At 42.3% G+C, this 72,089-nt stretch overlaps 1 protein-coding gene across 3 annotated transcripts; it reads right to left on the bottom strand.

Moving 5' to 3' along the window:
• Nucleotides 1–17,539: 17,539 nt before the first annotated feature.
• nufip2 (nuclear FMR1 interacting protein 2) lies at nucleotides 17,540–69,319 on the bottom strand. Of its 3 annotated transcripts, none has more exons than XM_085964953.1 (4): nucleotides 69,006–69,319; nucleotides 57,362–59,074; nucleotides 27,578–27,610; nucleotides 17,540–25,278 (listed from the first exon to the last, which is right to left on the bottom strand). In XM_085964953.1, the coding sequence occupies exons 1-4, from the start codon at nucleotides 69,184–69,186 to the stop codon at nucleotides 25,226–25,228; spliced, it is 1,980 nt and encodes a 659-aa protein (XP_085821079.1). In that variant the 5' UTR covers nucleotides 69,187–69,319; the 3' UTR covers nucleotides 17,540–25,225. The 3 variants fall into 3 exon arrangements, with proteins under 3 accessions (XP_085821079.1, XP_085821080.1, XP_085821081.1); XM_085964954.1 differs by having other exon boundaries at nucleotides 68,200–69,099; XM_085964955.1 differs by having other exon boundaries at nucleotides 68,235–69,099.
• Nucleotides 69,320–72,089: the final 2,770 nt, after the last annotated feature.

Here is a 72,089-nt window from a genome sequence, read left to right as displayed (position 1 = left end):
TGCGGTCTGTCAGTAGCTGCTGCTGGATACACTTCCCGCACACATGGTCGTCAAGGACACAGGAAGTGTCCCTGATTTCCCACATAGCACAGGAGGAGCATACCATGGGGCTGCGCTGTCCTGCCATGACTTACCCTTTAATTAATTCAAATTAAATTAAATCAAATCAATCCCACCAATTACACTACAATTAAATGATATACTGAAGGGCCTTGGTTTCCCAGCAGTCCCCGCTACACCACAGACACCCTATAAACTATAAACCACAAAATTTAAGTTTGGAACAAAGGATAAAGAGAGAAATACTCACCAACCAATCACTTACCTGCTTTCTGGTAATGTCACACTTCGATTACTTTTTACTTCACTCTCTCCCTCCCTCGGAGCTCGGAGATTGGTAAACCTACCTGCTCCTCACCTCTTTATATCACCGCCGCCTTGCTCCACACAGGTCCGCCGCCGCTGCTGCTGTGGGGCCTACCTGCTCCTCGCCTCTTTATATCAAAAGGAACGACCTGAAGATGTTACCGTCCTCCAGATAGCACTTTTAATAAGTTTAACTAGACTGTATCCTTCCGGATATTATAAGGGTCTGGAAAACTCCCCCAGAATTCTGCAACTCCTCACCAAAGAGTGTACAGAGATTGAGTTTGTGAGTTTGATACAGAAGTACTATTGGAGACAATTCTAAAAATATATAGATTTATTAAAGAACCGACATGTAATTACAGCTGGTGATTCAATTGCAACTTCAAAATACAAATAGCTTACAATTCTTATTCTCAGAGATCCTTATTCTCAAATCTAAACTTTGTTACATTTTTACATTTCTAAGTCTTATTCCAGGATATCCACCAAAATCAAAATACCTTTGATTACCCGAGACTCAAAGGGTTGTAGGCTTTCAGAGCCTGTCTCTGAAGCTGAGAATTGCTTTGCCCCTTCCAGCGAATTCTGTCTTCCTATTTTGAAAGTTCTATATTTTATACCCTTTTTTCAGTGGTATATCTTTTGAAGTTTTCTGCTGATGTAAGCTAATTATCTCTAGTCATCTTTCAGTTGACCCCTGCTATTCTTACAGTCAGTTCAGCTGGTAGCTTGCAGAATTCTGTCTGCTGTGTAGGTGTTCAAAACTTATCATAAAAACAATGTGATTGCTTGGTGCATCTATTGATGTCATATTTACAAAGTCTTCTGTTTGTATCTTTTAAAGCATGTAAATTAAAAACACTTCAACCGAGTACATGATTGTCTTCCTAGCTATCTCAGTTGGTTGTATTACAGACTTCATGTCTCCTTGTTTCATTTGATGTCATATTTATGAAGGCATATGTTTCTTTAATGTGATAGCAAAATACTGCAGATGCTGGAAATCCGAAATAACAACAGAAAATGCTGGAAAAAACTCAGCAGGCCAGGCAACATCTGTGGAGAGAAATTAGAGTCGACGTTTCGGGTCAAAACCCTTTATCAAAACTAAAGAGGCACAGGGAATGAAATAGATTGAGAGGCCAGGCTGGGAGAGAACAAAAAGAGAAGAAATATTAAGAGGTATTCAAAATGAGATGAGATGGTGATAGGACTAGTGGAGACAAAAGACAGCTCTAGATTAGGAGACAGCTCTACATTCAGCGAGCGCATTACACACCTAATCTAGAGCTGTCTTTTGTCTCCACTAGTCCTATCACCATCTCGTCTCGTTTTGAATACCTCTTAATGTCTCTTCTCTTTTGTTCTCTCCCAGCCTGGCCTCTTAATCTATTTCATTCCCTGTGCCTCTTTAGTTTTGATAAAGGGTTTTGACCCGAAACGTCGACTCTAATTTCTCTCCATGGATGTTGCCTGGCCTGCTGAGTTTTTCCAGCATTTTCTGTTGTTATTTTGTTTCTTTAATGTTTTGTGTTTCTGTTTCCTGAAGTGTTGGTTTATGACACCTTAACATTATACCATTGTGCTCTTTCATGTGCCTGTTTATAAAGTGTTGGTTTAAAACAATTTAACTGGGTTATGGTATTGTGTTCTTCCCAAAGCTCAGACTTTCTGGAAGTTCCAACCCTTTGCTTCAATAGGGCTATTGTTTCAGTGTCAACAACTGATTCTTATCTCAAAAGCCTGTATTCTGTTTACAGCTTTGTGTCGTTGAGGCTTTTAGATTTTTAAACACAGTTTGTCATGTTTTAATAAAGTCAGAATTCTGTTCATAGGATGGTGTATTTTTCTGAATAGGTATGGCTCATTCCTTCACATACCAGCGCCGAATCCCCACCATCAACATCCTGGGGGTCACCATTGACCAGAAACTTAACTGGACCAGCCACATAAATACTGTGGCCACAAGAGCAGATCAGAGGCTGGGTATTCTGCGGCGAGTGTCTCACCTCCTGACTCTCCAAAGCCTGTCAACCATCTAAAAGGCACAAGTCAGGAGTGTGATGGAATACTCTCCACTTGCCTGGATGAGTGCAGCTCCAACAACACTCAAGAAGCTCGACACCATCCAGGACCATGCAGCCCGCTTGATTGGCACCCCATCCACCACCTTAAACATTTACTCCCTCTACCACTGGCACACCACAGCTGCAGTGTGTACCATCTACAAGATGCACTGCAGCAACTCGCCAAGGCTTCTTCGACAGCACCTCCCAAACCCGCGACCTCTACCACCTAGAAGGACAAGGGCAGCAGGCTCATGGGAACTCCATCACTTGCAAGTTCCCCTCCAAGTCACACACCCTGACTTGGAAATATATCGCTGTTCCTTCATCGCTGCTGGATCAAAATCCTGGAACTCCCTCCCTAACAGCACTATGGGGGTACCTTCACCACACGGACTGCAGCGGTTCAAGAAGGTGGCTCACCACCACCTTCTCAAGGGCAACTAGGGATGGGCAGTAAATGCTGGCCCTGCCAGCGAAGCCCTCATCCTAGGAACAAATTTTAAATATGTCCCCAGTGGATGCCTGAAAGGGCCTTATGATATAAAAATTCAACTGATTCATGTCAGGGAAGGGAACCTGCCACCCATACCCGGTTTGGCCTGTATGCAACTTACGTCCCACAGTACACAGTTAACTCTTAAAAACCAGGAATTGGAAATAAATAGTGCCTCGCCAATTTTACCCAAATGCCAAGAACCGATAAAAAAAAGAAATTCAAGGAAGTGGTGATTTTCACTGGCAATGCAACGTGGATAGCAGGTCGCTGCTGAGCACTTGGCTTCCAGAAGTAATAGCCTTCTCTATGAGGCAGATTTTATCATGCACATAAGCACCACGTTAACTGTTGTAGTAGATCCACTCTACTTCATTCGGTGAATGGTGGACCTGCAAAATGGCCTTTGCATTCTTGGGCCAGCCTCTGTTTAAAAACTGGCCATGGTGTGGAAATGAAAACAATGCATTTCTGCCAGTGCTTTGATGAACCTTTTCCTTAGTTTGAATTGCAAAACTAACTCTCGGGTATAACTATGAGGTGTGAACCCAGCCTTCATATTGAACCCATCATGGACAAAGCTACAAGGGCTTGTCTTGATTGATCTTTAACAAGGGCTCAACAGTGCTGAAGGAGGATTTCTTTTCCATGATTAATTTATACAAGTGTACTTACAGATTACAAGAAAGAGTCCGAGTGGGGAAAGTAACAAAAGAAATGACGTCATCACCAGCTACCAGGTCTGACTCACTCATATAGTCACATCTACTTACTTCCGTTCAGTCCGTAAGGGTGACCCCGAGCTTCCGGTCGCCTGTCATTTTAATTCACCGCTCCATTCCCACTCGGACCTCACCGTCCTTGGCCTCTTGTATTGTTCCACGGAAACCCAGCGTAAACTCGAGGAACAGCACCTCATCTTCCGATTAGGCACTTTACAGCCTTCCGGACTCAATATCGAGTTCAACAATTTCAGATCATAAGCTCGGCCCCTATTTCATTTTCTCTTGTAATTGTTCCACTCCTTTCCCCCCCCTCTTTCCTTTTGTTTCTCTCTCACACCTGGCAGCTATCTTTTGCCCTGCCAGTACACTTTACACCTAATCCCAGCCTATTACCATCTCGTCTAGCTTCTAATCTCTTTTACTTCTTTTGTTTCTTTTATTCTTTTGTCTGATCGCAGCCCTGCCTTCGATCTAGTTTCTTTTCTTTCCAGTTTTGAAGAAGGGTCCAACCCGAAACGTCAACTCAAATTTCTCTCCACGGATGTTGCCTGACCTGCTGAGTTTTTCCAGCATTTTCTGTTGTTAATCCAGAGGGAAACATCGGTTCCGTCTGTATTTCTGGGTTCAGATCGTTAGCACAGCCCCAGTCTGCCCTCAGAGCAAACATTCCACTACCCCCATCCCTCACCCACCTCGAGAGGGGGCACAGAAATCCCAGAGCAATGTAGAATACAGACGTCTGGTTTAACAGGTCTCTGGATGCCTTTTCCTCTGCTTTGTGCCCATAAACTGAACATTCCTTGGATGCAGAGAGAAAAAACAGGTCCAAATGGTCTTTTCTTCACAGTAGTAACCTTAAAGCACATAAGCAGAGCTTCTGTTCAAATGCACAGACACTTAAGTCAATGGCTGTGCTATTTACATTAGTTTCTCAGAGTCTGCTGCAAAACAAAGTGTGTGTCAACGCTAGCTGACAAATTTATCTCAGTCCATAAAAAAAAGTCTTATCTGGGCGAAGAGCCACTGAGTTTGACAATGAAAGTCACAGGGGCATTACAACAACCCACAGAAATTACTTGCTGAAACCCCCACATTAAAAACTATGGCGAGAACAAATAATTCAGCTGTTCACTATAGCTGTCAAGTTCAGTAAGCGTCAATATCCACCGCTGTGGAAAATAAGTTTAAAAGTCAACACTGGTTTTAAAAAAACAGTTGAAATGTGATAGCTCCCATCCGCGTGCACATCCTGCAACTGTTGAAAGCCAGCACTGCGGTTTTGGGACACACTACAGCAGTAAAATCCAAATGAACAAAATCCAGTTACCATATCTACAAGAACCACAGGAGTTCTGACGAAGGGTCTTCGACCTGAAACGTTAACTCTGTTTCTCTCTCCACGGATGCTGCCCTGGCCTGCTGAGTTTTCCCAGTGTTTCCTGTTGTTGTTTCACATAATTTACTGTTTGTTCATGTAATATGACTACTGGTTTTCAGACCTTTAACCATTTCATTTGCTGTTGTTTAAGGGAAACCAAGCTCCAGTGAAGATAACGCTTCTTTCATAAAGAACTCACTCATTGCCATTGCTTTTCTGTTGGTATTTGTCTGCAGATAATTATTGCGAATATTTCTCTGCCATTTCGTACTCTTCTAATCAAAATACTAGTGCTCAGTTGTCTGGGCATTGGATTGGGATGACGCCTTTTATGTGCTAAGAATTATGGTTAAATTGTTACTACTGGGTGGTGTTACCAAAAATTAAGTTCCATTTTACCCATGTTCTCACCTAGTGAGCTTGCAATTTTCCCAAACGTATCCATCATTTATGGAAAATGTTTTCCATGGTTTGGTAGGATCTGGTCAGGTTCCAAATCGAGGAAAAAAGGCAAACTGCAGATGATTGCCCCGAATACAAGGGCACTCATTGGAGTCAGTTGTGAACAATAAAAAAAACAGCAAATTACTGGCCATTCATCTGTCGAGAAGCACAACCTCACGTACAGAAACAATGCATCAGGAACGACAACAGGCAGCTTGCTGTCCAGGATTGGCAGAGGACATTCCTGATCCATTCCGCTCTTTTTTTTTTGACTTCTTCCAGCTCACAAGCACAAAATTGGAAATTGAAGGATACATTTACAATGGCAATGGCAGCCTCAGATAGGACAGTTCCAACTACGTATTAGGACACCCATCTGCCTGCAGAACAGACAAAAATAGGAATGTACAATATATCCTGGCACTCAAGGCAAGTGAAAATAGATGTACATCAGAAATTTGTTTAGATCAGATGCAATAAATTTTGAAACACAATGAACGTTGATTGAATCCATAATAGGAGGTTAAAAATGGTTTCTGATTCTAGGAGAGGATTTTCTCTGTGCACAAAAATTCATAACCTGTTCTTTAGAAGGTTGTTTACGATTTTACTGCACCTAGGAGGAAATCTCTTCCATGAGAGAGTATCTGAAGCAGATGCAATGTTTACAAAATCCAATGTAGACATCCATAGTCGGATTAGTAAAAGCTCTGAATTAATCAGCAAAGTCCTGTATTATTTCTGCATGTTGCTGTCATTTTTGGTTTAGCTATATAAGGGAGTTGTTTGAAGAGGCCTCTCAACTCACAGTAATTCCACATCCATCTGGTATATATAATAATGGTAATTCGATTACTGTAGTAGGCTATGTCAGGCTGACACTTAATGTTGAGCAGCACTGGGTTGATAGGTCAGGCAGGAGATTAGATTGTGGCCGGTGCAGCCCGCCACTCAAGTAGCAATGGAATTATACCTACTGACTAGGAAAACTTTTAATAACCATCAGCGTGGGAACTGAGTGGCAGCAGATGAAAAGACAGTGGGCATACACACATTGACAACTGTGTTTCTTTTAATAAGGAACATTTCTTTGTGCAGTTTTTGTTTAAATTGTACACATAGCAAAATGAGGGTACTGCCCTGTACTGCTTGTACCTTGAATTCTAGACAACTTTATGTTGATGCTATAATGATAGCACATGGCACAATACAGTGTGCATACACATGCAGTTGTTTAAAGTGCTCTGTAATGCAAAGTCAAGAGATCACGACTGGCACAAAACATTGCAGGGAACTGGTCTATAAATTTACATATATTTTCTAATTTTGTGTATCTTGGCTGACTACTATATTGTTCTGTAAATTGAGCTATTTCATGTGGTACTACTAAAAAAAATGACAGTTTGCTGTTAGTGTAGTCTAAACACATTAATAGAGGACTGCTCAAGGTCTTATGAAGTTTCTGTAATAGATAGCAGTAAGGACAATAGAAAGCGGTCAGAAGAGGTAAATGTGCAAGCATGTAACTTTACCTGCTAGAACTTAAAAATGAAAATTGAATAAAATCACTTATGTCTGTTGTAGTCAGATTTCAATCCCTGGATACTGCTCATAGCATTGGAGCAGAGTACAGTGTTATAAAAGCACTGTAACTTCCTAAAACCTTAAGCAGTCCTCTATAATGTGTCTAGACTATATTAACAATCAGCCATCTAAGGAAAGAAGTTGAATAACAGGAACTGGAGGAGAATGGGGTGAAAATAAAAGTGAACAGCAAAGAGTGAAATAATTAACAATAGAATTGAAAAAAAAACTAGAATACAAAAAATAAAAAACTGTGGGGGGAAAAAAAAGAAAAATTATTCAACACCATTGATAGATCCCACTAAACTAAAGTGTTATCTAGAGCAGCCATTGCAAACTCGGCACTTGAGGGATTCATAAAATGTTGGCACTGAACCAGTAACACAGCAAAATAATGCAACAATTAAGAGATGAATGTGAAAATTAATGTCTGTGAGGGGGTAAAAGGATGTTTCTTTGCAGCCTATTGTTTATTTTCCTGTCAGATAATAGCAGGAAACAAATCAAGGGCTGAAAAATAACGTAAATAAAATACATAATTAGGAAAAGGGTTAGCAGTTTTTAACCTCATGTTCACGAAGCCACACTTCCTATCAACCATCACCAAACCTCATTAATACCTGCTGACTGTTACTTTCTGGCACACAATGTGCCATGGCCTGCAGAGAAATGGCACTCTCTTAATTGCATTCAGAGAATTAATTGTTATACTGTTAGGTTTTCAAACTAGAATCCCAGGAGGATTTGCAAAGATTCTGCGAGAACAGGTTGTGTTTGTTGACTTATTAACAAGTATGCATTCAGCTGAAAAGAGAAAAATTCTTAACTATACATGAAGTCAAAACAAAAAGAATAAACTTGTGTTATTTATACTTAAAGGCAAAGAACAATTGTTCTCTCTTTCGCAGAAGTATTGCTCTCCAGTGTGAAGAAAAAGAAACTATTTTCTCACAGGACAAACAGCGGTGAGAATATCCTACCGATGCATGATGGGACATTTTGCACACCACGTACGCTTGGTGCATCTCCTTAAAGTGAGCACACGGATAGCTCGAGGTCAAAACAAAACTCCAAAAGGATATAGCTCCATTCCTGTGTGCTGCCAGTGTAGGTACGCACTGGATGCAGAGGGCTGGAAAATCGAGGCCAGAGGCAAGGTGCTACAAAGGCATCTGTTGTGTGCTAACTGGCATTTTCTGACTGGATAGCAGTGGAGGAGGATGAAACTCTTGCTGCTCCAGCAGCATTCATTTTATATACTTAATAGGAGGGTGCTCCCTTCCAGATATCTTGACAAGTGCAATGTCATGTGCGTCCATATAAACAGGGGCACAGACCTTTCTGCACATGCACGATAGGTTGCTTCCTGGTTTACTTAAAGCTGTGCTGTTTGACTTGTTTCAGTGTTTTCAGACTTTGTTTCTTTGCCATTTTTGGGTTATTTGAATTGAAGTAAGAGTCTAATTCTTCCTTTTCTTTGCATTTTCCTTTTACACCTATGATTCAAAGGATTGACAACAGCTCCCTCTGCATAGAATAAGCATTCTTTTAGGAATTTGTCAGTCTGAGGTGGAGGATCTGGAGGAGCTCTACATAGAGACAAGTGCAGCTCGAAGCCTCAGCAGACTCCTGCTTGTCCAAGGAGAGGGGTGTGGATGCGTGTGTAGACAACACCACAGTTACTTAAATATGCCTTTGCTGCTTACGCTTCACCAGGGAGGCAGCTGCAGAACTTTCCCTTCTTCTAGAGATGGACCTCCAAAACTCCTTCAGGACTGGGGCGGTTCATCCCATGGCAGTGAAAATCATAACTACCCTGAATTTCTATGCGACCGGCTCCTTTCAAGAATGCCTTGGTTGACATAGTCAGATCAGTCAGTCTGCAGTGCACGAGGAGAGTTCTTCTCCTCTTGAGTGGCTGGCTTCCTAAAAGTGTACGGCCTCATTGGTGGAATTGATGAAGCATAATGGCTCTTTGCACTAATGCAAAGGGCATTTATGAACAGGAAGGGATTCCATTCCGTCAACATGCAGACCGTACATGCAGATCGATGCTAGGTTTCCTGGAAGTTGTCTCAGTGCCTTTAATCTTGTCCAGCCTACAATCCCACCATTATTTCAAGGTACTTACACCCTAGCTGGATGGATGGAACCTGGGCATCCAGGGACACCCAGTCATGTCATGGCGAGTGCGGAATCAAAGAACTGTAGCAGAAAGAAACGGCACGGTGGCATAGTGGTTAGCACTGTTGCCTCACAGCGCCAGGGACCCGGGTTCAAATCCGGCCTCGGGTGACTGTGCAAACTCCACAGACATTCTCCCCGTGTTTGCGTGGGTTTCCTCCGGGTGCTCCGGTTTCCTCCCACAGTCCAAAGATGTGCGGGTTAGGTTGATTGGCCATGATAAAAATTGGCCCTTAGTGTTAGGGGGGATTAAATACGTGGGGTTACGGGGATAGGGCTTGGGTGGGATGGCTGTCGGTGTAGGGACCGGGTGCTAGGGTTTGGATGATCAGCCATGATCTCGTTGAATGGCGGAGCAGGCTCGAAGGGCCGAATGGCCTACTCCTGCTCCTATCTTCTATGTTTCTATGATACATAGAAATGTCTGAAAACTGCAGTGTTATACCAGAAGCTTAGAGTCCAACTATACAAAAAAGTGATCCCCTTTCAAATGATTTAAGAGACAATAGACACCATACCATCTCTGAACTAAACAGAGTAGCAAGGTGCAAATTTTGATTCTTGTCTGTGCGGCGTTAGCTGATCTCAGCGAGGCAATGTAAGGATGATACAATTGGCTATAGCACCCCTGGGTTGGGAAGAAGAAAAAAATTGACCCATGGTTTACACTCCTGATCTAGTGACACCTGCTCGAAGAGTGTGAGGTGTCTGTATGTGTATGTACATGTCAGGTAAACACAGGATTGGGGTGTCCTCTATGGCCAAATAGCCTGTTGGCACGGTTAGGGTTCACAAATGAATAACAGTCATTTGAGTTAGGCACTGAAGGCTTACTGCTTTCCATGGAACCGTACCTCAGCAAGAGAATCAACTCCTTCAAGAAAGAAGGGTAAAGGAGAAAATTAGGGAGAGAAAAAAGTAAGTCTTTCCCATTTCTGCCCACTTAAAGCAGTTGGAAATCAAATGAAATCACAACAGCATGCATAGAGGCAGAAAAAAGAGGAATTGATGGGAATTACATTCTCTGAAGTACAGCTAGTTAAATGCTCCTTCTAAGTGCTCCGAGTTAAATCACTGATTACATTAGTACTGGAGGAGTCCATTACATACTGGAACAAGTGAAGATCAAGGAGCGTTCAAATAATCCCTCAATGAGGAGTTTCAGCAAAATTGATTTAATTTGTTAAAGTTACTAAAAGTTTAATGACAAAACATGGAAAGAAATGATTTATTTGCTACAGACATAGCAGCAGCAGGATCATACAAGAATGGATTTTGGATTCTGGTATTTCATATATTTAAGCATTCAGAATTTAAGTGCAGTGGATTTTAATACTTCATTATATTCATATGTGATACATGAGTAAATCGCCAGGAATTCCCAGCATGGAGGACAAGATATAGGTCCATATCCTTCACACTTCCAAATTTTCTAGCCAATATTCTGCAGTTCAGTCAACATCTACAAGGCCACCTGTTATATCTTAAAAAATACCGTGACTATTGTGACACATCAAGTTACACTCAACAATTGTGGTTACTTACCTGGAAAGTACCCTGAAAACAAATGTGTTCAGTCCAATTAAAAATAATAAATAGAATAGGACTAGTGCCTCATCAGGAATGCTCACAATGCTCGGTAACCTGGCAACCAGAGAGACTGCAGAAAAAAAGAGATCTTTGTTAGCAGATTTATTCTCTCACCATTTGCACACACACACCTCAGAGTTCTGTGGCACAGAAAAATGTTGAGAATATACCAACAAAGCAGAGGTGAGTGTTGCACCTCCAACCAGAACAATATTAATAAATGCCGACTTGGTGAATGAGGTCAGAATCCACCCCACAATGTTATCTCCTCTGTTCTCGCCACAGATGCTGCCTTACCCGATGAGTGCTTCAGCATTCTGTTTTTGTTTCAAGTTACAAAAGGCTTCACAGAATTGCAAACAGCTGTGGAACCCATTGCTAATCCCTGGGGCACAATTGTAACCCTCTTCCACCACTGCAACTAAAGATCAGCTAACTCAGCATAGAGCATTAAACCTGGAACCTTCCTGGTCCGTATGCCTCAGCTACTTAGTGAACGAACTGGCCGAGACATCAGTTGGCCCATTTTTATACCAAGTAAATGGTAGATGGAATGGGAGGAGACTCTTGTGCTGTATAAACACCATCACAGACTAGTTGGGCCGAATGGCCTGTTTCTGTGCTGTATATTCTATGTAAAGATATGAACTGTATAAAAAGAAAGTGGTTCTAGCACACTGCAGCTCATCTGTCATACAAACATACGAAAATCACAGGCAGGAAAAGACCAGCTGGTTCATCAAGCTTGCCCCACGCTCATGATGGCTGGAGCATCACAGACTAGACATTTCCCACCCATCGCAGCCAAGTAATCTCCTGGGAGGGGGAAAAAAAGAGAAAAACACCCAGGGCCAAAGGGAAAAAAATACCCTGGAAAATTTCTCTGTGGCCCCCTCAGACAATTGAAACCAGTCCAGGAGATCACATGGTCCATATGTTATCTGTAAAGCCACTCACCTTCTATATGATGCGCTCTCTGCCCTAGTTATGAACCAATCCAGCTCCCTTTTGAAGGCATACAAAGTGTCAGCACCCACCGCACCCAGCCGGCAACGCATCCAGAGGTTCACTACTCTGGGAAAAGAAGAATCGCCTAACATCCAGTCTATTCCTACTCTTGCACAGTTTAAACTCTGGCCTTCACCAATCTTTTAAACTGGAATAATCGATCATGATACATAATTCTCATAGATCAATACAATAAAGTAAAGGCAATCTATTTTATCTCAGAACCACAAGCTTTCCTTAACGCAGTTGATCTATGAAAGGGCAATCAGTATTTGTTTCCATACTGTCCATTTAATATCAGTGCTAAATTTACATGTCAGACCAATCTCATCTTTCAATATCTTATTCCTGGAGCATGCTACCAAGGACATTTTTGCATCTGCCACTGCCCAAGATACTCTGTGCATCCATATATGTACAAGTTCATATGGTAGATTTTTCTTTCTTCAAATCAATCCCAAATCCAAGTTCTAAGGCTCACCAAACATAGGTAGAGAGGAGCTGAAAGGTTACAAATATCTCGAAAAATGCAGTCAAGCATAACATCCAAGATGGTATGTGTCAAATAACTGGATGTACCTTCCCTGCTGTTCTTTAGTGTTAAACAATCTGGACAACTGGTCTGCTCTTCACATGGCACTTGTAGAACCATACCAAAAAGCAAAATGACCCATGAAACATAAATCTTCCCCTAATGTCTCACAAAACAGTTTTGTAACCCTTTCCTTTTTAAACATTCATGTTTTCTATAGTACAAGAACCAATTTTATGAACAAAGTTACCAGAGTTGCTTTATGTAATGCTGTATGACTCTTCGCCATCTTCAAGAATACCCTTGAGCTGAACGCTCCACTTTATAATGGTAACAAATAGGAAGTTGGCCAGATTTGTGTGAAATAACTTATGCTCATGTAAGCAAGTAGCCAAATGCTAACCATGTAAACTATGGGCCTATTCAATGTTTTTACTTTGTATGCAATACTGAAAATGCTATACTGCAACTTTTGCTATTTCACAAGGTCACATTTTGAAAACATAAAAAACACAGTCCTGCTCAAATTACTATTTTAATTTATAACCAATAATTAATTCTGTTTAGAAAGCACATCTGCCAGTGTGTTTGATTCACCATTTACCAATTGCTGCTACCATATTCTCCATTAGGATGACAAATGGGATGTGCTTGCTGACATCTTACATGAAGTTTAAAAAAAGATTTAATTGTTTCACTCCTACCATTTTAAGATTCACCCCAGAAAATATGTAATTGCTCAAATTTGTGTGTTAATAAGTAAACTCAAAGCTACTAATCGTCAGCTTCCATTTCTGCATTGAGTTATTGCCCATTTTTTCTTGTTTCGTAGGGGATTGAGATGTAGGGGGTAATTTAAACCCAACCTGCCTGGCAGGAAAGTGGCAGGATTGGGCATCCATTTTACTGTCCGCTTTATTTTACTTTCCATCGAGGTACTGGGTCAGTCCAAATTCTAGGCCGTGTTTTCTCTGGTGTCAGATGGGTTCTATATCCACCTGTATATAGGAAGTGACTCATCTACTTGCACAAAGTGCAGGGGGGAAAAGAGAAACTTAGTTTTATCTAAATGCCAGCTATCCTAAATAGTTGGGGGTGTCAAATGTAACCATTGAAACTGGATGGCAACTCCATTGTTTACATAGATTACAAGGGCTTCCATTCCCGCAACATAGGTGGCCTCCGATTCCTACAAAAAAGATCCGTGTTAGTTGAGTTTCTGGGTGGTCGATTGTTAGTCCTCCATCTTTGGCTAGTTAAGTATGTTCAGCGGGAGCAGCATTATTTACTTCAAAGCTACCTGTTGAATCAGAGGTAATCTGAAAATTACTTGACGTCATTACACAGCCCACAAACACAAAGATGTAATCTGTTGCTATGACATACATCAGCTTCTCAAAACAATTCCAGTCATCTGTGTGGTGAACTCCACCCACGACCAGACAGCTCAGATCAACCAGTCTTAAAAAAAAGGTCCAACATATATATAAATGACTTGCAAATATTTGTATTTTGTGCTATGTTGTTACTTCCAAACACTTTTGAGTTCCAGGTTTACTTGTGCAGACAGTATATATTAGTGGTTCGTCACTGTAGTTTAATTGCAACAGCAATGACCATTCTGTCATGCACAGTATGGCAACCTTACATTATAACCCTGATCAATTAAACATTAGGAAGACGGAAGCATTGTCTTGCCCCCCCCCCCCCCCCAAATTCCATTCCCTCACCACTGATTCCACCTACTTCCCCAGCCACCGTCTCTGGCTGAACCAGATAGTTTGCAATTTCGGTATCCTATTTGAGCCCAAGCTAAGCTTCGGACCCTATATTCACTCCATCGGAAAGACTGCCCATGTCCGTCCGCCCGCCTTCCTTCAAACCCTCAACCATTCTTTGGTCACCTCCAGACGTGACTATTTCAATGCTCCCATCTCCCACCATCCATAAAGCTGAGCTCATCCAAATCTCTGCTGCCCGTATTCTAACCTGCACCAAGTTCCAGCCACCATTACCTCTGCTTGGTGATCTACGTTGGCTCTCAGTCCTCCAATGCCTCAAATTTAAAAATTCTCATCCTTGTTAAAACCCTTAATGGTCTTGCCTCCCACCACCTTCCATCCACCTCTATAACCTCCTCCAGTCCCACAACGCTGATTTCTGGGTTCTTCCAACTCTGGCTTTTAACCCAACCCACTCTCTTTGCCCCATCTTTGGCGACTGTATCTTCAGCTATCAAAGCCCCACTGTGGAATTCCCATCCTAAATCTTTCCATCGTCCTCAAGACCCTCTTTAAAATCTACCGCTGACCAAGCTTTTAGTCACTCCCCCCACCCCACCCCATTATCATCTTTAGCTCAGCATCAATTTTTAATCTGATTATGCTTCTGTAAAGCCTTAGGATGGCACTATATAAATGCAAGTTTTTGTTGTCTTGTTTTATTAGCAGATACCAACATTATAATATATAATTAAAGTAAAAATATGCATCCTTACCAGAGTCAACTGTTGGGAGTCCCCAATGTCAACTGCTGTGACCGTAAGCACTTTCATGGTTAAATAGCTGGCACGGCATTTTAGCTACTTAGTCGCTTGAGCATCTGTATTTCGCCACCAGTGGATCTTCACTCAAGCTGGCTGGAAGTGAACAATCTTGTTGGTGATTTGCTTAAAGGCATTTACAGCTCACTTGTTGCAGCTGTTTGAGGTGACTGTACTTAACTGGTAGGCTACCTGAGGCCAGAGGTATCCATCCAAGCATGTAGACTGGTAGCACATAATCTCCTCCATGTAGAAATGCCTCAGGAAAACAGACCTGTGTACTGTTAGGTTATGGAATTTTCCCATCAACTATGCTAATTGCTAGGCGGTGACGTCTAGAATTCAAGCGAAGAAGCTGTTGCAAGTATGGATGCGCCTTGTGACATTTTTGTTTACGATAAAGGAGCTATAGCAGTGCAAGCTGTTGTTCTGTGCCGATTGGGTGTCTCAACTTACTGCCAGTATTTAAAAAAACATTTGTAATGTTCCCTTCTTGGTAAATGATATCACAGTGCTCACTCATTGGAAAATATGGCTTGTTGGTCTTCTCTGAATAGCCAAAAAACAAAATGCCTTTGGGCTACTACAAGTGAAAATGGAATGGTAGCTGACAATAGTGTTGAGTGCTGGTCACCACAAAAGATACTTGGCTCAGAGGTAGTACAGATAAGAGCTAAATGACTGGTCCCAAGTATACAAGGGATGAACTATGATCAAAAGTTATATAGTTTAAACTTTACAAAAGGTAGTGAAGAGGAACATAAATCTTAAAATGGTAAAGAATACTTAAAAATTAACCAAACCAGGAAGATTACTTTAAAATTAATCAAGCATGATCCAAGGACATAATTGAAAATTTAATGCAAAGCAAAAATGTCTTTACTCAGAATAAGTGTTTGGAATAACCAAGCAAGGTAATAGAGGGCAAAATATTTGCAATTAATTGCATTGAATAATGCCATACTAGAAGAGTTACTGTACCAAACAGCTGAGCACTGAAAGGCTAAATGAGCAGTTACTGCCCTTGACTTTTATGTTCTTGCACTCGCCATTTCTGGTATCAGTTAACAATCCAACATTAGTTGTTAAAATGATTCACAACTGCATGGTTTGAGGCTTAAGGTTGCTCATCACTTGAATCTGCTGGCTTGTTCTGAATTTCATCAGTTCTCAACCAAATATGAGGCAAGTCATTTTGTGATGGCTTTATATGACCAAGGTGGAAGATTTAAATCACATTGCCCAACTCTGCATTTTTTGCTAAATACATTTCAAGGTTTTTTTTTGGGGGGGGGGGGGGCGGGGAGTTCCATGTTACGTGTAATGTAATGGACAAATACGGATAATGGCAGGTGATTTTTAAAAAACTTTTCAGTGAGCCTATGAAATAATCCTAAACTGTACAGAATAATTTTAGGTATATGAATGCAATGGTTGATGTTACATTTGCCAAAAATGTTTTCCTCCTATGGTAGCTATTAGCTGTATACATTTATATTTTAATATCGCTCACTGCATTAACCATATTTTGTAGCCTTTTCCAATAAAATACAGCCAATATTAGCCTGGACCCTATATTCTTGTTCAACTACCAAAAACAATCAGCATTTGCTCCCCCTATTAAAATAAAGCATGCCTTTGAAGCTCTAATATTGCTAGATTTACAGTACATGTTAATTTCACCAAGCCCATCAGTGTTCAAAAGGTTGAGCTCAACATGTTCTGTTTAAAATATTTTAGATATTTGGAACTCTCGTCAAGGGTCAAGAATTTCAGCACAAATATATTGGCCCATAATTTGCTGTCAAAGTAACGGCAAAGCTGATGGCATGCACCATGCGCAGAAACTCAAAAGTTGCTGTCCGAGATACCCCACTCACCTGTGAAAACGGCAATGCGCTGTCTTGACTCACCATTGAAATGCATTGAATGGCGTGAATTTGCTGTATTTGATACGAACTAAACTCGCCACCGAGTGATCCAAGGAGCCAGTCTTGGAGCCATTTAAGGTCCGTGCATATTTAACTGAGGCTGGATTAGCTGTAATTCTTTTACCAATGTGCTAAATGTTAATTACTACCCATGAACCTGTGGCACTGAAAATTAACTAACACAACTGTGGAGTCTCATACCTTCAGGTTTGGGTTGGATATTTTCCTTTGCTGCTTTTTTCTCTCAATCCAATCTTTCTTTCCCCCCCATTTCTCTTTCTGTACCCAATTTGGCATTGAACTTACCCACTGACTTAAATTTCCTGCGCTGTGAATTTCACAATCCTTCAATCTGATTGGTTAAGGAGCTAGACATTTGCTTGCCCTGTTCCACTCGCTGCGACGTTATCAGCTCGCACTTCCAGCAACTTGCAGCGCAAGATATCGCAATTAAACAGGCAAGTTTAATGGCGGACATCGTTAGTTGCCCTGCTCCAACAAATTATAACCCAAGTCACAGAACTGATTGCAGTTGAACTTTAGAAGTGCAGAAACAAGTACAGTATTGATTATAATTGTGCTTCACCATCACCACCTCACAGCCAGGTGAGAATTGTTACCTAAGTAATGACTATTGTCTATTTAAGTATATTTAATTGAATAATGGCAATTAATGTGCATAAAAAAAGGAACAGAAAAAAGGTTTATTGCAGAAAATAAAGCAGAAGAGTTTTATTTGAACAATTTTTGTACCATGATTGTCAGTGAACTTAGTAGACAGTCATGACGTAAGTCTTGAAAGGAAACAGAAACTGTAATGCCTGCAGTGAAATTTAATTCACTTCCTGGAGCTAGATGGCATGGCTGAAGCTGCCAGGAATCATCTTTTACTGCTAAAATCTATTACAAAGTGAAAGGGTATTACAGAAAGGAATTTCAAAGAGGTTAAGGAGTGACAAATAAACTTTTGACTTCTCATACAATAAAATTGGATCACAAACCAATTTTCAGATATATACTTTGAAGTTGCCGTGCATTATTAAGGCCACAGTCCCTTGCCCCCTGAAGAGTTTGTACAATTATTTATCTCATAATATACCATACGTTTGCACAAGAACTGCTCATTATCCACATGCTCGATAAACTATTAAAAAAAATCAATTCCACTTTCAAAATAGGTTTAAGAAACTGCGGTCTGATAAAAAAAAAGCGTCTTTCCCCTCTCAAGGTTCACAATACATCTCAATGCCCATTTCAGTTTTTTCTAATGTAAGGTGACTAACATGTTTTTTCTATTAGAGTTTGGGAGAGAAAGGAGATAATACATTTGCAGTGTTCAACAGGACTTCTTTGTTGGTGTGGGACAATCACCAGAACACAAGACGAAAAAGCATGACTGAGCTGTAGCTGGGATTGACACTTACAGTGGCAGAGAATATATATGCGTATTCAAATACAACACTAGGCAGACAATCTCCTCCTCTGGGAAGAAGGGGCCACATTTGTGTACACTTTACATGTCTAATGCTTTCAATTTCAGGTATTTACATTACCAGTGACCATTAAACAGCGGTTTCAGAAACTAAAGCAATTATACCAGTAACACAGATTTGCAAAGAATTCAAACCTTTTGAAGTAGCAGTGTGGGGGGTGGACAAACCATAATCATTTAAATAATACATGGCAACTCCCAAGAATCAAATTTGCTGTGGGTTGCAGTTACAAATTTTACAAGGAATTCATGCACATGTAAGCATCCAGGACTAGTTTCTGTGCTTTTTATACCAGCTAAATCATGATACAATTTACAGTTTGGATAAGATAGTTAAACTTTTTTTTTAAATATACAGTAACTGGTACAAAGCAAGGGAATAGTGTTCCTTTCACATGAGAAATTTCTTAGATGCATTCAAATGGTACTGATCCCAACTAAGGAGCAAGTTCCCACACACACTAGAATTAACAAATGTATCCCGTTTATATATTTTGTGGGAATGCTTTTCCTTCAGCTTTTATTTGCAGACCTCCTCAGATGACAGCATTTAGTTTTGAGTACTGATCTTTGCAGAACAGAAAATATTTCAGCCAAAGTCTGTTCCATGTGTTTCAAACTTCTCATGGAAAGGTGGTCTAACATTTTGTGTCAGAGGAATATTGGAGCCATTAAAGACAGATTTTACAAAGGCCAATTTGCAGGGAATGATTTAACTGATAGATAAAAATTAATTCCTGGAGCTCACCAAGGTACTGTACATTAAGTCTGGCCAATGAATTTTAAAATGTATGTTTTTGATCACAAGCTTTAATACATCTGTCTACTTACAATAAATTTGAAATCAAAAGTTGGTCAGCCAAAGTTACTGCACAATTCCAGATATTTTATCCGTAAAAAAATTCTAAACACTTACACCTGCACTGAAGAGTGTAAGCAACATATACTGGTGGTTTATTAGAAAGAAATTCCTGTACTCGTGCTGCTAAATTTGATTTGACCAAATAGGCACTGGGTATCCCAAGATCCCCTTGTATGGTTAAAAGGCTTCCAAATGGCTTAAAAGGGTTTTCTAGGGTAATCAGAAACATACATTTTGGCCAAACCAACAGCCATACATCTCTCTGTACACCTATTTATATTAACATCCATTTACAAGATAACATTCTATATAAATTCTCCTATGGCTTCTGAAACAGAAAATTCAAAAATTGACACTAATTGAAAATAGCAACACAGTTTAATCAGAAATTATGCAGTTCTTTACAAATGTTAGAAATAAGAACTTTTAAAACATTTTTGTGATATAGATTATAGCTTTCAACAATTGTGAGACATACAAATAGGCGACAAATACATGAAAAAAAGGGGTTGGGTTGTTTTGTTTATTAAACCTTCCTGCTCTACCATGTAAGCAGAGTGTGAAGTTACAATGCAATCCACAAACTTCTTGATGCATGTGTTATCTCAAGGGGGATGGGGCAATTCTACATTACTAACGGGTCATTGGCCCATCAGGATATTGTCATTTATTTGAACCCGACCATGGAACTTGAAATGCAAAATTAAGTAGAACACACACACACAAAAAAAACTGGATGGGAAGAAATCTACTAACTCAAAACACACGTGCATAGCTCAATACCATCAGCTCAAGCAAACATTACTGGAGCTTCAGCAAAACCTGAGTGTGCAAAATGCATTTCTAATGTAATGCAAGCAGCCCAGGAAGTAAATCTTACACAATGATACATAGAGGGATTCTGTATAAGGCAGAATTAGCAAAGAGATGCTTCTTTTGAGGGGGGAAGTGAGGGGGTGGGCAGAAATTACACTAGTCTATTCAGGACAAAGAGTTGCAGAGTTATTTTTAGCAAGGTGCTTAAAAACAAATTCAGGATTCACAGACAATTTAAAAAAACGTTTGGACTGGTTAATTTATAGACCAGTACACATACAATTTCTAACCAGAGTGAAGCCGATTCTATGTCTTCATAAGTCATTGCATTCCAGACTGGAAAATGTTAACCGTTTATATAATGTGCTGTCCAATTCCTGGCCAGAAACAAATTATACCATGTCACCAGTACAGCAGCAAAACAGAATAGCTTGGTCGGCAGTAGGTGTATTATTTGTACGGCCTGATATTACCCCCATGGCATATCAATTGGTGTTAAAAAATTGACCAACTGACAAAATTAGTTTCAGAAGTCACTTTTTGTTTGCTGAATACATCCATTGTATAAAGGGAACATACAATTCTACAATCAATGGTAGTTTATTCCACTTACGAATAAGGCCAATCAGGCCATTTAATCTAATCACACACAGGTTAAACTTCCTACTCCAATACTGCTACAATAATGCAGTCTTAAGTATTTAACATTTATGCTGTTCTTTCTCAGCTTGAAATGGCATTACTGAAATAATTTTCTTCATTTGCACTTAATTTATGGCCACTATACATAGTCACTGCATATTGCAGCATATCCTTCCCCTACCCAAAAAAGTTGTAGCAGGGAAGAAGGATCAGAGACAACTCTAAATTCCTTAAATCAAGTCGAACGTGTGCTGGTTAGGTTAGCACAAGTTTAAAATGAACAGGAAACAAAATACTCCATGCATCTTTTCACCAGTACACTATGGTAAACTGCAAGCTTAAGAACACTTGGGAATAAGCAAATTTAATATCAAATCTGCAAAAAAAAGACACTTTGCTAGTCTCTTCAGTTTTTAAATTAGAGATCTTCCAAATATGCATCATTACTAGAAGAATGCAAAAAGTTATTACTGATACCAATCCCTCAGTTTTATATTGGGTGACCAGCATGGTTTTACTTCTGAATTTCTACCAAAGGCAGCACTACTTCTTCCTCTCCCACCCCTTCCCCAAGTCAGACATTCTTCAGATTTTTGTATTTGCAGGGAGACAATAACTAGGTCGGTCATCACAATACATGGATAACCAGCATGGAATAGTCAGCCACTCGGTGCTGAGAAATACAAAGTTAGCTGCTATTGCCTTTATATATGGATATTTTTCAAAGATTGCAAGGGAAAAAAGTTCTCATTCTTTTGCATGATGAAAAGCGGAATGTACCCATTTCCTGTACTGAAACTTGCACATAGACCGAGTCATGTCTTTTCATTTGGAAATACATAACCAGCAATTTGTTTCACTGCCAAATACTGGTTATGGCTAAGAAATACTGTATTTGAACACAGCAACATGTTCCAGTCACCAACTTCACTCTGGTGGTACAGTATGCACTGAGCAATCAAATAATTATGAAGTACTATACTAAAATGTCAAAAAAGGGGAGTTGGTGTTCTGCTCCTTAGCACTCCAGCTTTTCAGCTTCCCATGTTGTATGCAATGTATTTTGTTATAGGTTTTCATGCTGACCCCACCATCTCATGCCTGGTCAGAAACTCTATGTAGCAGCTTTAGTCATTCACATACAACCCAATCCCCACCTTTACTGTAAACAGCCATTTTAAAAGGGAAAAATATCCTTGAACATTGGTCCAAGGTTTAAACAGCCAAAAGGTTTCCAAGCTGTAACCTGCCAGAAACAGATTCTGCAGATCAGATGTTCAATCCCACATATTTACACGAGTTTTTTTAATTTTTGTTTTTAAATTAACATAATTAGTAACAATAGCAAGCATTTAAAAATACATGTAATTTTATGGTGACAGACAGACAAGACTTGCAATAATTAACCACAAACTAATATAAGCCCTGGTAACCATACATTCCATCAATTCTGATGGTATACATACAACAAAAACATGAAATTTGGGGAAACATGGATTGATAAATTTCTTCAAACGAATGTGGGCGGGAATATGGAGCACACATGCATGTTGACAGCCTAGCTTAACTCCCTGAGGTTCCGGCAGCCTTTGTGTTGGGAGAAGGGGGCACTATATGGGAACTGGAATGAAAAAAAGGCTGACCTGCAAGGCCTACAGCTGGACTGACGTTGCATTACAAAAAATGATTTCTTTTAAAAAAAACAATACAGGTATCAAAGACTTCAACCATGATTAGTTTGTATCTTAGCAACAATTTAAAAGAACCTATGCTATCTTACTTGCTTAGTGCCATTCTGCAATAATTAGACCTCTATGATAATCATTACTCAATGATGAAATGAAATGAAATCAAGACATGGCACAAAATAAATTAAGTTCTTATTCTGAATACTAATAAATGTATGCACCAGATACGTATAGATCATACACACTCTCATTCATTCAGTCCCTCTTCCCATGTTTTTAGTCTCTTCATAGAAGAAGGGGCACCACAGTCTACACTGTATTTGGTTTATGCTACAGTACTAACACTCTTGAGGCGGAAAATGTTATACCTACAATAGTAACACATTAGCATTCATCACTGTACTAATTAGTCACAATTGATTGAACTGTACTTAAAACTTACATGCCTATCCAAAAAAATATAAACAGATTAAAAAGTTATAAGAAATTTTAAGTGCTTATTGAAGAATCAAGAAGGGACATCAGGGAGAGATCACAAGACAGCACAGAAAGGGTAAGCGTAACAAAATCTGGGTGGAACTACCCAGTGGTCCAAGGTAACCAGAATATTGTACAGTACAAACACGTACTGGATTGCCGGACCACTCACTCTAGGGATCGATAGCCAAGTTAAGCAAGTTGTCATTATAAACTAGCCTTAATAGCCATTAGAAGTCAGTAACTGATAGCATGATAGTCAAATTTAATTCTGTCTACCCAAGGCATGACATTTTCCAGTTTGACATTTGCAAGTAAAAATTTCAACGACGGTCACAAAAAATTTCTACTGGCAATGTGCACCACAAAATAATAAGCAATAGTTGAAGTTCTAAAACAATACTGCCTGCTATGTTGAATTGTTCAGAAGTGTATTTTACCGTCGCTATATATTACTGGACATTATTGATCAAGCCCTAAACCATTATTATTTGTGTTTAAGCTAGCACAAATATTAGACAGACAAATGTAAAGAAATGTCAAGCCTTTCTATTCTATTGGAAGAATTTGAAAGGACAGTGGTTTCCTGCATTTTCATATGGGTACACAAAGGCATACTCAAAAGCGTTTCCAGAAATTAGGATTACAGTGCTGGACAGATCCTGCACCCAGATGCCATGGGCTACATCATGAGAGATTTAAGTCTAGCAAGCACACACTTCCCTCTCAAAATAAAAAGGTATGCTAGCTTGAACACCATTTTCTCCCCAGAAATCAGGATTTTCTTTAAAAATGAAGACCAGCAGAAATATATTTGGTGCTGTAGGGTTTTAGTTTATTAAGCAAATTAGAGGACCACCTCCAGTCTAGTGCTCAAAAGGTAACCAAATTGACGAGAAAGCATGAGCATCTGGGGAGGAGCGGTGTTGAGCACTGGGTTACATCATACTTTCCACGACCACACTGCAAAAATTAGATTGAGAACATTTACTTTGCAAGACATAGCATAAAGCCACAGGAACGTTCAAAAAAATATATATCTCCACTCTGGCATCTAGTCTTACATGCTGCACAAGCTGTAGTGTGTAATAACTACTGTTGCACGTTCAGAAGTCCATGCCTGCACACTCTTCACTCACTTCCATATTGCCATAAAGCTCTTTGCCGATTTGTAAAATCCAAGCAGGTTTTTCATATTAAAAATATATCTTTAATAGAGTTTAGAAGCAGCAATAAAGCTGTGGACTACACAGAATGCGTTAGAATTCAATAACCAAATCGTCAATTTAGACAGAAACTTTAAACTGTCCCATAAGAGGGCTAAAGAATGTAGGAGAGTGATCCAATTTTAGTTTGAATTTTTAAAATCTACTTTTTTTTTTTTTTTTTTTTAACGGTATGTTCTTGTTGCATGATTCTGGTATATACTGCATGAAAATGCAAGTCTTAAAAAGCAAGGTGATATTAAAAAGGGGAAAGGAGGGCATAGTAAGCAAATACATGTCATTTTGTAATAGCTAAGGCCAGATACGCAACAGGGAAATAATCTACTGAAGGAGATATTTAATGACCTAGAAAAAGACAGTGAATGTAGAGCCCCTACAGCAGAAGCAGTGCGGTTTATGTTTCTAACACATACAATGGCAAATTTAAAAAAAATTAAAAGGAGGGAAAGAATTGTACAACATTAAATACCTAAGTTGAATGACTCCACAAGTTTCACGTAATACACCCTTTGTATGTGGAGCATGGTCTTTCTGACCAGTGAACAATCAGAACTGCATCGCCTAATTGCAGTTGCCTGTGACTTTCCGATTTCTTCCCAGTGATGAGTTAAGACAATTTTCCCCCAAGGCCTAACTGACCATCTTAATCCCAGCAAAAGCTGAGAGCCTTGCAGCAGAAAAGAAAAACACATACTGTACTTCAAGGCATTATTCCAGCATAACTTTTTTTTGGGTTTTTAAAAAAGTTTTGTGAATCCTCCTGTTTTCCCGTGTGGAATCTTGGTGCACTCCGAGCAAAATGCAGCCTTTGTGAAGTGGGACAGCCCCTTCAGTGGTTCGTTGGAGCCTGACATTACACCAGCAGGATCTTAAGAACCAGACTTAGGTAAAAAGTCCACTATTCATTGATCATTGCATTCAGGTTTTGTTTTGTAATAAGTTCAGTACCAGAGGTCATTAAATACCCAATTAGAGTCCATCGAAATAACTGTACGACACGCTCTTTGCACTCACTCAAATTCGGTTTCCTTTTTAAAATTTTTTTTTTGTTTTTTTTTGTGACGATTCTCCTGAACTGTTCCACTGCTAAAGAGATGATTTCATAGGAGCACAAGAGCATCCAAGACAGCGGCTTGCAGCAACAATGAAAGCAGGCAGTTCACCAAGCTGACTTCATTGATCAGGACGATCCATAGATTCATCATAGGTAACTACTCTTGAAGGATCTGAAAACAAATAGAAGTCTTTCATCATGCAGAAATAAAATTAACTAAAACACATACAGTTGTATAAAGCCGAAAAACCATTAAAATATCTCACTTCCATAATTAAAATATCGATTTCAAAACCCTAAAAACAGTCTATTCTAACTTAAAAGTTGGACTAGATCTAATCCACTAAACCACATGGACACAAGCCCCAATTCCACATATAGAATCCTTTACTGTTTCAAGTTGCTTTGTAACAGATTTCTCTGTTTGCAATACTTGTTTAAGGTCGACAGAAGTCTCAGTCCCCCCTTCTCCCCAGATTTTGATACAGTAATTAAGTGTACTTTAGGGTGACAAATGCAAATGGATGGAGTTAATATTTTTTCCCTTCAGATAAATCAGAATAATTTATTTTTAAATTTAATGTGTTGGAGTCCACCTTTACTGACTAGATTTGTTAAATGTATTGAATGCATGTGTTGAGTTTGTACATATAGGCTTATACATATATACATAGCACTAAAAATTCACAGGATGCCAGAAATATAGGGCAAGATTTTCGGGGAGCCGTTGGGCGGGGTTTCAGGCATGTGTGTGAGGGGGGGGGGGGGAAATCCCAAATTTGGGGGGTCCCGCCACCATCCCACCCAAAACTCTGCCCCACATAAGTTTCAGGGGCGGCGGGTACCCGCCCTGCACTGGGACCCACCGAAACCAGGCGGGAAGGGATTAGTGCCAATTAACTATCTGTTAACAGGTAGTTAACAGGCAGTTTTTAGCCTAATCCCTATTTTGAGGGGTTTCGTGTGGGTTTCCCGACAGCTCCAAACCACGCCAGGTAGAGCAGGCGGGCCGGCCGTCGGGTTGAAGGACTTGGAGGGGTCGCGATGTCGGCGCTCAGGTGAGTGATGGGTGCACGAGTGCAAAGGTAAGTGTGTTTGGTGTGTCTAAAGTGTGTGAAGAACTTTTACTTACCTGTACTTACCTTAGCAGCCTTTCTTCCTGTAGCCGTCGGGAGCGCATCACTCAGCCGGAACTGAAAGCTGCACGGCTGCGATCTGTCAAAAGTGACAGCCATCAGCTTTGCGTGCCGGTGACAGTTCCGAGTCTGTGCAGAATGACTCAGCTTAGAACTCATCGAGTGTCAGTGTTTCACAGCTTCAAACAGCTGTGAGACACTGATATTTCATCTGTCAAAGAACTCGACAGATGAAATTTCAGTCTGTGACGTCACCTGTTGCCGGGTGGTCCTTAATTGGCCTGCTGAGCCCGCTGGGCGGGCTCAACAAGGCCAATCAAGGGAAAATCGCACGGATTGGCCAGACGTCGAAGTAGGCGGGTCAAAAACCCGAAAGGGGAAGTCCTGCCTTCTTCCCGACAGGTTTGGCAAAATCTACCCCATCGTCTCCCCCCCACCCTTCAAAGGTGAAACAACACCATTATTGAAATAGTTGGATCCCTAAAACTAGCATTTTTATTTTTCTGCAACAGTGTGTAGTGTGCAGGAATGGAACCCAAGCACTGCCCCCATAATAACATTTAATTTCTTTTGAGGTTAAATCAATCGATTTTACTCTCCCAAGATATAACATTACATCTAACTGCTTCAGTAAAAAAGACAAAAACCAACTGACTGTCTATAAGTCAAAAAGCAGGGCAGGACTCTTCTAACGACTCAGTGGGTAAATTCACACACACAATGTGGTACTACGCTAGGAGCCAGGAAATTCCCAGGTTTGATCTACAGACAACACTGAGTTAACTGATGCATCCTGGAGCAACAGTGCAAGTAGAAGTCAGTCAGGCTCCCATTCCAGAGTGTCAGCCAATTGCCTTGATTGTAAGGGACATGTGTGTGGATAGGATCACTCATCTGAAGTGTCCCAAACATCCTGCCAAATAACAGGCTTGCACATTAAAAAGTTACAAAGAAAACAAAGGGCTGCCAAACGCATTGAACCGTGCCATCCACGAGTCTCACCTTCATGAGATATCGGGTATAGGAGGAAAAGAAGAAAGAAAATATTTGAAGGGCACTAAATTACGAGTTGTATGCCAATCATTAGCCCCATCAAATTGCTCTGATTAGTAGTAAGTTTATTTACAGGCTTAGCATGTAGAATAGTTAATTGTTTATCGACAGGATTTAGAACAAAAAAGTTGAATATACAAAAAAACCCTGCAATTGTTATTCAACTTTCACTAGCATTCAAATTTGAGTAAGAAACCTGCAATACACAGATTTTGTAAATATCATTTATTCCTTAATTTAAACTGAAAAGTTTCTCATGTTTCAAGTTTTAATTGTGCTTACCTTGTTTATGCAGGTTCCATATAGAGTCCATTTCTGGAAAATAAAACAATGAACATTTGTAATCAAGACAAATATATTTACTTTTTCAAAAGTTCCCAGAGGAAGTTGCATGGCTATGAGGAGAGCACACGACAGTGGGATTAGTTTTGGATTGCACGAGCAAAGAGCCAGCATAAACACGATAGCACCGAAGTTGTTTGCGCAACTTTTGAATGTTATGGAGAAGACAGACTTTGAAAGCTGATGATACCGAAGTAAAACACAGACAATTAAAATAACGACTGCTGTAAAGACAGTGGAGTTGTTCAAACATTTTCTAGATTAATTTTCATTAAAAAAAAAACAAGATTCGCTTGCATATAAAACAGTGAAGTTAAACTTTGGGTGTATGTGTTTTTTGCTAGGGGTTTTAATATTCAAATACAGGAAACGCTTTTTTATCCAACACTGGCGTGGTGCCGGTTGATCAAAAAGTCCGGATTACAGAGAGGTATACTTACCAAGGTACGAGAGCCCCGGTTACACGGCCACGGGTGCAGGAGCCCCGGTTACACGGCCACAGATCCAGGAGTCCCGGTTACACGGCCACAGGTGCAGGAGCCCCGGTTACATGGCCACTAATATATAGTAAAACTTACCTGAACCTACTCCTGAATTTTGCCGGTTAACAGAGATTTCTGGATATTTAGGTGCCGGTTGAGAGAGTTTCCTGCACTTCAATTTAAAGTTTGGGCATTGTTTAATAACTGGTATAATGTTTGTCAAAATTTACAAATGTTGTGATACTCAAACTCTTCTGGCCTGTGACTTCCAATCTCTGGCCATATCAATTGCATCAGGAGTCCATTCAGCCCATCGTCCCTGCTCTTTCCCCATAGCCGTGCAAATTTTACCTTTTCAAGTATATATCCAATTCACTTTGAAAGATACTATTGAATCTGCTTCCGCCATCCTTTCAGGGAGTGCATTCCAGATCATAACACTCTGCATAACATTCATCTCCCCACTGGTTCTTTTGTCAATTATCTTAAATCTATGTCCTCTGGTTACCGAACCTCTTGCCAGTGGAAACAGTTTCTCCTTATTTATACTCGCAACCCTTCATAATCTTGAACACCTCTATTAAATCTCCCCTTAACCTTCTCTGCTCCAAGGTAACAATCCCAACTTCTCTCATCTCTCCATATAATCAATGTCCCTCATCCCTGGTATAATACTAGTAAATCTCCTCTGCACCTCGCCAAGGCCTTGACATCCATCCTAAAGCTGCAGTGCCCAGAATTGGACACAATACTCCAGCTGAGGCCTGACCAGTGATTTATAAAGGTTTAACACAACTGCCTCTATTTAAAAAGCCCAGCACCCAGTGTGCTTTCTTAAAAAAAACATTATCAACATGTCCTGTGAACTTTAAGATTTGTGTATGTGAATGTATATTTAATAGGTTAGAATGTAGGTGATCATTGGTATTTGTAGAGGGTTCAACCCAACTTGTAAATAACAGCAATGAAGACTTTAAATTTTACATCCTACTTTTTAAGATTTAAAATAAATATTTGTGGAACACTGATTTGAAGTTCTGTGAACCTCAAAGGTAGATGAAAAAATAACTTTCAAAAGGTTCTTCAGTTTTAATTGAAATACTGAAGTTTTGTAAATATCATCCTTAATGCAAGCACCATTTCTCATCAGTCCCCTTACTGAACTCTACGTTGTACTTTCAGCAATAAGCAGTACAACTATGACATGTTGCATAAACTTGATTTGTATTCCCTTGAGTTTAGACGGTTATGGGGTGGTCTAATCCAGGTGATTAAAACACTAACGATTTGATAAAGGTAGAAACAGAAACAATTTGCTCTGGTGTGGCAATACAGACCAAGGGACCATAAACTTGAAGTTAGAGCTAGACTATTTAGGAGTGGTCTCTCTGCTTAGCTGGTTCTACTGGTTTTTCAGCTTTGTTGGCTTCTGGCTCACAGCTGCTATTTCACTGCTGTCCAGTGACTCGTTCTACTGGTTTTTCAGCTTTGCTGGCTTGCGGTTTTACATTTTCTCCACAGCTTTTGATCTAGTGACCTCCAACTTGCGTCAATTTCACCATCATCTTTCTGCACCGCAACCAATTCTCATTCCTACGCAATAACCTCCATTTCTCTACCCTTCAAATAGCTTCTGGATTTCACGCACCTGCTACACCCGTCTCTGAACTTGGACAATAGTTCGGCGATGTTCCATGCCAACTTCATCCTACCTACATCAACTTTATCCTTCCATGGGACCTCAGTAGAATGGGACAGTTGGAGTTGCTGCACATGAGGATGTAGCGACAAATGCCATGGTGGGCCTTTCGGAGGATGCCAAGAGGGGCACAGAGGGAAGCTGGAGGCTTATCGAAGAGGATGTCAAGCCTGGGATGGCGGCAGGAGAGTAGGAAGGTCGAAGAGTAATAAAGGATTGGGGTAGGGATTTGGGAGGGCAGAGTATCAGAGAGGAGAGATGAAAGGAGGCATGCGACAGGAGACAGCTTGCCAATCTCCTCCCCAGCCAACTCACTCCTCCCAGCGCTGACCCTGTGGATGCTGGCTGTGGGTCAGCTATTACCGACCCTCTCCGCATCTCCCCACCTCCCTCCAGAATGTCTGTTCACTTGCGAACAAGGATATTGCCATCCATGAGCTTATGGTGGATGATTGCATCGACATCATGGCCCTGACAGTAACTTTGCTGAGGGGTGATGACACCTTACCCTTAAATGAAGCCGCCCCGCCTGGCTATACCTTCTACCACTTGCCCTGCCCAGACAGCTGTAGTCAAGGTGTTCATTCGCGTGCGCACTTGGGCTGCCGCTCCGGACCAGAGCCATTCACTTCCATTTCCACTTTTTTCTCTCCCCTAACCCCCTTTTCCTTTTCTTTCTATCCTTCCCTGACTGCTCTCTCGTGTCGCTATGCCTCCTTTCATCTCTCCTTTCTCGGATACACTGCCATCCAAAATCCCTACCCCAATCCTTCATTACTGGAGGAGTAGGGGGACAGACCAAGGTGTGGCTCTCATCACTAAATCACACCTTGGTCTGTCCCCCCCACTCCGAGCGCTTTCTCCTCCTTTGAGCATCTCACCTTATTTCACCCATCTCACCTCTCATTTAAACTTCTCGCTCTCTACCACCATCCAAGTACCATTAAAATATTACTGATACATCTTCGCTGCTTTCCTCCCTCTGCATCGAGCGACTTCTCATCCTCGGTGATTTCAACATCTCAATTCATCATGCTCTTTCCTCAGAGTTCACTACCCTCCTATCCTCCCTTAATCTCTCCCTCCATGTAAACTCCCCAACCCATATTCATGGCCACCCCCTTGACCTTGCCATCTTTCGTGGCCTCGCTACTCCCATCGTGTCAATCGCAGAGAAGACCATCTCTGACCACTTCCTCATTTCTTTCTCCACCACACCCCACTCTCCCCAAACCTACATCCTTCTGTGTCTGCCCCTGGAAAAAACTCTCCCAACTGCACTTATGAAATCACAACTGTCCAACCTTTAGCCCTCCATTCACCAGACATTTCTGCAGCTACCAATCTGCTCAACCACACCCACACCCACACAACCACCTTTGCTGCCCTAGTCCCCATTAAAACAATTACGTTCTCACCCCCTGCTTATTTCCTCGGTACGACCCTCATCTTTGTTCCCTTAAGTCCAAGGGACGCAGACTTGAACAGATATGGCGACAACTGGTTTAGCCATTCACTGTCACATCTGGCTGGACCACATAAAACATTATCGGGTCCTGCTCTCGTCCCAAAACTACTCACTATTCCAGAATCATTCTGAAATGCCAAGATAAACCCCGGCTTCTATGTTCTACTGCTAGCCATCTTAAATCCCTCTCCCCTTCACCCTCACCTCCGACAACAAGTGTGAGGAGCTCATGGACTTCTTTGTCTCCAAGATTGAGACCATCCGTTCAGTTGCCTCTGCCACTTCCCTTCCTTCCCCTAGCCCACCAGGCCAAACTTCCTCTAAGGTTTCCCCCCCTTGCCCTAGCCCTGAACGCGCATCTTTCTTCTATTTCTCTCCGACCTCCCCTCATGACCTCTCTGCTCTAATCTTATCCATGAGACCCACCTCCTGTGCCCTTAAAGAAAAAAGGTGGGACTAACAAATCTAGAGACCCTTGGATGTCTAGAGACATACAGGGTAGGATAAAGAAAAAAAGGGAGGCATATGACAGATACCAAGGGCTAAATACTCCAGAATCTTTAGAGGAATACAGAAAGTGCAGGAATGCAATTAAAAATAGTGGGCCAGAAATTCGGGTCCCCACGGGTGAGTACACGCTGTGTACTCACGCGTAGGGCCAACGAAAGTGCCAGTTTTGTGCATGCACTGCGCACGAAACCGGAACTTCCGTTCCCTTGAAGGAAAGAGTTCGGAGGTCAAATGTGTGCGCCGGAGAGGCAGCGCGTACACCTGGAACTTGTGCTTTTTAAAAAAATTATATACAGGTTTCTCCGGGAGGGTAAGTCTCCAGCAGCTGCGCATGAAAAATGCAGTTGCAAGGCCTGCTTTTAACAAGGTAAGTGGTGAATTAAGTAAAATTAAAACATTTTTTCCACAGGTTTATTATTTTTAAATACTTTACAAGTTTATTTTTAGCCCCGTTAAAAACGAATTAATTTTTTCAAAAATTTAAATTATTGTTTAAAATAGTTATTTTATGTAATTTATAGTTATTTTAAAAATGTGATGTTTAAAAAAAAAAAAAAAAATGTATTTGAAGTTTCAGTTCGGTTTTGGGGCCGATCTCCATTCATAGATTTGACAGGTCTTCTTGTCAAATTTATGAATGGAGATTCCCTGCTACGATTGGCTCTCCACGGCCCACGTGATCCCAGGGGACGCTTCAAACTAACTGCGGCCCTGGGATACGCAAGCACTGCACGCCGGCAGCTGGAGGAGGCCCAGGATCAGAATCCCACGCGGGCCCACAACACAACGGCAGGCGTGCTAGGTCAGTGCAGGTCAGGGGCTTGCACCCGCGGGAAGCCTCCGACCCGAATTTCTGGTCCAGTAGGAAAGCAGAGAGCATGAAAAATTCTTGGCAAGTAAAATCAAGGAAAACCCAAAGATATTTTATAAATATAATAGGATAACTGAAGGGTAGGGCCTAGTAGAGGTCATGAGGGTAATGTGTGTGTGTGTGTGTGTGTGTGTGTGCGGAGGCGGGAGACGTCGGTAGGGTTCTTAATGAATACTTTGCGCCCGTTTTCACAAAGGAGGGGCGAAGCGGACATTGCTATCGGGGGGGGGGGGGGGGGGGGGGAGGAGTGTGAAATATTAGATGAAATAAACAGCGAGAGAGGAAGCAGCTTTAAAAGTGGATAAATCCCCAGGCCCGGATGAAATGTATCCCAGGCTGTTAAGCAAAGCAAGAGGAAATAGCAGAGGCCCTAACCATCATTTTTCAATTCTCTCTGGCTTCAGGTGTGGTGCCGGAGGACTGGAGGACTGCTAATGTGGTACCCTTGTTTAAAAAGGGAGAAAAGGATAGACCGAGTAATTACAGGCCAGTCAGCCTAACCTCGGTGGTGGGAAAATAATTGAAAGAATTCTGAAGGCCAGGATAAATCTTCATTTAGAAAGACACGGATTAATCAAGGATAGTCAGCATGGATTTGTTAAGGGAAGGTCGTGTCTGACAAGCTCGATTGAATTTTTTGAGGAGGTAACAAGGAGGGTAGATGAGGGTAGTGTGTTTGATGTAGTGTATATGGACTTTAGCAAGGCTTCTGATAAGGTTCCACATGGCAAGCTGGTCACAAATTTAAAAGCCCATGGGATCCAGGGCAAAGTTTCAAGTTGGATTCAAAACTGGCTCGGAGACAGGAAGCAGAGGGTAATGGTTGATGGGTGTTTTTGTGACTGGAAGGCTGTTTCCAGTGGGGTTCTGCAGGGCTCAGTACTAGGTCCCTTGCTTTTTGTGGTATACATCAACGATCTTGACTTGAATATAGGGGGTGTGATTAAGAAGTTTGCAGATGATACTAAAATCTGCTGTGTGGTTGATACTGAAGGAGGAAGCAATAAATTGGTCAGGTGGGCAGAACAGTGGCAAATGGAATTCAATCCAGAGAAGTGTGAGGTAATGCATTTGGGGAGGGCTAACAAGGAAATGGAATACACATTAAATGGTAGGACACCGAGTAGTGTAGAGGAACAAAGGGACCTTGGAGTGCATGTCCACAGATCCCTGAAGGTAGCAGGCCAAGTAGATAAGGTGGTTAAGGCGGCATATGGAATACTTGCCTTTATTAGTCATGGCATAGAATACAAGAGCAGGGGGGGGTTATGCTTCAACTGTATAAAACACTAGTTAGGCTTCAGCTAGAGTACTGCGAGCAGTTCTAGTCACATTACAGGAACGATGTGATGGCACTAGAGAGGGTACAGGGGAGATTTACAAGGATGTTGCCGGGAGTAGAGAATCTTAGCTATGAGGAAAGACTGGATAGGCTGGGTCTGTTTTCCTTGGAACAGAGGAGGCTGAGGGGAGACCTTATTGAGGTGTATAAAATTATATGGGGCATAGATAAAGTGGATAGAAAGGACCCATTTCCCTTAGCAGAGGGGTCAAAAACCAGGGGGCACAGATTTAAAGTAATTGGTGGAAGGTTTAGAGGGGATCTGAGGGGAAATTTCTTCACCCAGAGGGTTGTGGGGGTCTGGAACTCTCTGCCTGAAAGGGTGGTAGAGGCAGGAACCCTAACCACATTTAAAAAGTACTTGGATGTGCACTTGGGATGCTGTAACCTGCAGGGCTACGGACCAAGAGCTGGAAAGTGGGATTAGGCTGGATGGCTCTTTATTGGCCGGCGCGGACACGATGGGCCGAAATGGCCTCCTTCTGTGCTGTAACTTTCTATGATTCCTGCTCCCTCGACCCGATGCCCACCAAACTGCTGACCACAAAACTTCCTTTTCTGACAATGTTAGCTGACATTGTTAATGGCTCTCTCCCCTCAGGTACTATCCCCCTCTCCCTCAAATCTGCAGTCATCACCCCTCGCCTCAAAAAACCAACCCTTGATCCCCTCCATCCCAACTTCCCTTTCCTTTCCAAAGTCCTTGAACGCGTTGTCGCCTCCTAAATCCGTGCCCATCTTGCCCGCAACCCCATGTTTGAATCCCTCCAATTAGGTTTCCGCCCCGTCACAGTACCGAAACGGCTCTCAGTCACAAATTACATCCTTTGTGACTGTGACAAAGGTAACCTATCCTTCCTCATCCTTTCTCGACTTGTCTGCAGCCTTTGACACAGTTGACCACTTCATCCTTCTCCAACGCCTCTCTACCACCGTCCAGTTGGGTGAGGTTGCACTCATCTGGTTCCATTCTTATCTATCGTAGCCAGAGAATCACCTGCAATGGGTTCTCTTCCTGCTCACGCATCGTTACCTCTGGTGTCCCCCAAGGGTCTATTCTTGGCCCCTCCTATTTCTCATTTACATGCTGGCCCTTGGCAACATCATCTGAAAACACCGTCAGTTTCCACATGTATGCTGACGACACCCAGCTCTACCTCACCACCACTTCTCTCGATCCCTCCACAGTTTCCAAATCGTCAAGACTGCTTGTCTGACATCCAGTACTGAATGAGCAGAAATTTTCTCCAATTAAATATTGGGAAGACCGAAGCCATTGTTTTCAGTCCCCGCCACAAACTCCGTACCTTAATCACTGACTCCATCCCTCTCCCTAACATCTGTCTGAGGCTGAACCTCTCGCAATATTTGACCCCGAAATGAGCTTCTGACCACACATCCACAGCATAACTAAGACCACCTATTTCCACCTCAGTAACATCGCTCGTCTCTGCCCCGCCTCAGCTCATCCGCACCTGTTACCTCTAGACCTGACTATTCCAACGCACTCCTGGCTAGCCTCCCACGTTCTACTCTATGTAAACTTGAGGTCATCCAAAACTCAGCTATCCATGTCCTAACTCGCACCAAATCCCATTCATCCATCACCCTTGTGCTCACTGACCTACACCGTCTCCCAGTTAAGCAACGGCTCGATTTCAAAATTCTCACCCTGGTTTTCAAATCCCTCCATGGCCTCGCCCCTCCCCATCTCTAATCTCCTCCAGCACCGCCCCCCCCCACAAGATATATCTATGCTCCTCTAATTCTGCCCTCTTGAGCATTCCTGATTATAAATCGGCCAACCACTGATGGCCGTACCTTCTGTTGCCTTGGCCCCAGGCTCTGGAATGATCTTCCTAAACCTCTCCGCCTCTCTTTCCTCCTTTAGAACACTCCATAAAACCTACCGCTAATCAAGCTTTTGGTCACCTGCCCCAATTTCTCCTTATGTGGCTCGGTGTCAACATTTTGTCTTATAATACCCGTGAAGTGCCTTGGGACGTTTTACTACATTAAAGGTGCTATATAAATACAAGTTGTTGTTGAGTGAAATCAGGAAGCACTTTTCCCACACAAAGTTGGTAGAAATCTAGAACTCTCCCCCATAAGACTGTGGCTGCAGAACTAGATAGAAATGTTAGGTGAAGGTATCCTAGGATATGGAGCAAATGCAGGATGGCAGGCTGTGACTAGTGGGGTACTGTGGTAAACCACTGTTTGTATTCCACTGTGTACATGCCTGGACATGCCTCGGCTGACTCCTCCCACAAGTCCTAGTATAAAGGTGACTGCTCCCCAGCCCTTTGTATTTCTGGACCGGTCGACCACTCGAGGCAGACCTTCATTCTTTTGTTAATAAAAGCCTTTAGTTACTCTCTTAACTCTCAGTCTTTTATGAGTAATTGATAGCGCATCAGGTACCCCAAGGATCGGTGCTTGGGCCCCAGCTATTCACAATCTATATCAATGATTTGGATGAGGGGACTAAATGTAACATTTCCAAATTTGCTGATGACATGAAGCTAGGTGGCAGCGTCAGTTGCAAAGAGGATGTGAAGAGGCTTCAAGGGGATCTCGACAGGCTCAGTGAGTGGGCGAGAACATGGCAGACGGAATATAATGTTGATAAATGTGAAGTTCTCCACTTTGGTAGAAAAAACAAAGGCAGAGTATTTCCTAAATGGTGAAAGATTGGGGAATGCAGATGCTCAAAGGGACCTGGGTGTCCTTGTACATGAGTCACTGAAAGTGAATGTGCAGGTGCAGCAAAAGACCCGTTTATCCCTACTCTTTGTTTTCTGTCCGTTAACCAATTCTCAATCCATGCTAGTATAATACCCTCAATTCCATGTGCCCTAATTTTGTTCACCAACATCTTGTGTGGGACCTTATCGAAGGCCTTCTGAAAATCCAGATACACCATATCTAGCGGTTCCCCTTTGTCTACTCCACTAGTTGCATCCTCAAAGAACTCCAATAGGTTTGTCAAACAGGATTTCCCTTTCATAAACCCATGTTGACTCTGCCCAATCTTACTACTAGTTTCTAAGTGCCCAGTTATTGCATCCTTTATAATAGATTCCAGCATTTTCCCAACTACTGATGTGAGGCTAACAGGTCTGTAGTTCCCCGTTTTCTCTCTCCCTCCTTTCTTAAATAGCGGGGTTACATTTGCTATCCTCCAATCTACAGGAACCGTTCCAGAATCTATAGAAGTTTGGAAGATGACAACCAATGCGTCCACTATCCCAATGGCCACCTCTTTCAAAACCCTAGGATGTAGGTCATCCGGTCCTTGGGATTTATCGATTTTCAGTTAATTTTGCTAGTAGTTTTTTTTTTTTACTAATAATAATTTCTTTAAGTTCCTCATTCTCGCCACACCCTTGGTTTTCTCGTATTGCTGGGAGGTTTTTTGTGTCTTCCTCCGTGAAGACAGAAACAAAGTATTTATTTAATTTCTCTGCCATTTCCTCATTCCCCATTATAAATTCTCCCGTCTCTGACTGTAAAGGACCTACATTTTCCTTCGCCAGTCTTTTCCTTTTCACATACCTATAGAAGCTTTTACAATCTGTTTTTATATTTTGCTAGTTTGTGCTCATATTCCATTTTCCCTTTATCAATTTCTTGGTCCCCCTTTGCTGATTTCTAAAAAGATCCCAATCCTCAGGCTGACTGCTTTTTCTGGCAACTTTATAAGCTTCCTCCTTTGGCTTAATACTAGCTTTAATTTCTTTTGTTAGCCATGGTTGGATCACTTTTCCTTTTGCGTTTTTATGCCCTACAGCAATATATGTTTGCTGCAAATTATGCATTATTTCCTTAAATGTTAGCCATTGTATGTCCACCTTCATACCTTTTAGTGTAGTCTCCCAATCTACCATGGCCAACTTGACCCTCATACCCTTGTACAGGAGACTTTGGTTTATCCGGAGGTTGTATGTCCGGAAACCTCGATCTAACGGCAGAAATCAGGAGCCGTTTCGTTAGGTTTTTTTTTCTTCTCGTGGCTTTTTTTTTTTAAATGAACAGTCAGGCTCTGGAAAGTCTCTCTGAAGCTGTTGCTAAGCTACAGAGACGCTTCCAAGGTACGGGCCGACTGTTTAGAAGCTGTTGCTAAGCAACAGTGTTTGTTGTCAGATACGGAGATGAAAACCTCCGTATGCTTCAACATTAACGCTGGTATGTCCGGCAGTTTTGATAGATCGGCAACAGCTCAGTCCCGGATATAACAAAGTTTCCTGTAGTTTCCTCTGTTTAGATTGAAGACCTTAGTTTCAGATTGGACTACATCACTCTCAAACTTAATGTAAAATTCAATCATATTATGGTCACTTGTCCATAAAGGCCCCTTTACCACAAGATTATTGATTAGTCCTTTCTCATTACACAGTACCAGATCCAGACTAGCCTGTTCCCTGGTTGGTTCCTCCACATACTGATCCAGGAAACCATCTTGCATGCATTCCAAGAATTCGTCCTCCACACCATTAGTGGTAATTTGATTTGCCCAGTCAATATGTAGATTGAAGTCCCCCATTACCGTATTGCCCTTGTTACCTGCACTTCTAATTTCTTGATTGATATTGTGCCCTACATTACCACTACTGTTTGGTGGCCTATGCACAACTCCCACCAATGTTTTCCACCCTTTGCTGTTTCTTAGCTCCACCCAAACTGATTCCAGTTCTACATCATGATCTGCCGAGCCAAGATCTTTTATCTCTACCGCACCGATCTCATCCCTTATTAACAGCGCTAAGCCACCTCCTTTTCCTTTTTGTCTGTCCTTCCTAAATGTTGAGTACCCTGGAATGTTCAGTTCCCAGCTTTGGTTACCCTGCAACCATGTCTCTGTAATGGCAATTACATCATACCCATTTACTTCTATTTGTGTCATTAATTCATCCACCTTGTTGCGAATGCTACGTGCATTTAGATAAACTTTGCCTGTTTAATATTTTTCTGCACCTTTGACCCTCTTTACCATTGGCCTTTGTTTCGGCTCCCTACTAGTTTTGCTGACTACTTTTCTAACCTACACTTCCAGCTTTGTTTCTCTCCTTTCTGGGCCCACACTTAGGTTCCCAGCCCCCTGACAAACTAATTTAAATCCTTCCCAACAGCACTAGCAAACCCCCCTGCGAAGGTATTGGTCCCGGTTCTGCCGAGGTGTAACCCGTCCAACTTGTACAGGTCCCACCTTCCCCAGAATCAGTCCCAATGCCTCAGGAATTTAAATCCCTCCCTCCTACACCATCTCTCCAGCCACGCATTCATCTGGTCTATTCTCCTATTTCTGCTCTCGCTAGCACGTGGCACTGGGGGTAATCCTGAGATTACTGCCTTTGAGATCCTGCTTTTTAATTTATTTCCTAGCTCCCTATATTCTGCTTGTAGGACCTCAGCCCTCTTTCTACCTATGTTGTTGGTACCGATACGGACCACGACCTCTGGCTGTTCACCCTCCCCCTTCAGAATGTCCTGTAGAATACTACAGGAGTGCATGTGTAAATGCACGAAGTGTGGTTAATAAAGTTGGTGAGCTGCAGGCGCAAATAGCCACAGGGGAATATGATGTAGTGGCGATAACCTAGACATGGCACAAAAATGAGAGGACTGGATGCTTAAAATTCCTGGGTTCAAGGTATTCAGGAAAGATAGAGAACGGAAAAAAAAAGGAGGGATAGCAGTTTCGATTAAGGAAAATATTACAGTGCTAGAAAGAGAGAATGTCCTTGAGGGGCCAAAGATAGAATCTATTTGGTTAGAGGTAAGAAACAATAAAGGAGCTTTTATGCTACTTGGATTATTTTACAGGCCAAACAGTGGGAAGGAGATAGAGGAGCAAATTTGCAAGAAATTACTTAGAGGTGCAAGAATGATAGAATAGTGATAATGGGAGACTTTAACTACCCCAATATTGAATGGGGCAGTGACTGTGTTAAGGGCAGAGAAGGGGAGGAATTTCTGAAGTGTGTTCGGGAGAATTTTCTTGATCAGTATGTTTCCTGCCCAACGAGGAAGGAGGCATTGCTGGATCTAGTTCTGGCGAATGAAGTGGGTCAAGTGGAGAATATCAGTCAGGGAGCACCTCAGGGATAGTGATCATAGTATCGTAATTTTTAGATTATAGTTATGGAGAAGGACAAGGAGCACTCTAGAATAAAAATACTTAACTGGAGGGTGGCTAATTTCATCGAATTGAGGTAAATTGGAGTTAAAGACTGGCAGGCAGAATGTAATGGAACAATGGGCGGCCTTTAAAGAGATGGTTTGGGTACAGTCTAGGTACATTCCCAAAAAGGGGAAAGGGAGGGCAACCAAAGCCAGAGCTCCCTGGATGACAAAGTAGTTTGAGAGTAGGATGAAACAGAAAAAGGGGGCGTATGACAGATGTCAGCTTGATAATACAAGGGAGACTCAAAGCAGAATATAAAAAGTAGAGGGCCAGTGAAAAAGGAAATAAGAGGGGCAAAGAGACAGTACGAGAATAGATTGGTGGCCAACATAAAAGGGAATCTATAGACATATCAACAGTAAAAGGGTTGTCAGAGGAGCGGTGGGACCGATTAGGGACCAAAATGGAGATCTATTGATGGGACATGTGGAAAGAGCAAAGGAGTGGGACTAACTGAATTGCTCTTCGAAAGAGCTGGTGCAGACTCAATGGGCCAAATTGCCTTCTTCAGTGCTGTACTGTGCTAGGATTCTAATACATTGACACAGGCTGGTATGCCAAGATTAATGAAGACCTAGGTCATAAAGGAACACAAAGGAAGGCAAGGATCAGACAGATGAAGAGTACCAGTGAAAAAGGTGGGATGGAAGAAAGAGGCCGGGTCATTGAGAAATGGATTATCAAATTTAAAAAATGCTGAATACTGCCCTGGAATTAGATTAAACTTCTATTCCTTAAAAAAGGCTATTTTGTAGAGTGGTAGAAAGATATACAACAGACCTCTTTTACAGCAAATATGGTTTGTAAGGATAATCAGGTAAACTTGACAAACTGTATGCACTGAAACTAAACAGATGTAGATGTTGTTTTTTTCTAGATAAACTGCATAACACCACCCTGACTCCAATCCATCAGGCCAGATTTATCCAGCTACAGTAGTCACTGGACATACCAGACAAAATAGATCTACAGTTAAGTCCACTATACACAGCTTATGCTGTACAAGAATTTGGTCCGACTTACTAAAAAAGTCAATTTTCTTACACTGAAGGAGGTTCGCAAAGTCAAGCTTCCCTCTGTGCTGAGCTGTTTTAAGACTTCAGTGATAAGGTGCACTTTTTAAAGAAAACAAAATTCTTGGCGGTTTATCTGTTTCTGGATAAAATGAGGGGTACTTTAAAGAACAAATATTGTCCTAAACTTCCTCCTTCTTTACTTTGACAGTCTCATTGTTTCACATCAATTTTGTGTATTTTATATTATATCCTTTCTCTTTGATCACTATTTGTACAGTGAAACTTGTACTTGATAATGGACTTTACAAAAAACCCAAAGCAGCACAGGTCTGTGCTGTATTGTGTTGCCAAATGAAACACCAAGCAGCTACTGTTAAGTGTGAAACTTGGAAATCTATATAGCAAGTACTATTGCATATAGATCATAGCATTAAGTCAGCAAGTTAAAAGCTAATTTAAAAGGAGATTTGTAAATTTTCCTGGAAAACAATCTTTTAAAGTACACCATGTGAGGTATTTTGGAATAATTCTGACATTGTGGAATAATGAGTAACATGTTTTCTATAGGAATATTTCTCCCCCACATTGCAATGTCCAAATAGTCTTTAGAACAGTGCTTCAATAGTAGTGAAAACAGATTGAAATGATGTGCACTGGAGTTACTTACTGGATTTTTGTAGCTTCACTTATTCTGTATTATTTACCTTGCAGCAATTCCATTAAGCAAAGCTGCTAAGAGGCGTTTAAATTTGTGTTTTAAAGTTACATATAACCTCTGAAATTTCAATAGATCTGCTGAATAACGAGTACATTGACGTACACTGGCCCGCAGTCCCCCAATGCCGCAAATTAAAAATTCTCATCTGTGTGTTTGAATCTCTTCATGAACGCACTCCAAATGATTCCATGATTTTAAACATCACATTCAACAACTTTGTATAAAACTTTCCACAAACGACTTAGTAGTTTATCTAGGAGTAGTTGAACCATGAAAGACTCATGCTTGATCTTCACTGAGTTAGCTAATCTTAGCCAAGATGATTGCGAGTGTTACACTTGGCACGTGTCCTGGGTTATAGGAGGGGAAAAAATGCCACGACGCCTGCTCCGAATCACTAGCCAGTGACCCCTGCTAGAAGTACACACATGGATTGTGATGCCCCATGGTCAAACAGTCTGCAGGAACTCAGTCAAGGGTCACAAATGAACAATGGCTACATGGTTGAGGGTACCCAATACACATGGAAACATCTCAGCAAGGGGTCAGGGGATGGAAGCAAGAAAGAAAAATGTAGTAACATTTCCACATATTAAAAGACCAACTCTTCCAAACCAATGTCTAGACCTGTCAAATGATCCACATTCAAACTGGATATGCACCATTTAGCACACAGTTTTAAAACTACACAGACCAATCTTTAGAAATAACTTACATATTTATAACCTTAGGACATTAGTGGGCAAATTCAGCTATTCCAGCAGCTATCAGGTTCAGAAATTACAATGGCAAGAAAATTTCCACAAGAAAGGCTTTGATACACATGCAGAACCTCTTCAAAAAAGTAAACTGTATTAGCAGCTTTGTCAGAGAACCCGTGATGCCTTAGTGGTATATGCATTGCTTGACATGGTACTAAACTGAACAAAGCAAAAAGACCCTTGGTTTAATTCTGGATCTGTGCTGAGCTAGCAGCTATCAGAATGGGCAGCAGTTTGTGCATTAGAACTGACTTCAGCGCTCTGATATAAAAAGGAGAAATAAGTGGTTACTGCACACTAAAAATGCTGTCCAATTATTCACAAAATATACAATAAGCCCTAAAAGTTGTACTGTCAATATAAAAGTGCCCATATCCTATCCCACACCAAGACCTGCTCACTAATCACTCCGGCCCTCTGACGTACATTGGCCCACAGTCCCCCAACGCCTCAAATTAAAAATTCTCTTCAGTGTGTTTGAATCTCTTAATGAACTCGCCCTCCAATCTCCTACACCAAACTCTGTAAATCTGCTATCTTCACCCCATCAGCAGCAGCTGTGCCTTCATCTGCCTAGGCCCACACTCTGAAGTACCCTCCGTATACCTCCTCCTTTAAAACCCACCACTTTCACCAAGCTTTTGGTCCTCTTCCAATATCTCGATCACTGGCTACTGTGAAACACTTTGGAATGCTTCTCCATATTAAAAGTGCTATACAAATGCCAAATTATTGTTGTAGGTGCCATGGATACTTGTAGCCCTTGGGTACCTCGTACAAGAGGCTATTCCTCACGTGCACAAATAGACATCAACCACCAGCGAGCTATTCACTGGTTCCCCCCCATCCCTTGCCTTGAACTCACATCTTTCTCCAGTTTCTCGCTGATCTCCCCTCATTACCTCTCTGTGCTCATCTCGTCCATGAGACCCACCTCCTGCTCCCTCAACCCTATTCCCACCAAACTGCTGACCACCCAACTTCCTTTTCTGGCTCCCATGTTAGCTGATACTGTTAACAGTTCTCTTTCCTCGGAAACTGTCCCCCTCTCCCTCAAATCTGCCGTCATCACCCTTCTCCTCAAAAAACAAACCTTGATCCCTCTATCCTTGCAAACTACCGCCAATCTCCAACCTCCCTTTCCTCGCCAAAGACCTTGAACACGTTGTCGTCTCCCAAATCCGTGCCCATCTTTCCCGCAATTCCATGTTTGAATCCCTCCAATCAGGTTTCCGCCCTCACCACAGTACCAAAACAGCTCTCATCAAAGTCACAAATGACATTCTTTGTGACTGTGACAAAGGTAACCTATCCCTCCTCGTCCTTCTTGACTTGTCTGCAGCCTTTGACACTGTTGACCACTCCATCCTTCTCCAACACCTCTCCACCGTCGTCCAGCTGGGTGGGACTGCACTCGCCTGGTTCCATTCTCATCTATCTAATCGTAACCAGAGAATCACCTGCGACGGCTTCTCTTTCCGCTCCCGCATCGTTACCTCTGGTGTCCCCCAAGGATCTATCCTTGGCCCCCTCCTATTTCTCAACTACATGCTGCCCCTTGGCGACATCATCCGAAAACACAGCGTCAGCTTCCACATGTACGCTGATGACACCCAGCTCTACCTCACTACTACTTCTCTCGACTCCTCCATGGTGTCTAAATTGTCAGACTGCTTACCAGACATCCAGTTCTGGATCAGCAAAAATTTTCTCCAATTAAATATTGAGAAAACCCGAAGCCATTGTTTTCGGTCCCCGCCACCAACTCTGTCCCCTAGTCACTAACACCATTCCTCTCCTTAACATGTCTGAGGCTGAACCACACTGTTCACAACCTTGGTGTCATATTTAACATAGAAGATAGGAGGTGTAGGCCATTCGGCCCCTCGAGCCTGCTCCACCATTTAATGAGATCATGGCTGATCATCCAAATTCAGTACCCTGTCCCTGCCTTCTCCCCATATCCTTTGATCCCTTTAGCCTTAAGAAATATATCCAACTCCTTCTTCAATATATTTAATGAATTGGCCTCAACTGCCTTCTGTGGTAGAGAATTCCACAGGTTCACCACTCTCTGGGTGAAGAAATTCCTCCTCATCTCAGTCCTAAATGGCTTACCCCTTATCCTTAGACTGTGACCCCTGGTTCTGGACTCCCCGGCCATCAGGAACATCATTCCTGCATCTAGTCTGTCTAGTCCTGTTAGAATTTTATAAGTTTCAATGAGATCCCTCTCATTCTTCTAAACTCCAGCGAGTATAAGCCCAATCGACCCAATCTCTCCTCATACGTCATTCCTGCCATCCCAGGTATCAGTCTGGTGAATCTTCGCTGCACTCCCTCCATGGCAAGAACATCCTTCCTCAGATAAGGCAACCAAAACTGCACACAATACTCAAGGTGTGGTCTCACCAAGGCCCTGTACAACTGCAGCAAGACATCCTTGCTCCAGTACTCGAATCCTCTCGCTATGAAGGCCAACATACCATTTGCCTTCTTAACCGCCTGCTGCACCTGCATGCTTACCTTCAGTGACTGGTGCACAAGGACACCCAGGTCTCGTTGCACTTCCCCTTCTCCCAATCTATTGCCGCTCAGATAATAAATTGACTTCCTGTTTTTGCCACCAAAGTGGATAACCTCACATTTATCCACATTGTACTGCATCTGCCCAATCACGCAACCTGTCCAAATCATACTGGAGTTTCTCGGCATCCTCCTCACAGCACACACGCTCACCCAGCTTTGTGTCGTCTGCAAACTTGGAAATATTACATTTAGTTCCCTCGTCTAGATCATTAATATATATTGTGAACAGCTGGGGTCCTGGGACCGATCCTTGCGGTACCCCACTAGTCACTGCCTGCCACTTGGAAAATGACCCATTTATTCCAACTCTTTGCTTTCTATCCGCCAACCAGTTCTCTATCCAAGTCAGTACCTTGCCCCCAATCCCATGTGCCTTAATTTTGCACGCTAATCTCTTATGCGAGACCTTATCGAAAGCTTTCTGAAAGTCCAAATACACCACATCCACTGGTTCTCCCTCATCTATTCTACCAGTTACATCCTCAAAAAATTCCAGTAGTCAAGCACGATTTACCTTTTGTAAATCCATGTTGACTTTGTCCGATCCGGTCACTGTTTTCCAAGTGCTCTGCTATTACATCTTTTATAATGGACTCTAGCATTTTCCCCACTACCGATGTCAGGCTTGCCGGTCTATAATTCCCCATTTTCTCTCTACCACCTTTTTTGAATAGTGCGGTTACATTAGCTACCCTCCAATCCATGGGAGCTGTTCCAGATTCTATAGAATTTTGGAAGATGACCAGCAATGCACCTACTATTTCTAGGGCTACTTCCTTAAGCACCCTAGGATGTAGATTATCAGACCCTGGGGATTTATTTGACCCTGAAATGAACTTCCGACTACATATCCACAGCATAACAAAGACGCCCTACTTCCACCTCCGTAACATCGCCTGTCTCCGCCCTTGCCTCAAGCTCATCCGCTGCGGAAACCCTCATCCATGCCTTTGTTACCTCTAGACTTGACTATTCCAACGCACTCCTGGCTGGCCTTCCACATTCCACCTTATGTAAACTTGAGTCATCCAAAACTCGGCTACCCGTGTCCTAACTCACACCAAGTCCCGTTCACCCATCACCCTGGTGCTCGCTGACCTACATTGGCTCCCGGTTAAGCAGCGCATCGATTTCAAAATTCTCATTCTTGTTTTCAAACCCCTCCATGGCCTCGCCCCTTCCTATCTCTAATCTCCTTCAGCCCCACAACCGCCCACCCCCCCCCTCCCCCCGATATCTGTGCTCCTCTAATTCTGCCCTCTGCATCCCTGATTATAATCGCATAACCTTTGGTGGCCATACCTTCTATTGCCTAGGCCCTAAGCTCTGGAATTCCTTGCCTAAACCTACCACCTCACTACCTCTCTTTCCTCCTTTGAGACACTCCTTAAAACCTACCTCTTTGACCAAGCTTTTGGTCACCTGCCCTAATTTCTCCTTATGTGGATCAGTGTCAAATTTTGTGTCTTAAAATACTCCTGTGCAGCGCATTGGGACATTTTACTACGTTAAAGGCGGTATATAAATACAAGTTGTTGTGACTAGCATTATAGCAAAGCTACATCCCATCAATCACAAATGCAGGCTTTCCAGCAAGGATCACTGGATGTTGATCAGGAGCAGGGGTCTCGGCTGCCCTGCCCCACCCCACCCCACTATCAATACCGTACAATTTTCACACATGTACAAGTAAACCAAATTAAATCAATTCAACCATGGCTACAAATGTGCTTTGTCTAGCAAAATTAGTTATATCAATTTTATAGTAAAAACATCAAAAGGATGTTCAAAAGAGGATACAGCAAGTTAGTGAACACAGCTGGTACATCTGTTAGTTAATTTTTCTTGGAAGCATTGGAGTTCTAAAAATAACCTTTTCAGAGCCAAGTTAAAACTATTTTTGGGGCTGGACCAATTCAGTTAAGACTGGAGAAACAATTCAAGCATAACTAAAATAACTAATTTAAGCACATGGTTAGACAGCCCTCCTCTGCCTTTGTAACTCACGCCCTGACAGTGTTGCTACATCAACCTTTGTCCCATATATAGGATGGCCCTTTCAGTACACTCCTATCATAACTGACAGCAGCATACTGGAAGAGCTAGAAATTAAGCCAGGACAAGCCATCTCTTTGGGATTTCCACTGGACCTTGTAAAGGTTGGATTGTTCACTGCACTCGACAAGGCCATTGATGCACGAGGGTCCAGGATCTTCAAACACCAAAAGTTCCCTTGTCCCTGACCCTAATGAGGGATTGAATGTGAAAACAGGCTACTGCAGGGTGCATGTGGGCCCCAACTGAGGGCCAAGGCCAGGATCATGGGCCAAAGCCTCGAAGAACAGGCAATTGTTTAAATGTGGCCCCTCTTATAAAGGAGTGCGTCCAACATAGCAATGCAATTTATGGCCTTTTCGGTGGTTGGGCGTCTCGAATTCACCCCTAGTGGCGTGGATGGCCGATGGTGGTCAGGTAATGAAGGGATCATGAAATATGGCAAATTCAGTACTCGCAGTAGGGCACATCCCGACATGTGTCAGGACTCACCCCTCAATTTTTAAGCCCCAGATTTTTCAATTAGTGAACCAAGGTTTCTGGAGCATGCAGGAGTTTCTGGAAAATATACTGGTACCAGAGTACCTTTCTCTATGCTTCCAGCAACCATCAAGTTGAAATTCAAGAAACATCTGTCTTTGAAGCTTTCGCCAAATGCACTCTACTTTTATGCAACTTATCTACATAAACATGCTCACAGCATCCATCACCATCCAAATGGGTCGAAAAGTATAACCTTTGTTCCCCAACCAGAAATTTACATACACCCAGTAATCTGCAAACTTCTTTCAATTGACTGACCTCAGGACAATTAAGACCACTTCTCCACAATGTTTAACTGCTAACCCAGCCTACAGTAAGCTCCACAATGACTGTGAGCAACCCCAGAGGAAAAGATTCCTATCTCTACCTTACATGTAGCACATTCTGTTCTTCGGATGTCAGGTGTCACATTTCTTTTTATACACACATTAATTTCTTCAGCACACTTGCACCGAATGGACTCAAGCTTCATATCCATGAAACAAATCACAACTGAATGGTATCTGCAGTACCATTATTTTCTCCCTTATATTAAATCCACCAAGTTCCTCCCCTTGACTTTAGATTCTTTTGCACTGGTATTTTGTCCTTAAACTTAAGAACTTTTGCTGTTAGCTTTTCTATCCTGTACAAGTTTTTTTTTCCCATATTCCCTTTTAGCATCTCTTGTTGGTATCCCTTTGTTGCTTTTTATTTATGTAATTGCACATTTGTGGGAGGGGGGGGGGTGGAGGGAAAAGAGGGAAGAACAGTTATTCATTGTGGGCAACAAAACAACTTTTCTGGGATTAGATCAAATAACATTTACTGCCCTTTGAGTTCTTACAAACCTTTTTGAATTTTTTTTCCCCAATGGGGATGTGAACTCCTCCCCAATTTACAAACCCTAACACCCATTCGCATGAAAATGTAACCACTCACAGCAAGCAATACCATGGGAGAATTGGTGGTATATACTAAAGCACTGCACTTCAGACAGCCAAAAAGTTTTGTTTATTATTAAAAAGCAACATTTTTATTGCTTTTTTCTTGCCTCTCAAGGGCAGGAGCTGGTGAATTACAAGCAACTGCCAGCCTTTAGGAAACGTCCTTCAACAGTTAGCTTCTAATTAACCGCAAGGTATTGCCATTTACATTACTTCTCCACAATGAGTTCTTGAGCACAGACCTTAAAAAGGACAGGCTGAATCAAACACAGCTCTACCGTAGCAGTTTAATGTCACAGCTCCAGACCCTAGGCGACCAACAACACACACCATGGGAGACAGATTAGTAAACAAAAATACTCTAGAGTCAAGTGCATTGATCCTATGTGGTACGCAGCAATTTTCTTTGTTTCCTATATGGTGAATTTCTAACCTCAGCATCTTTACAGGTATAGGTGGCCAAATATACAAAAGTCATACTTGGCCAATTCAAGGAGTGTTCCCACACAGGGAAAGATAAATGGCCTAGATATTGGAGGGGGGGGGGGGGGGGGGGAAAGAGAGAAAGGAATGGCTGAGAAAAAGACCACTGCAGATATACGGTAGTGTGCTCTATTAGCTTTCACATATTACAGAACTCACACAGAGACAAGAGCTTTCAACTGTGAATATGAACTTCTTTATCTGGTTTAAATTAGCGGTGCAAAATTTAGCTGCAATCTTTACACTCAACATTAAAGTCACCCCCACACCACTGCCTAAAATAGGAAAACACTGCTGGAGAAACAAATACCAAATATGGGAAGCTTCCCTTCCTTATAGCTTACTGGATTAATGCACCATGCAGTGTGAAACAGTATTCAGCTGCAATCCCTGGTCTGAGCTGAACTCTCAGATTTATTCATAAAGAAGCAACCACCTCCTTCAAAACAGCACGAGAACCATAATTCTTTTTTTTGTTTTATATAAAAAGAGCCATGAGTAAACCTGGAATGCAATCAGTTCATTTTTTTTTTACTAAGATAAGAATCATTGCAGTCACACACCTCAAGGTAATAAAATCGAAATTTCGAATTATAAATCATTCAGTAAATTGTTCTAGAAACTCCCAAGATAAGGTTAAGTAGTTTTTGCTATATTAGCCAATGTAGAACACAAAATACAAAAATTCTTCACTTCCCTACCACGCCCTTCAGAAAGAGAGATTTTGCTTGAATTTATCTGCGCGCTGTTATATATGTTGAATATTTTTCTTTAAAAAAAGGGAACAACATGGTAGCGGGGATGATTTATTTTTCTTTAAAAATATTAATGTTGGTTAGAATGGTTCCAGGGATGAGGGACTTCAGTTCTGTGGGGAAGCTGGGGTTGTTCTCCTTCGAGCAGAGAAGGTTAAGAGGAGATTTGATCAAGGTGTTCAAAATTATGAAGGGTTTTGATAGAATAAGAACATAAGAAATAGGAGGTGTAGGCCATTCGGCCCTTCGAGCCTGCTCCGCCATTCAATGAGATCATGGTTGATCTTCTGCCTCAACTCCATTCACCGGCCCTATCGCCATATCCCTTGATGCCCTTACTAGTCAGAACTCTATCGACTTCTGTTTTGAATATACCCAATGACTGAGCCTCCACAGCCCTCTGGGGTAGAGAATTCCAAAGATTCACCTCCCTCTGTGTGAAGAAATTTCTTCTCATCTCAGTCCTGAATGGCCTACCCTTTATCCCGAGGCTGTGGCCCCTGGTTCAAGACTCCCCAGCCAAGGGAAACATTCTCCCAGCATCCGCCCTATTAAGCCCTGTAATAATTTTGTATGCTTCAATGAGATCCCCCCTCATTCTTCTGAATTCAAGAGAATACAGGCCTAGTTTACTCAATCTCTTCTCATACGACAGTCCCGCCATCCCAGGATGTAAATAGGGATAAAAATGTTTCCACTGGCACAAGAAAGATTATAGAATGGTTCCTGCAGATTGGAAGGTGGCAAATGTAACCCCACTATTTAAGGAGGGAAGAGAGAAAACAGGGAACTACAGACCAGTTAACCTGACATTAGTAGTAGGGAAAATGCTAGAATCTATTCGTAAGGACGTGGTAACAGGACTGGGGAGTCTCAAACCAGGGGTCGGCCATTTAGGACTGAGATGAGGAGAAATTTCTTCACTCAGAGGGTGGCGAATCTTTGGAATTCTCTACCAGAGGGCTGTAGAGGCTCAGTCATTGAGTATATTCAAATCCGAGATCGATAGATTTTTGGATATTACGGGAATCAATGGATATGGGGATCGGGCAGGAAAGTGGAGTGGAGGTAGATCAGCCATGATCTTAATGGCGGAGCAGGCTCGAGGAGCCGAATGGCCTACTCCTGCTCCTATTTCTTATGTTCTTATATATTGGCCCAGAAATTCGGGTCTCCACGGGTGAGTACGCACGGGGTCCTCACCCGTAAGCCCAATGGAAGTGCCAGTTTCCTGCATGCACTGCGAATGCGCGGGAAACCGGCACTTCCGTTCCCCTGAATGAAGGGGTTGAGAGTTCGAACACGTGCGCAGGAGAGGCTGCGCGTGCGCATCGAACTTGGGGGGTTTTTTTTTTTTTTTGCATGTTTTCCCGGGAGGGCAAGTCTCCAGAAGTTAGACATGTAAAACGCAGTCGCAAGGCCTGTTTTTTTTTTTTTTTTTACAAGTGGTGAATTAATTAAAATTAAAACTTTTTTCCACAGGTTTATTATTTTTTAAATACTTTAAAGAAAGGTAAGTTTATTTTTAGCCCCGTTAGAAAATAAAATTATTTTTTTCAAAAGTTTAAATTATTGTTTAATAGTTATTTCATGCAATTTAGTTTATTTAAAAAATGTGATTTAAAAAAAATGTATTTGAAGATTTAGTGATGTTTTGGGGCCCGTAGTATTTATAAGTTTTGACAGCATTCCCTGCTCCGATTGGCTCTCCATGGTCCATGTGATCCCAGGGGACGCATCGAACTAACTGCGCCCCTGGGATATGCGAGCACTGCGCGCCGGCAGTCGGAGCAGGCCCAGGATCGGAATTCCACGCGGGCCCACAGCTCAACGGCCGGCGCGCAAGTGCAGGTCAGGGGCTTACACCGCGGGAAGCCTCTGACCTGAATTTCTGGGCCAATATTGGATTTCCAGTGACCGTGCTGGTGATTGGAATCTGCATAGTTTTGTAATGACCGGATTATAGCCATGTATCATGCAATGTATTGTTCTACTAAATTGGAGTGTCCCATTAAGACCACAAGATCTAACTGCTATAAATATGCATATCCTGAGCTGAATTAGGAGATTTGAGGCTGGAAAAGTTTCTTGTGCTTGTAAAGTCTTGTACCTCCCCAAGGTCAAAAATGAAAGTGACAACTTTTCCCATATAATAAATGCGGCTGACAAATCTCAAAAATATGACTGAGTTGTTCCATCAGACAGTATCCACTTATAAGGGCACAAAGATAGCATGTTTAATTAGTAATTCTCCCACCTGCACAATTCTTATTTACATGTCAAATAGCATGCTAAGTGCAAGAAGTTAAAAGATGCACAAGACTGTAATGGTTTCAAAATAAACCACTTAACTCATTCCTAGCTTTTACTATTTTAAAGAGTTAATATTCCCTGTAAATGTTTCAAGGAGAAGGTAAGTAACATCTTCCCTCATATCTACTCAGCTAAAAAGTTCAACATCCCAAAAATCGAATGGCATGCATTAGAATTTGCCTATATGCACACAGCAGCATGTTTCAACTCTTCTGGTCAGCAGATCGATTAATGTGTAGAGCAAAACACAAGCTTCAGACAGGATGCTGCAGAATTCTCCATGCACACGATATCTACACTGGAACTCCACATTTTGTAAGAAACTAAAGCAACTGATTGCATGGTCAGTGCAACACAGTCATCCCAAAATAGATCACAGTAGCATTAGCCCCCCGCAAACTGACCATCTTAACACCATATGCACTCCATCAAAACACATGGTTGAAAACTGAAAATTGATGGGACTGAAGGCCGATAAATCCCCAGGGCCTGATAATCTACATCCTAGGGTACTTAAGGAAGTGGCCCTAGAAATAGTAGATGCATTGCTGGTCATCTTCCAGAACTCGATAGACTCTGGAACAGTTCCCATGGATTGGAGGGTAGCTAATGTTACCCCACTATTTAAAAAAGGTGGTAGAGAAAAAGCAGGGAATTACAGACCAATAAGCCTGACATCGGTAGTGGGGAAAATGCTAGAGTCCATTATAAAAGATGTAATAGCAGAGCACTTGGAAAACAGTGACAGGATCGGACAAAGTCAACATGGATTTACAAAAGGTAAATCGTGCTTGACTAATCTACTGGAATTTTGTGAGCATGTAACTGGTAAAATAGATAAGGGAGAACCAGTGGATGTGGTGTATTTGGACTTTCAGAAGGCTTTCGATAAGGTCCCGCATAAGAGAATAGCGTGCAAAATTAAGGCACATGGGATTGGGGCAAGGTATTGACTTGGATAGAGAACTGGTTGGCGGATAGAAAGCAAAAAGAGTTGGAATAAACAGGTCGTTTTCCGAGTGGCAGGCAGTGACTAGTGGGGTACCGCAAGGATCGGTCCAAGGACCCCAGCTGTTCACAATATATATTAATGATCTGGACGAGGGAATTGAATGTAATATCTCCAAATTTGCAGACGACACAAAGCTGGGTGGGAGGGTATGCTGTGAGGAGGATGTCGTGAAACTCCAGTACGATTTGGACATGTTGGGTGATTGGGCAGAAACGTGGCAAATGCACTATAATGTGCATAAATGTGAGGTTATCCACTTTGGTGGCAAAAACAGGAAAGCAGATTATTCGAATGGCAATAGATTGGGAGAAGGGGAAGTGCAGAGAGACCTGGGTGTTCTTGTGCACCAGTCGCTGAAGGTAAGCATGCAGGTGCAGCAGGCGGTTAAGAAGGCAAATGGTATGTTGGCCTTTGTAGCAAGAGGGTTCGAGTACAGGAACAAGGATGTCTTGCTGCAATTGTACAGGGCCTTGGTGAGACTGCATCTTGAGTATTGTGTGCAGTTTTGGTCACCTTACCTGAGGAAGGATGTTCTTGCCATGGAGGGAGTGCAGCCAAGATTCACCAGGCTGATACCTGGGATGGCAGGAATGACGTATGAGGAGAGATTGTGTCGATTGGGCTTATACTCACTGGAGTTTAGAAGATTGAGAGGGGATCTCATCAAAACCTATAAAATTCTGTCAGGCCTGGACAGACTAGATGCAGGAAGGATGTTTCTGATGGCCGGGGAGTCCAGAACCAGGGGTCATAGTCTAAGGATAAGGGGTAAGCCATTTAGGACTGAGATGAGGAGGAATTTCTTCACCCAGAGAGTGGTGAACCTGTGGAATTCTCTGCCACAGAGGGCGGTGGAGGCCAGTTCATTAAATATATTCAAGAAGGAGTTGGATATATTTCTTAAGGTTAAAGGGATCAAGGGATACGGGGAGAAGGCAGGGACAGGGTACTGAGTTTGGATGATCAGCCATGATCTCATTGAATGGCCTACTCCTGCTCCTATCTTCTATGTTTCTATGACTTGATTCAGTCAGCCGAGTTTAACTTGCAATTACCAGATATCCTAATTCCAAGTATAAATTGTATTTGTAATTGTCCCCTCCCAATCATTTTAATTGTTGCCATTCGGGGTTATTCCCCTACTTTCACATTCTAATAATTGAACCCACTCTCATTCCATGATGACTATAATGGAAATAACAACAGAAAATGCTGGAAAAACTCAGCAGGCCCGGCAACATCCGTGGAGAGAAATTAAAGTCGACGTTTCGGGTCGAACCCTTTTTCAAAACTGGAAAGGAAATAAAATAGATCGAAGGCAGGGCTGCGATAGAACAAAAGAAGTAAAGAGACATTAAGAGGTTTTCAAAACCAGACGAGATGGTAATAGGACAGTGGAGACAAAAGACGGCAAGATTAGGTGTGAAGTGCACTGGCAGGATGAGAGACAGCTGCCATGTGGGAGAGAGAAGAAAAAGGAAAGGGAAGACCCAAAACAAAGGGGTGGAAAAAGAAAGTAAAACTGTAATAGGGGCCGAGGTTATGATCTGAAATTGTTGAACTCGATATCGAGTCCGGAAGGCTGCAAAGTGCCTAATCGGAAGATGAGGTGCTGTTCCTCGAGTTTACGTTGAGCTTCCGTGGAACAATGCAAGAGGCCGAGGACGGTGAGGTCCGAGTGCGAATGGAGCGGTGACTCAATATCGAGTTCAACAATTTTAGATCATAACCTCGGCCCCTATTATATTTTTACTTATATTTTTCCCCCCCCCCCTTTCCTTTTTTTTCCCTCTCCCACATGGCAGCTGTCTCTCATCCTGCCAGTACATTTCACACCTAATCTCAGCCGTCTTGTCTCCACTGTCCGATTACCATCTCGTCTGGTTTTGAATACCTCTTATATGTCTCTTTACTTCTTTTGTTCTATCGCAGCCCTGCCTTCGATCGATTTTATTTCCTTTCCAGTTTTGAAAAAGGGTTCGACCCGAAACGTCGACTCTTAATTTCTCTCCACGGATGTTGCCTGGCCTGCTGAGTTTTTCCAGCATTTTTTGTTGGATTTCCGGATTTCCAGCATCTGCAGTATTTTGCTATATGACTATAATGGAACCAGCTTTGAAGAGCTCTACTTCAACTATTATCTATCAAAACCAATCCAGGCCACATAAATTTGGTACTGCTCAACAGCAGCGACAGGTCAAGGTTTGAGCAGTAGACATTTGCCAATTGCAACTGGTGTAGCTGGGTGGACTTACCACCCCAGTATTGGCAGCACTGTAAAGATCATTGCTGACTACCCAATCAATTTAAAGATTGGTAACTAAATTAAAGCTCCCAATTGAGATCTGATGGTAGACATTCTGACAACATAAATACATTTATAAAAGTCACCGCCACCCAGCTTTCTTTTATTCATTCATTGTAATTGTGGCTCGTGTCATATATCTTTTCAAAAAGTATGATGTATTTCAATAAATTGGTGGCAAATACACCACCTCACGTGGTACTGAGGTCTGCAAATCATGGCGGATCCAGGTTTAATCCCCATCTGTGCTGAGTTTACTAATCTCAGCTAGGAGAGCTATGAAGGTATCACATTTGGTTTCATGGCCCTTGCGTGAAGGGGTAGGAAAAGAGGAAAAAAACTCAGCCAAGGTTTATGTTCTGAATCGTTATTAAGTTACCCTGCTGGAAACAAGCACGAAGAATGTGAAGAACAAGATCAGGCTCAATTATGAAGACCCTGCACAGTGGCAAAATCTGGTTTGCACTTGAGGCTAATACAAGAAGAATGATCAGTAGGGAGAGCTAGTCGAGTGCTGCCAGGAGGCATACAACACAGGTAACTGAAAGTTGAAAGGTTTGTGGAACTGTCTTGACCAGACAAGATTGTATTCAGCTACTAAAGCCTTCCATCCTATCCTTCTACAAATTTCCCCAGATATTTACTCCAGACTTAAGTTACAGGATTTAATTTTGGGAACAGATGCAGGGTCATTGCCACTTCAAATAACCCATTTCTTAGAAGGTTTTTATACTGCTTTGGCTCAAGGTAGCTTTGATCTGCACCACTTCTCTGCAGTACTAGTATGGTAATATTCCCAACTGACATCTAGTTGGCACACTTAAAATATCCATGTTTCAGGTCTGCTACTGTGTAGATGTTCTCATTTCTAATATAAATGGGCTTTAAGGTGCACAGGGTTCCATGTAAAGGAAGGCCTACTCAAGTCACGAAGCAAATCAAGGTTCAACAGCAGACCTCGTGAAGAAAAGCACTTCTACCCAGTCCTTGGACATGCCATACACTAGGTTTAGCAATGTTTCATAATTTAAATACAGCCTAATCAATTCAAAATGAACCAGAAATAGAATGGTGGAAGAAGGGTCTTCCATCCTATTAAACTACCAGGAACGTCATGACAACTTGATATGCAATTGGACTAAAGTCAAACTCAATCGCATTGTAAACTTTTACTCGCGTGCCAAAAATTGGAACTCATGCTGAATAAGGATAATCACTGAAGATACTAAGAAAAGGTGTTCAAAGCTCATTAAGACTAAAATCCCTGTTACAGGAAACTTTCATTTAACCAGAGGTTAAATGTCCGGAAAGCTCTATCTACCGGCAAAATTCAGGAGCCGTTTCCTATAAGTTTTTTTTACTTCTCGTTGCTTTTTTCCCCCCCAGACAGGCTCTGCAAGGTCTAGCTGAAGCTGTTGCTTAGCTACAGCGACGCTTTTAAGCTGCGGCCGACTGTTTTGAAGCTGTTGCTAAGCAACAGGGTTTGTTGATTCACACGGAGCTCAAAAGCTCCGTATGTTTTAACATTAGCGCTGGTTTCTACGGCAGTTTTGATGGTACGGCACCAGCTCGGTCTATTCAGTGCCGGATACCAGAAAGTTTCCTGTATCACTATTTTGAGATCCTTGGAAAGTAGATGTATTGCAACAACCAATTTTCATTTGTGTGCAAACGCCATTAAAATATTACCTTTAGTGTGATACATAACAGCAGATTTCAAGTCAAATGACCCAAAGCTGTCTTTTCTGTCAAAGCCTCTGTGGTACCTTGGGTGTTCTTTGGCGGATGGCACCAAAGCATTGGTAGAAGAGGCCTGTTGTGGTGTTTCATTCCCAAAGTCCTTTGGGACAAAAACTATTGCACTTTGGCTTGTAGCAGCCATCTTTTGCAGTTCACTAACATGTGGTTCCATAGACAGGGCCATGCCCTCAGCAGAAACACCAGCAGCCACTGCGGCAGTCTTCATGACACTGCTGAGAACCTGAGGGCTAGTCCGTTTGTCTAGTTCATAAGCCTTTGGAAACACAGGAATTTCAGATCCTGATGACAGCAGTTCAGCACCCTGTGAAACCAAAGTGGCAGCACATTCAGCTTGAAATGTCACCTCCAGAGGTGGGTTGTCCACAGATCTTACAGTGGCTAGCTCAGGGCCAGCACTTGGCTCATTTATAAAAGATAACCCCCACTGGTTCTGGAAAATATCCCCCAGGTTTTGTTGAGTTGTCTGTGATGGCAGCTCTACCTGCGTTGTGCTAGGAAGCACCGATTGCATATTTGAAGGGTAGACAAAGAGACCCTGCTTTCTTTGTTCCGCGGCCAATGGGTCTGTGCCATCAGGGGACACGGAGGTTTCACTCCCAGATGAGGCAGGCACTACAGTATTAGCAGCAGTAACTGTCTGGACTCCTGAAACACCAATATGCCCATCAGTCACTCCTGAAGCCAAACCATTGGAAAAGCTAGATGAGGTGACAGCTTTCACAGCAGACATGGGAACCTGTGACAAACGACCTGAAGCTTGTGCCTGAGTGTCCACAGCCAGTGACTGATTTGAGGGCGATTTGTTGAGGTTCTCTTTAACTTTACTTGCATAACTAATCTTGGGAACAATTTTTGCACTACTGTTGTCCACTGGGAAGACTGGAGGTGGTTTAAAGAGGGTCCAAGAGTCTTCCTTTGAAGTTACACATGCTGCCTTTGATTTAGGTCGCTCTTCATACTTTTTACCACCACTAGGTTTTCCATCAGAGTTTTTTCGCTGAGTTTCACCAGCTGCCACCTTTCCACGAGCTCCGGCTGCACTAACTGCTGTAAGTTCATACCTACCACTAGGTTTAGCATTTTCCAGACGATTTGCCTTCTGCTCAGATAACTCAAGTTTGGTATTCTCAAGATCCGGTTTTGGGGTTAGTGGATTCCCCTCGTGCTGCATGATTTTCTCTTGAAACAAATTTAAGTTCTCAATACCTTTGTCGCTATTCCTCCGGCCTTTACGTTTCTTCGGTGTGGTGTAACCACTCTCAGATCCACTACCATCGTTGTCAGCTGAATTCTTGACAGAAAATCCATTTGTAATGTACCCAGAGCTGCTAGTTATAACACCATTAAGAAATGACAACGCCTCCTTTTTCTCAATTGCTCGGCTATCCCTAGATTTATTCTCAAAGGCTTTGTCATTCTTTTTGTCCATACTGTTTTTTTGATTATAATTCTTTGTTTTACTACCCACTCTGCTGTGCGCGATAGTTTTTGTTGTGTGCCTGGGGTTGAAGTTAGTGTCTAAAAATTGCTTCCTGCCGTTAGCTGCGCTGGAAGAAATCAAGTTTAACTCTTCAGTTTCCTGGCTTGCTGCAGATTCAACCTCGTCTTCTGATCCAGCATCACCATTTAATTCTTCAAAACCTAAAAGAAAAAAAAAAAAGAGACAAAAGTTAGATTTTAATTACATTTTCAAAATAAAGTCGTTTAGCTGCTGGGGCAGTAGCATAGTGGTTATGTTACTGGACTAGTAATCCAGAGGCCTGGACTAATGATCCAGAGACATGAGTTCAAATCCCACCACGGCAGCTGGGGGAATTTAAATTCAGTTAATTAAATAAATCTGGAATAAAAAGCTTGCATCAGTGATGGTGACCATGAAACTATCGGATTGTCGTAAAAACCTATCTGGTTCACTAATGTCCTTTACAGAAGGAAATCTGCCATCCTTACCCGGTCTGGCTTATATGTGGTTGACTCTTAACTGCCCTCTGAAATGGCCTAGCAAGCCACTCAATTACATGGACTGCAGAGGCTCACCACCACCTTCTCAAGGGCAACCAGGGCTGGCCAGTAAATGCTGGCCTTGCCACAGCCCATGAACAAATACAAAAACATGCAGGATACTCTGCCATATCAAGCATACTACGCAATTAATTGTATTCAAATGAATAGGCACACAAGTTAACCTCTGACAATAGCATTTCTGTACTGTGCCCAAGAAAATTAACATATTACTTCATTTTCCTCCGTATACAATGGGAGTTCTATCTGGATTCTAAATATTATGCTTATATATTCTAAAGACTATGCATTTTATAGTGCCGGTTTGAACAGTACCATTTATAGTTCTAAAACTTGAGTTACTTAAAACTATCACGGATATCCTTCAATATATAAAAGTTAGCGGCACTGCATGAAGGACTGACTTAAAGCTACCGAAGCCAGCAGTTGGAGTGAACATGGATCAGTAACGGTAATTTTTAAAAACAAGAATGATTCATGAATTTTAGCCAGCCAATAGCACCCAGACTGTGTCAGACTACAGGTCCCCCAAATTACAAATGCATTCCACTTAGCAACACAAAGAATTCATTAAACTCTTTATTTGTTCATTCTTATCCACCCCTCCCAACCTCACCCCTCAAGTGTTGGTGATGCTCTAGTTGCTTTTTAAATGTTCTCTGCATTATACAACTTTATTTTTGCAGTCACTGAATGGGAGGAAAACACAGATTTGAGCCTGCAACATCTCAAAATGAGATCCCAATCTTTGTAAGATCCCCAGGCAAGTAATACAAGAGGGCAAATCAATCAGCCAGAGTGATGTTTATACTGAAGCGCCGGTTTACCGAAGATCAAAAAAAAGGGCTAATCAGGTAAGTCAGTAATAGAGCGGGCAAAGTGGGATTTGGGTTGAATGCAATGAGAAGACCCAAGACATGGCAGCACATTGGAGGGCCATATACAGCAGTTACCAAAGGAACTCAGGAACTCAAGGATCCGGGGGGGGGGGGGGGGGTGGTTGGGAGAAGGAGAAAAGCCAGTACAGCAAGCAGCAGGCATGTGTTTGACAGTGATGCGCCAGTGGGAAGGAGGGGGCACCAAGTTTTAATATAAATTTTAATATACCTGTTCCCAGCTCAATACCAGGGAAAGCCTAACACTTTAAAATGTTGTTGCCCAAAGTACAAGTGACTGATAGCTCTTTGTGGGGGTGGGGGGGGGGGGAAAGAGATTGCTTTACAGCACAGATTGGCAGAGTAGTAAACAGAAAGTAATGGGGAGGGGGAAAATAGTGCTGGTTTCCTAATGCTGCAAAACTAAAGATAATTAAGTAGCACGTGCATGCCTGCCCTTTCCTCGAAGAAAATTACTTTCTTTGCTGCCTGTTACTGGTTCCCTTCATCTTCAACAGATGCTCTTCTCCTGCTTTTGCATTTTCCAGGCCAGTTGCCCGCTTCCCAACCAACTCTCAAAAGGCTCCCACTTGCTCCCCACCGACTCCACTTTTCCTTTGCCCGAGATCTCCCATCCACCCAAACCATCACTCCCACTTTGTTTACCCGAGTGCACCAAGCTACACCACTAAAATCAGCATCCCCTACGCTCCCCACCACCCAATCCCAAGAAAACACTTCCTACTCCAAGACTATCCAACCCACCAAACGTCCACTATTGACTCCAATTCCCACATAAACTCCATTTAATTCACTAACAACCTACTCAAACTTGCCACGAGCATCTTACTAGTAATATAAAACTTACGTAGTTATATAATGGTACATCTGTTCTAACATACGCAATACCATGAGAGATCCACATGGTACTCCAGAAGCAATTCTACAAAATGTGCTACAATTCCATGAGGAACATGAGTCGCAGAACAGATCAACACATAGGTGTTAATAAATTCCAGGCATTCTTTCAGTCTTAAGCAAAACTGTTGTAACTCATGAAAGAACACCTGGACTCAACACTGGTAAATAATGTTACACTTTAAAAGAACCAACTGAATGTATCATAGTGCACAACAGAATTTATTCCACAGATTAGCTCGAATAAGCAGGATTTAAATGGCTGTGTTGTTACTCGAACTTAAAAGGCAAGCTTTTAGACATGGGCATAGAATATACAGCACAGAAACTGGCCAGTTGGTCCAACTAGTCTGTGCTGGGATGTCCATGATTCCTCACACAACCAAGTGCCAAATCCTGCCTTGTCCATCATGGGCAAGTGCCTGGCAGAGGTCAGGTACTTTCACAAACAGGAAAGGAAAAATAAAGTCAACAAGTGTGAAACACCATAGACCCGCTTCTCAACCAACAATTACCAGAGGCTCAACAGTCAGAGAAGCAGCCTAAATCCTAAAGCAGCAAAAGGGACAAGAAAGAATGCTCATAAGAAAATAGATGAACACAATTCTATTTATGGTAAATTTCAACAGGTTACTCACCAATAGAATCCCAACTCAATACAAGCAAACAGAAAATATCATGTGAAAAACTGAATTGGCCTACAATACAGCTTCCTGTACTATAATCTAAGCAAAGGGTTCAGTTCACGAGCAAACTACTGGAATTTCCTATGTTTTAAGTACATCATGTGATGAGAAATTAAACACCAATTATAGCAATATAAATGGGAATCACAGTTGGAGACACTGTACAGGTTTTGTTGCAATTTGTAAAATCCATAGTATGCAAACCACCCTCAAAAAATAATGATAAAAGCACAACTAAGTAACTGGCTTAAGGCCATGCCACTCGTGGCCATACTCCACTACACTGGTTTGTTAGTCAATATAGGAGGAAGATCAATAGCCGAACAACTGCACCCTCAGAAATTGCATGGGCAGATCTTAATGACTATATAGATTGTGTACACGCAATATACAATGAGAAATTTCTGTCTGTTTGGGGAAGGGGGGGGGCGGGGGGAGAGGAGAGGAAAAAAAGGATCTAATACCTTTCCTACAATTGCCCTCCTGCACAAGCGCAGTCAATCGTTTCTCTTACAGCATGGTGATATTTAAACAGGACTCTGTTCCAACCTCTCCCCTAGCTCCCACTGACAATTATAAAACCTCCTCTTCCAGCATCTATCCTGCACAGCAGTCTCAGATTTTAGCTCAATGGCAAGAACTTGGTTTAGTCAGTAGGAAGAGCTGTCATTAAAAGATTACAGAATTGGAGGAGGATTGGATCAACAGCAGTTAGTAATACGCTTGCTGCTCCGGCGCTTTGATATTTAAATGGAAACTCTTCGTCTCTATTCTAGTCTGCAGCAGGCTCCTGCTCTAAAGTGAGAGTAAAAGTTCCCACTTAAATGTTCCAGTATTAGAAGAATGACGCACCAGCTGACAGGAATGTGCAGCACTCCACTTCTCCAAAAGTAGGGAGAAAGACAGGATCGTCGGATATGCAGGTCACATCTTCCCCAAGGTTGCCCTCCTGCTGGAGGAGTATCTCTCAAGATGTCACACATATTTAAATCTGAGTGTGTCCTTCTGGCTTTAGTCTAGGCACCCACAGCTGATTTAGATAGGAAATTTGCTGTTTGAATATCACAGCACTGGAGAAGTAGAGCAAAAGCTGATGGTAATACGCAAGAGTAAAATAAGAACATTTATTTGTGGACACCTGCCAACATGAAAGTGTGAATTTTGATAGATAGAAGATTTGCAACATTGATTTGTCATCTTTAAGGAGCGCATGAATGTTTTCATCACTTTTGCATGGAAATTTTGCAAGGTTTCCAAATCAAAACTTTATAGACCTAAGTGTCAGCCGTGGTTCAGTTGGTAGCACCCTCACCTGAGTCAGAAGGTTGTGGGTTCAAGTTCCACTCCAGAAACTTGAGCACAAAAATCGAGGCCGACACTCCAGTGCAGTGCTGAGGGAGTGCTGCACTGTCGGAGATGCCATCTTTTGGATGAGGTGTTAAACCAAGGCCCTATCTGCCCTCTCAAGTGGATAGAAATAGTGCTATGGCATCTTTACAAGAGCAGGGGAGTTATCCCCGGTGTCGTGGCTAATATTTATCCCTCAATCAACATCACTAAAACAGATTAGCTGGTCATCATCCCGTCGCGGTTTGTGGAAGCTTGCTGTGTGCAAATTGGCTGCTGTGTTTCCTACAACAGTGACTACACTTCAAAAGTATTTCATTGTCTGTAAAGCGCTTTGGGACGTCTAGAGGTCGTGAAAGGCGCTATATAAATGCAAGTCTTTTTTGCTGTGCTTTTTATTTAGACCCTTTATTAGCTCCAACATGGTCAGCTTGGCTCAGGGATAGTAATGTTGCCCCTTAATCTGAAGGTTGTGGGTTCAAACCCCACTTAGCACATAATCTAAACTGATACTTCAGTGCGTGCAGTACTGAGGGAGTGCCGTACTCAGGGAGTGCTGCATTAACTGGGCATTGATCTCCTTTGTTTGCAATACCTTGTGCGCACAACAGAAACTACACTTTAGAAGTAATTAATATGATGCAATCTAGGTCCTTTGCACAGGAATAGCTTCTATTATTAGCCAGTCATACAAATTTAAAATATGAGGAGTGGACTGGGTGGTACACTATCCATTCATTTCTGGGAAGAGAGCTTGAATCACAGCTTAAGAATATAAAGTATTCTCTAATAGTTGCAAGGTCTCCGTGTGAAATGAATTTGGACTGTCTCAGTTCAGTTACTTGTAGGTGCAAGCTCACAATTTAGCAGCCTTGTCCAGAGACTTGACTTAAGAGTTGGTGCAGCAAAGGATGCTCTGCTCATTTTGTGACTAAAGGAGATAATCCATTGGAAGCGCTTTTATTCAAAACACTACCCAACTTTAGACTGGGGGGGGGGGGGGGGGGGGGTAAAAAATTAAAATTACAGCCAAGGCAACCTGCCACTGTACAAAAGTTAGCAGCCATAGGTAAACGCTGATGCACCACTATCCAGTCAGGTAATATTTTCACACTGGTCATTAACAGATCCTCATCTCACTAAGCAGCCTAGTACTGTGATGTATTTCTGAGAGCGCACTGGAGACTCAAGGGAGTGGAGTATATAATGAAGAACTGCACTAAATCAACTCTTGAAAGATTAAGACACGAATAGCAAAGGCTTGGCCAGAACATGACATTTTCATTAATTCTCCCCTACTTTAAATTTGTATTTGTCGTGCTCAAGTTAGAGTACGTGAAATACATGGTTCATGAAGTCCCTCCCTCTTGAGCAGTTGATCAGGTACAGCACGAACCAGTTGTTGAGTAAAGCTTTCTCTCTCTGCCACAATATGACTGACTTAAAGGGGAAGGAAAGTCTAGCAGAGCACCTGTTAATTAAAGTACTTCCATTTTATACATAGAAAAAAAGTGTAAAAATATTAAGCATTTTTTGTAAAAACATTCAACTTTTGCCTCCACGGAGATCTGCCAAATCAGTTCTCCTCCTCCCTGCTGGACCAGGTCAAGTGGTGATCTGGAGCAGGTGACTAGATGAAAACAGAATACTTGATTACTTTGGGCACAAATTTTAAAAAAAATTCTGCTCTTAAATTTTATAAATGACTGACCAAAATCTCTTGATATTAACAGTAGCTCAAGTTTCTTCAAGTCAGCAATTGATGCAGGACTGTGCAAACTCAATACCTGAAGATTCTCTGGTACTCCCTTCTTAAGTGAGTGAGTAAAAGCATGTAATCACAAGTGTGAAAATAAAACAAAGACAGGCAATATCTTTACTAATTTCTCCAATGTTTCATTAAATGACTGGGTAATGGCATAATGCAGTTTACCCATGGCCACTTGGTTCTGAACACCACAACCGTGACAATTTGCCAGAAGCCATTATTGCTGCCACGATATAGGATATTATTGAGGTATTTCCCAAGTTTATAACAAATTTTTTTTTTTTTTTTTTTAAACCAAGTATCTCACAATAAGTTAACAATGCTTCATATCACCTCAGAAATTAGGGCTTTAAGTGATTGCCAAAGTAACGACTGTATATTAATTTTGTTCTAAAGGTTAATAAGCATTAAGAATGCCTACGTTTTAAAAATGTTTTGGCAGACTTAATATACTGAGACCAAAGCCCCTTTTCCAAGCCCAGATCAGTCGATCAAACTGCTCCACCACATGACTTCTAGTAGCAGGAAATTAACCGGTCACAAAACTTTTCAAAAGCAATATAGATAACCTGCCATGAGATGCTAGTCATCTGTTTTCTTTTTACTGTAGATAAAATGAATATTTAAATGGTCATGAATTACTGAATATCCAAATTGAGACATATTGGAAAGTATGCCAAAAAATATAGTTCAATTTTCTCCGAATGCTGTTAAACAGCCTTTTGGCTTCCCTACAGGATAAAAAATTTAACTCTTGCAAGACAATTAATTCATTCCTATGCAATGAAGCAGCCTGGTTTGACACCTATAAACATGTTGGACCTGTGATATAACATCAATTTGAAGATCTCCCACAATGAACCATGGGAGCCAGAAGGAAAAAGCAGCAAGGCAAGTAAAGATTTAAAGCAACTTTTCAAAAAGAAAAAGGCAAGATAGGTTAGATCATTTACAAAAAGGAATTCCATGTGCAGAAAATTAAATGGTCAAAATTATTAACATTGTATTAAGAAAATGCTGTACTTTAGTTGTATAAGCTTATGACAGTAAAGCTATTACTAAAATAAAAGTGTTACTTCCAGCACTAGCGTACAGAGAATTAAAACAACCAAACTTCAAGCTGAAGGCGCTAGAAATTTCTTTGGGCTGGTTCACCATCATCAATGAAACCAGAAGTTACATCTATAGGGAACAGCTCAAAAATCATTAGCCCATCTCCCTATGATAGAGAAGTACAGAAGTAATGTTCAAAAGATGAAGCGCGAATTATCAAGGGTTGAATACTTTATTTTGAAACAAAAGGGACTAAAACATAATTGGACAAAAAAGGAGAATCCCAGGCATTTACCTATATAGTTCCTCCATATTAAATTTAAAGTTTTAGTTTCAGGCAAATCTTTCTTTAAAGGCTGCACCCAACCCAATGAAACATGGATATCCCGATACCTTTCTTACCAAGTCGCCATTAGTAAATATTCAAAAACTTGAAAGAAATCAGGAAGACTCTGCCAGCACCAGTCTCAGAAGATAGGCCAAAAGAAACCCATGTACCGAACTGGACATGTCGAGGGGGATCATACTGGATGCCATCAAGCATGTCTGCTCACAAGTTGTTTGAGTTACAGATTTGCAGGCATCAGAGGACCCATAAAGGAAATCTCAAAAAAAAATGAAAACCCAACATGGAGAAATTCGTACATATAGCAAATAATGTTTTAATTCACTAGTCCTTGATACAGCACTTCAACAGGAATTAATGGCTCCTCTGCATCAAGAAAATATGTTGTGTTCTTAAAATAGTTAAAATTTTGTGTTGTACTTAAGTAATTTCCAGTACCAGCTTTGCAAAACTTCTACATCAAGGCTATGAGCCCTACAACTGAACTTCTACATTGAAGACTGAGCTGTCTATACGTAAGATACTATGAAGCAGCTTCAGCACTCAACTGGCCTTCATTCCTGCTTTCAATACTGTCAAACCATTTAGAAAGGGAAAATGAATGGCAATGTTTCAAGCAAAAATGTTACACCTGAACTAAATCTGCTTTAATGGACACAAAGGCCTTTTATTTGCATTTTTACACATGCCTAGAACAATTTTTAAAAAATTACGGATATCAAATTCAGGCGAATGGAATAAACTCAGTATACTGTCAAATGTATGTGATCCCACTCAGAAGAAAACTTGGCAGCGGCAATTCCCACTTACAGGAAATCTCTCTCTTCCCCCAAAAGTTGCCAGTACAATAACAATGGTGAACAGATACCTAACTGGATACGACAGAGTCTGGTCCAATCTGTCTCACCAAGCAACGGCGAATGCCAAAATGGTGACTTTTGACTGCAGCGCTGCCCAACATCTGCCGCTGGAATTAAGATTAAAAGTCCGCAACACAATAAATGCTAGAGTGAGCACACTGGCTACCTTGAATACAAATGTAGAGTTTAAAAACAGGTATCTAATTCCATATCAACTAGCATTCAGATATTTATAATAGCAAGGAACAGATTTAGAAATGCTTATCAAATATTATTGGATGTTCACCACTTCACTTAATTGTTTAAAGCATGACGATATACACATTATATAGTTCTAATATACTGTACACGAACTTAAATACAGTGTGGTAAGAATTAAGTACATACTTCAATCTTGTACTTTTAACAATGACTGGACTAAATATTATTGGAATTAAAATGGCCAATGAAGAGATAAAAATCGCAAAATATTTTTAAATGAACTAAAAGAACGTTAGTCCATCCATAAACAATGGAAAGCAAACAAGTCATGTCAGTTTATTTCGTGAACACTACGCATTTTGTCTGCCTTCTGCGTCTATGCTTTTCCTTAAGTAGGCCCTACCCAGTAAGACCTTAAAAAAAAATGTGGTTTAGCTCCACAAATGTTCTATAAAATATAATTTAAGAGAAACAAAAATAATTTGCATTCTACGCGTTTACTGGGAGTATTTTGGATAATTCTGGAGTTTTTAAACAAAAAAAAGTGCTCGATGCTCCCGAGTGAGAACAGACCCTCCCCGCCCTCATTGGAGAGACTTTCCCACGTTGCAGGCTGAGTCTGTGCCACACACGGCACCTGCCAAATAGTGAGCAACACAAAAATAAAAAAAGGGCCTAAAGCAAACTTACGAGAATCAAAAAAAAGTACAAAATCACGAACATACATTCTTCCATCGGTCTTGTCGTGGGAAGGAGGGAGGAATTATTCAAGTAAAGCTGATTCAACGTAATGAAACCATTTCGAATGAGAGAGGGGGGGGGAAGAGAAAGGAAGGGGGGGGGAAGAGAAAGGAAGGGGGGGGGGAGAAACTGCACCCAAATGAATCTGGAAAATGTTTCAGAAAGCGCTAAAAAACACACAAATCAATCAGTGATAACGGCACAAAAAATAAGAATTACACCCAGAGAGAGAGAGGCCGCTAGAATACACCCTGCTCCTCCTTGTTAGTTGAGGCAAATTTTCCTCGAGAATGACTTGAGTCTTCCCTCAAGGGTCAAAATAAAAAACGTGAGGGAATCTATTGAATTGAAACTATATATATTAGCCAGAATGTTGGTGGTGTGGAGATGTCCATCCAGAGTGAGTGAGTGTCTCCTCCAACATGGCGGACAGGAAATAGCAGAGAGAAGCTTGCAGCGAGCCGGCATCATCTGGGGCCGCCGCTCCAGGCCGGCAAACAACCCAGCGCCGTCTGATTTCCGCTCAACCCAGCCGAGGGAGGAGGGGGGGGAGGAAAAAAAGAGGTGAGGTTATATTAAAAGAAAAACACACACAAGGTAACGCCGGGCAAATGTTTTTTTTGTTTGCTCCAGGCCGAGGGCCTGGATGAAACCAAGGTCACCAATCCCTCAACTCCAGACGGGGTGGTGGTTTTTTTTTTCTTCTCCTTCACACACTTTTTTTGGGTGGGGGGTTGGAAATTATTTTTTTTTACCTGCTTTCTTCTTCTTTTTCTTCGTTTTCTGACCGTCTGAGACATCGCTGACTTTGGTGATTAGGTGGTGCTGGTGGTGGTCGCCGTGGTCGCGGCCGCCGGCCTGCTGCTGCTGTGAGGCGTCTCCATTGGTGAGGGGAGCGGGAGCGGGAGGCGGCTCGCGGCTGCACTTTTCGTCCATTGAACGCGGAGAGAGAGCGAGAGAGAGACCGAGGCGGACACTGCGCCTGCGTCACGCCTTTACTCACAGGCAGCTGATTCAACACTTGGACCGGACCCTCTTTTCCCCACCCACCTAGCGCTTCACCCGAAGCAGCAGATTCCACACACACAAACCCTACAATGACCAAGAAGCTTGTCCAGACTGGGACCCGCCCCGCCCTGTTGGCATGAGGGACTTGTGACTTTGTACAAAGAGCTGAGACTTGAGCTCAGAGTGAGTGAGTGAGAGAGATTCCACACACACATAAGAACATAAGAAGTAGGAGCAGGAGTAGGCCATACGGCCCCTCAGGCCTGCTCCGCCATTCAATAGGATCATGGCTGCTCCGAACCTAGACTCGTGTCCACTTCCCTGCCCGCTCCCCATAACCCTTAATTCCCTTATCAGCTAGGAAACTGTTTATTTCCTTTTTTAAATTTATTAAATGTCACAAACCCTACAATGACCAAGAAGCTTGTCGAGACTGGGACCCCCCCCCCTTCCCTTGTCGGCATGAGGGGCTTGTGACTTTGTACAAAGAGCTGAGACTTGAGCTCTGAGTGAGTGAGATTCCACACACACAAACCCTACTTGAAGGGGGCTGCTCCTCGATTTTTGGCTGCACTTCAGTCCCACGCTCCTGATCTTTGGTCACCTGGTGTGGAGGGGGAGTGGGCAGATTGGAGGACCTCCTCGTAGGACTGCTCCTGGGCCTGGCCAAAAAAAGCCATAAATTGGTTCAGGCAGCGGGCGGTCGAGGGGGTCATTCGGCCCGATTGCCTGCCTCTCTTCCGTGGCCATGTTCGCGCCCGGGTGGCCCTGGAGATGGAGCACGCGGTGTCTGCTGGTACGCTTGAGTCCTTCCGCGACTGGTGGGTGCCGCGGGGACTGGAGTGCATTATCAATTCGGACAACAAAATTATAATTTGATTTAAGTTTTCTTTAAAGTTTTATTAATTTACAGTCAATTTGTTTATGTACCTATCAAAAGAGTACACTGAAAAGATGGACCCTCTTTTCCCCACCCACCCAACTAGCGCTTCACCCGAAGCAGCAGATTACACACACACACACACACACACACACACACACTTACTTTTTGGCTGCACTTCAGTCCCACGCTCCTGATCTTTGGTCACCTGGTGCGGAGGGGGAGTGGGCAGATCGGAGGACCTCCTCGTAGGACTGGGCCTGGCCAAAAAAAGCCATCAATTGGTCCAGGCAGTGGGCGGTCGAGGGGGTTGTTCGGCCCGATTGCCCCGCCTCTCTTCCGTGGCCATGTTCGCGCCCGGGTGGCCCTGGAGATGGAGCACGCGGAGTCCGCCGGCACGCTTGAGGCATTCCGCAACCGGTGGGCGCCGCGGGGACTGGAGTGCATTATCACCACCGGGAAACAAATTTTAATTTAATTTGTTAAGTTTTATTTGAAGTTATATTAGTTACAGCTTATTTGTTTTAAGTATGCATCAAAAGAGTACACACACAAACCCTACAATGACCAAGAAGCTTGTCCAGACTGGGACCCCCCTTGCCTTGTGGGCATGAGGGCTTGTGACTTTGTACAAAGAGCTGAGATTTGAGCTCTGTAAATGTGATTTACTGTAAAATGTTCAAATTTTAAATTAAAAGTTTAAAAGAAAAACCAAAACCCTACAATAATTCCTGCAAGGAAAGGAGGAAGGGAGAAAAAAATCACAGAAAAATGCTGGAAAACACTTGGAATGGGTGACTAAGAGCTTGGCTAAAGAAGTAGGTTTTAAGAAAAAAAGAAAGCCTTGCATTTATGTTTGCGCCTTTCACGACCACCGGACACCTCAAAGCTGTTTCAATTCAATTCAATTCAATTCAATTTTATTTGCCATATGTACTAGTACAATGGAATGCTTACTCCCCGTAGGGACACGTCAGCTATTTTTACAGCGCCGTGTTCAGAAAGTCAATTCTTTGGCATCCAGTGGCAGTGGGAGCACGATGTCCCTCAGCCGCTCCGTCCTCCAAGTCACCGCGGCCTCCTCCTCACTGTTGCCGGCTCGGCTCCACGTGTGGTGGCCTGCTTCTCCCGCTCACCCTCTGGCCACCATTCCCGGCTCCCCTCCTCCCAGTCGGACTGTGAGTCGTCGTGGCTGCTGCTGCTGCTCGATGCGCTGCGCTGCCTCCGCCCGACTCGCCAAACACATCCTCCAGTCGCCGTGGGCTCCACCTCACCATCGCCGGCTCCACAGTCCGACGGCCCGGGCCTGCTTCTCCCGCGTCCGGCCTCTGGCCACTATGCTCAGCTCCCCTCCTCCCAGTCGGAATGCTTCCCCACTGAGGAGCAGCCAGCCGACGTGCTCTAGCGGGTCGACGTGGCTGCTGCTGCGTCCCGATGCGCTGCCTCCGCCCGACTCGCCGAACGCCTCGCTCCAGTTGCGGGAGCGAGCGGCGAGAGCGTGGCGCCCGAAGCAGGGAGAGCGCGCTAGCGCCGGACCGTCTCGGTCGCCATCACCATTTCTCTCCACGGATGTTGCCTGACCTGAGTTTTTCCAGCGTTTTCTGCTGTTGTTTCAAAGCACTTTACAGCCAGTGAAGTACTTCTTTATTTTGAAGTGTAGTCATTGTTGTAATGTGGGAAACGCGGCAGCCAATTTGTGCACAGCAAGCTCCCACAAACCGCAATGTGATAATGACCAGATAATCTGGTTTTGTTGTGTTGGTTGAGGGATAAATATTGGCCCCAGGGGATAACTCCCCTGCTCTTCTTCAAAATAGTGGGCGTGGGATCTTTTACGCCCACCTGAGAGAGCAGACGGGGCCTCGGTTTAACGTCTCATCCGAAAGATGGTACCTCCGACAGTGCAGCACTCCCTCTGTACTACACTGGAGTGTCAGCCTAGCTTTATGTG

Source organism: Somniosus microcephalus, chromosome 22 (assembly GCF_052327205.1).
Source record: "Somniosus microcephalus isolate GS21.2 chromosome 22, FLI_Smic_1.0, whole genome shotgun sequence".
Classification (NCBI taxonomy): Eukaryota; Metazoa; Chordata; class Chondrichthyes; order Squaliformes; family Somniosidae; genus Somniosus; species Somniosus microcephalus.
The sequence above is the reverse complement of the archived record's forward strand: the minus strand, read 5'-3'. Positions and strand labels throughout refer to the sequence as shown.

What these genes read in the sequence shown, in the direction of transcription:
- nufip2 (XM_085964953.1), bottom strand. Translation starts at nt 69,186, where the DNA reads ATGGACGAAAAGTGCAGCCGCGAGCCGCCTCCCGCTCCCGCTCCCCTC. An exon ending in GAAAAAGAAGAAGAAAGCAG is followed by an intron (nt 59,075 to 69,005) that starts GTAAAAAAAAAT and finishes TTTTTCTTTTAG; the next exon opens with GTTTTGAAGAATTAAATGGT. An exon ending in TGTTATGTATCACACTAAAG is followed by an intron (nt 27,611 to 57,361) that starts GTAATATTTTAA and finishes TTTATTTTCCAG; the next exon opens with AAATGGACTCTATATGGAAC.